The following is a 72,089-nucleotide window of genomic DNA, read 5'->3' as shown; positions in this document are numbered from 1 at the left end:
AGCAAAACACCCCCAAGGTGTTATGAAGGTAGTCTTTCTTTGTTCTTCATCTGCAATTCTGATTTGGAAGTAGCCTGAGTACCCATCACACACTGTGTACCTTTCATGACCAGCCACTTCATTTAGTATTTCATCTTGAAAAGGCAAAGGAAAATGGTCCCTTTCTGTGGCTGCGTTTAGAGTCTTGTAATCCACACATACCCTCCACTTCCCATTTTTCTTTGGTGCTACCACAACTGGAGACACCCACTCAGAATCTTCCACTGGGTAGATAAATCCTGCCTTGAGTAATCTTTTTACTTCTTTTAAGAGTGCATCTTGTTGCACTAGCCCTAATCTCCTTAGCCTTTGCACCACTGGTTTGGCACCTTCCTTTAATTGGATATGGTGTTGGGTTACCGTCACTCCTTTAATGTGCTCGTAATCAGTTATAAAGAGGCCAGCATGCTTCTTTAGTACCTGCAAATAGGGTTCTCTCTCTTCTTCTAGTAGGTCCTTAGCTAGCATCTCCTCTAAGCCTGTGGCTTCTTCCTTGTTTAGAGAGTCTTGACCACCTTCTCCTTCTGGGTTTCGCAGTATTATACCCATGACTTCCAAAGAGCTAGCATCCTCCTCAGATGACTCATCCTCAGATGAAGAGCAACTGCTTGTGCTCCATTCATCCATAGAAGTCTCCATCTCTAGGTCTTGTTGTCTACCCTGCTTCATGTCATACACAATTTTTTGTTGCTTGCCACCTACCTTATGATTTGGTCGCAACTCAAGGGAACCTGTCTCCCAATCTTGCCTAGCTTTCATAGCCATAAGCCAAGGTCTTCCAAGGATTAGCGGATAGCCCTCCACCTTAGTTGGGATCACATAAGTATCAATTGAGATTGCCACACCAAAAGCTGAAACCTTCACTCCATTAACCTTTCCCACACAAGCCACCCTTACATTATTTGCCATCTTAGCTTGTAAGGAAGTTTGCTCGTTTACTTCCAAACCCAACCTGTGCATTAATTTCTTTGTCATAACACAAATCTCGACTCCACCATCTACGTACACATTGGAGACTCGCTGACTCTTAATCTCTGCATCAATGACTGGCACGATATCCTTCATGCCTCTTGCACTAATAGACCCAACTGACTTTGCCTTAGCCCTCCTGGTGCTGACCATCTTAGACCAGGTTCTACGCATCTTTGGGGAAAGGTGGAGGAGTTGCTGCCATGAAATCTTTGGTCCTTGCTTACTCACATCTGCTACCAGGTCGTAAGGTATGGATCCTACCCCAAGTGGAAAGTCTTCTACTCCTATGTGCCTCCTTGACCTACTCTTCCTTTTCTTGTCTCCTATCACTTGGGAGGAACCCTCATTCCCTTTATCCGGCTCTGAAGCTTCCATTTCATCAGTTCTTTGTCTCCTAACTCTCTTTATTGGCATGGCAACAGCTTCCTCCATTTTTCCTTTCCCTTTATCCTTACCATTGTCAAGACTTATGACAGAGACAGCCCTGTCCTCCCCTCCCAATGGTAGTGGAGGGATCTCTGCTGGTGCTTGTGGTGGTGGAGGAGGGGGTCTCAATATTTGGATTGGTGGAGCCACGTGTGCATTTTGTCCATTTAGTGGCCTAGCTCGAGGAGGAGTGACTTGCTGGCGAGGAGGCCGTCTTTGATTACCATTTCCTTGATAGCGTCGTGGATGGGGGCAATAATACATGCCGTGACCTACCTCTCCACAGTTGTAGCAAATGTACTCACGTGCTTGCCTTTGTCCTTCTTGTCTATTTCGTTCATTTCCTGGCTGGGGAGCCCTTACACCTTGAACCAGATTGATGGACAGGCTCTCTAGTTGATTGGTGATTTGTTGAAGTAATTCTTGTTGAGAGGACTCTTGGTCTGTTGCTCCTGTCCCTGCTACTACCCTTGCCGTAGGTTGAGCTAGCGGTGGAGGCTCCATTCCCCCTTGTAGTTGAGCTTGGAATTTTAACTTCCTATCCTTCTCCCTTGCATAAGTCATAGCTTTATCAAAGGTATCTGGGAATTTACCTTTTACCTTTTCTCGAAGGATGGGGTAAAGCCCTGCCAGGAAACAATCCTTCTTTAGGCATTCTGGCACCCTTTCTCCTTCACCTAGTGATGCACACCATTTCTCCCACAGGTTGGAAAACTTTCCTTCATAGCTTCTATAGTCATTGGGTGATGTTTGGCGTAGCTCTAAGAGCTGTCTCCATATCTCCTCTGAAGGCTCATGGCGGCGAAATTCTTCGATGAAGGCCATCTTTAAGGACTCCCAGTCTCTTCTTTCTTCAGGTGCCAAAGTTTGATACCATAATTTTGCACCTTCCCTCAAGACCAAAGGAAAGGCCCTTAACTTAGTAGCTTCGTCATCCCTTCCCGATACCAGAAAGGCCATTTCCAAATTATCCAAAAAGTCTGGAGCAACCTCCCCAGGCTTACCATAAAAATTAGGAAAGGCCATAAGTGAGAGAGTAAACAATTACACAAACAGCTCCAATTTATTTTAAAATAGAGTATGGTAATTACAATTTGGAGCTTTAGCACAACTTAGCTCAAAATAGGATGAAGATCGACACATAAAAGGAATGGTAATGGTCTAGTAAGGGTAGAATGATAGGATGAGGAGAGCGCAAGATTTCCCCAAGTTTCTCGGCTCCAAACAACAGGGCTATTCTTTGCTGATAAAAGATTTTTCTATCAATACAAATATTCACACGGATATGACGCACAAAATGGAAAGGAAACATGCGGGGATCATCATTCTCATTATTGGCATCCATACTTACACACAAGAGCCTAGCTTAGTTGCACCACCTTGGGACCAATGAGCCTGATCAGCCACAGAAGGTCAGCACCTCGGATCACTTCGACTCTTCCTGATGCATCTGTGAAGACGTAAGGCGTGATGGCAACACTTTGTACAATGCTGAGCCTTTTAGCAAGCAACAATTGGATGCTATTACCATAATCAGCATGACGAATGAAAGTGACACCATTAATGTGCAGCACATCATCAACTAAGATAGTTTCCTTAGATTGAGATAACTTCTTGAAAATTAGCAGCAAAGGTAGGGCAGGGAGGCTTTTCACCCGGTCTCCAAAGCACTTTGGACAACATCCAAAGTGATCTTCACGCGGACAGGAGGTTGGCTTGGGATTGGTGGTGTCTGGATTCACAAAGTGCACTGGGAGCACTCACAGACGGGCGGCAATCTTGTAGGCAAGCCTTCGCCTCTTTGCTTCAGGAGGATTTAGGGGTGAGAGTCGTGGTTGCAAGTTGGAGGTTGAAGTTGGTTGCTCACTAGCCTTTTTCTTGCCTGTAGTGGTCATGTAATCCCTTATTAATTAGATTAAACCAAATGCTACCTTACGCTTGAGCACGCGCTGCGGCCTTGGGCCACTTAGGTGTAGAGGTGATCTTCCTCCTCTTAGTCGGCTCCTCAGGAAAAAGAGGTCTGGTGATGCTTTCTCTTCCCTTAATGTATGTCACAGTACCTTCGTGTATGTTGATGTAGAATATTTCAAGCTCGTGTGCGTTGGAGGTTTCTAGAGCACTCATAGGTTGAGAGGAGAGGTATATCAAGCTCTTCTTCTTACTCTCCTTCGTTGGTGACGATCACGAACAAGGCATGTAGAAGAACTTACTTCTTGAATTTCAATGACACTGCAACCTGGTAACAAGACCTCGATGAAAGCTTTTAAGGCCTCTAAAGCCTCCTCCTCTTCTGTTCTCCAATTTGCAAACTCCTCACGCCATTCGTCCATGTTGTAGATTGCACATCTTCATTGCTTGTGGACTGAAGGTCTGTGTAGCCCTCCTCCGTGGGGGCACCAAAATGAAAGCGGAAAAAAGAGCAGTGCAATCGGGTGGCCTTTGTACTCGTGCACACTCCACAAACCACGCCTCATGCCAACAAGCAAAGAACAAAACAAAGGGGGCACCACCCTAAATTAAGAGGTTTAGGGACCTCACACATAGTGCACATAGGCAAGTGAGACTTCTGGCATTATGATGGCATCAAAACATATGGCAAAACACATAGAAACGAAGCTTAGGGACATTATGTAGCATATATATACACAAGACATCAGCTTAACAATACAACGGCATCTGATCATACATAACAAGGATATAGAGAAGCAAGCCAAGGATGGCATAATCCCTTGTCAAAGACAATCAACCCATCAAGTAGGTATGATCCTACTAGCAACACATCAATACCTTAGAGAATGATGGCGAGGACGGTGGCCATGGAGCATGAGAGAAGACTCCTTATTTAGGTTTTAGGGCTAGTAATGTAGCATACTAGAGGGAGAGAGAGAGAGGGAGAGAGAGTAGAGCTCCATCCATAGCTCCTCGTTGTGAGCAATGCCGTCATAGCTTCATTGCTTGGTGAAGTGGGGGAAGTGTTGGTTTTGAGTGAGAGAAGGCCTCCTTATATAGGTTTCTGAGAGGGTTTAGGATTAGGGATAAACATGCTTAAATCCGCTGATTGGGGTTACTTTTTGCTTAGGGTGGTCAACAGATTGAGGTCACCTGATATGTCACCATCAAGATATTCTCTAGAGTGATGTGAGAGGGGAGGGTAAATGCTGATTTTTCTGATTGTGACACATGGGGATAAGGCCTTGACCAGCATTTAAGAGCAGGTAAGGTGGCTGTTGAAACTGGAGGTTCTGCACATGTCAGGGGGGGACCTGCTGGGTCCTCCTGAATATCAAACTCTCAAAAAATCCTCAACCATGGCTTCTTTTGACATGTGTTCTTTGAAAAAATCAACATGTCTTTTTTCAACTCAAAAGTCTTTATCCCTGTTGACTCACCTTTACCATAAGATTTTCCCCTTTTCTCCTCCTGTAACTGCATTGTTGATGCCCAATCACTACTTCTAGTAACAGTGAACTGTTACCTACCAAATACTTATGGTGCAGTAAAAAATATTTACCATGGGTAAAAAAGTTACTGTAGGTAAAAAGTGATTTGTATTTACCATGTAGGTGAAAAATATTTACTGTAGGTAAAAAATATTTACTGTCGGTAAAAAAGTGAAAACGGAGTATGCTGTGGTGTGAGTCCACACGAACATCCTCGTGTAAATTTCACTAGAAATTCACACATAGAATGGGCTATTCTGTAAGATATAGGTTGTAGGCATGCATAAGAGCTCGTTCCCACGTATCTTCTGTCCATGGCACTTTTTACTCTTTGGTGCTTGTGAAGTAGATTTTTCTTCTCTTTTGAGATCCCTTGGACTAGAGTATCCTCATCTCCCCAACAACTGACTGTGCCTTTATTGCATCTTCAGAAGGGGTCCTAAAAACCATGCATCATACCACTTTTTTTAATCCAAATCACCTCATATCACAAACACAGAGTCTATACAATGCCTAAAACCAATTTGTACCAAAAAATGTTGATTTTGGTAGAAAAGTTAATAATGCGATTATGTACTTTCTAGCCAAAAGGGGAGAATTTTGATATTTTGCCATCATACATCCAAAGTACATGATGTGTTAAGCCCACTAGCCAAGTTTGAACCAATTTGGAGCTCAAAATCTCAAATTTCCATTATATCTACTATTTTAGAGACCTAAAGCCAAAATTTGGTACCATTTTCACCCTATGCATCTAAATGAGCCCATATTTCGCTCAGAGTATGTATTTGGTATATACTTCAAGCGTGTGATGCCAAGTTTGTAAATAATCGCGATTATTTACTTTGGTTGCAAATTTTTGTTTGAGCTTTACAATTTTGTTCCTTGCATGTTTTTATGCACCTATGTTTGTTCAAAAATTGATTTGAAGCAAATTGGACCTAAATTGTCAGCATTTCAGACTAAAGGACACTTCAGAGCAAAATCTATCAAATCTGCTAACTTTGACACCCTATTCATTGAACACGAGCCATGCAAGCAGTAGAGAGAGCCAAGAAGAAGCTCAACCACAAGAAAAGTTGCAAGAACTACCCGCATACCAACTGGACACAGATTCAGTCAAAACCGCCAAGGAAACCTATCTCTCAAAGGAACAGCTTGAGGAGCATCACACCATAGTGTTCACTGGCAGATTCAAGAGCGATGAGGGACATCACGTAGAGTTGCAAATCCTACCAAAAGAAGTGTGTGATGTCGCCGCAAAGGCCGAAACCAAAGATGCCAACTGACGGCTAGGACTAAGAAATTTTTATGAACAAGAGCCGTGCGGAGTGGACTTCCAAAAAGCTTTCGAGCTTTGTCCACGATCAAGGAAGATGGAACTGTGCAGATTTCTAACCCACAAGGGAACAAAGTTGAAGTGGCGATCACCAAGGAAATATTGGCAGAGGCACTCAGATTGCCCACAGAAGGAATGACAATGAGGGCAAGGGATAGGAAGATGGCCGGAACTTTCACAAAAGAAACCGCCGCGGCCACCTTTGCACACCTTATTCACAAGCAAGTGGAAGAGCCAGCCAAGTTATACTACCAACACTTCCACTTACTGGCTAAGAGGCCACCAAGGTATACAATGCCAAACCATGCGGTTGCCACCACCTTCAAGCAAGTCCTCAAGTCAACAACCAGGCAACCGGTGGACCATGCTCAATATGTCTTGACCACTTTGAAAGGAATAAAGAAAGAAGGAAAGATTACATACCTGGGTGCACCAGAGGTGTTGACAAGGATTGCATACCATGCCATTGGCATGGCCGACAACCTACCACCTACCCCAGACCAAAACACTTGGATAGTGTCAGCTCAACCATCTCCTCGAGCTACAAGATTGGCCAAGAGATCCTACAAATCTGATGAAGATTCAGTTGAGAGCTCGCCAGAATGGCACAGCAGCGAAAGCTCGGATAATGAAGAAAAGAGAGCACGACGGGAGGAAATGAAAAGGAAAGCCGTGGTAGCACACCAAGAAGAGCCTGTGCAAAAGCAAGCCCGGTTTGAAAGAGAGAAACATGCATACCAACGCAGCCGCCAAGCACAAGGAAAGGACCCGGAAAAGTGGGTGCCTAGTGGGCTTAAGGGACCAAGGACCAAGCATCACACCAAGAAGCAGGCTGAAGAACCCGCTGAAGTATTGGAACGGATGCACCAAGAAGCAGAAGCTTTAAAGCTGAAAGAAGCCGAAGAAGCCGAAGAAGCGGCAAAGAAGGCAAAAGAGGTGGAAGAACATCAAGAGCATGCAGAGGAAACCACTGCACAAGGAGAAGCACAACGTGCTCAAGGTGATGTGTCTCCCCGCATCTCTTCTCCTGTTTCTGAACACCAAGATCAACCAATGCCGAGCCCACCACCATCACCAGTTAAAGACGCAACAAATGAGCCAACGAAAGAAGCAAAAGCTGAACAGGAAAAAGCAGTTGAAGCTACACAAGAAACTGAACAGCAAGAAGCAGCGGAAACATCACAACAAGCAAATGTCTCTACTCAAGAAAAGCAAAGAGAGAAAGAGCCAGAGACAGAAAAGGCAGCCAGTCCTACACTAGAAGAGGACTCCGCAAAAGTTGAGCTCACAAGAGAACAAGAGGCCAAGGAAACACCCTCTACCTCAACACAGCAAGATAAAGATTTTTTACTTAATCAATGTCTTAATCTGACTAAGAAATTAAGGAAGGAAAAGCAACTTTAGATCTAAACTTACCTCCAAGACGACGATGCTTATTCAAATATAGATAGGTATTTGATGTTATTTGTAGGTGCTAAGAGGATGGTGAAGCAATGAAAGACTCTGAGCTGCCATTAACAACAAGTATGCCAAGTGTCTCCTCATCTACTTAGAATACTTTAATATGTGCTTATACATGCTAACAACGATACAAATGCTTAGAACAGAGAATGACAACCATGAATATGCAAAGTTTGGGCATTCAACTAAAAGTACTGCTAGAAAATAGGTCAACTTACAAATGTATGTAGGATATTAGGAATGAGGTCAAAGGGATGCTTTTGAAATATAGATTACCAGAAGGGCATTGGACCACGGAGTAGTTGCTCTACTCGAAAATAATGCAACAAGAAGCAAAGACAAGCTCACCAAGATGACGATTAGAGAGCAAGAACAAGCGTTGAAGAGTGTATTCCATCTAGCCAGAGTCCTCAGAAGATGATGCAACAAGAAATTTATATTTTCTTGAACTATATTGAGGCTATGCTAGGCTCCCTTGTTTTGATGTATGTCCTACCCATCATGAAGGAGGATTGTCTTGAACTATATTGAGGCTATGCTATACTCCCTTGTTTTGATGTATGTCCTACCCATCATGAAGGAGGATGAACTACCCAAGTTCTATCTAGCTCTATACCCAATCTACAATGAACCAGCTGAAAAAATGAGATATATCTAGATTGCAAATCAAATCAGAGAATGTATGAGCAAAGTATTGTTGTACGGGTGTGATGGAAGTTAGTGCTCAATGACACTGAAAAAAAAGACACCATCGCAATGCTCAAACATGACCTTATCAACTTTAGATGTATGATAAACTAATGGAAATCTCACATCAGCCAATTGATAAGATACGCAAATGAATTGCATCAACTATCAGGTGAGGCTTTGAAAGGAACTAGCCAACAAAGCCAATTCACAGCGACAATTCAAAGAGATGTTTGAGGTACTACGCGAAGCTCAAATCAAAGCCAATCAATCAGATCTAGCTCGATAGATACAAACAACTTCAATATGCCACAAGTTGGCCATGGCTAGGTGACCAATGGGAAGAAAACATTGTGTGATCCAAATACAAAGACATGGCATGCCTTGATACTTTATGAGGTTGAGATGTCTATAGAAAGGAGGGAGCAATTGGAGCTAGAAGCAATTTATCAAATTATCCAAATGAAAAACACTACTTTCATCACTCCCCAACAGCAAATGGTGGCCATACCTGCACAACCATCAGCTCAACGTGTCTCAAAACTTGAAGTAAAGAAAGCTCCAGACAAAGCCAAGCATAAGCAAAAAAATTGATATTCGAAGAAATTTTATATAAAAAAGCAGAGGAGGATGTAGTAGGTGGGAACCAATCCTTAGATATGCCTTGGACAACGGGTTATCTCTGAGTATTTACTTGAAAGACGTTCGAATTACCTGACGAAATTACCACTAGTTACCCGACACTATATGAGTGTTCTGACTAGTTAGAGCTCATTCCCAACACCTATAGATAGGTCCTACTAATACTATTTTGTCCTTCATCTTTGTATCTTGTAAAGTTTAGTGACTTTAAGAACATTCCGTGTTGAGCTTTGTGCCACTTATACTTCCAGATTAATCTTTCTAGAGCTTTGATATATGAACTTTGTTCTGAATTTGAATATAACTAGCTCACGTGACCCGCCTGTAATGGCGGGTCTCTCTCGCTTTTACCAATGGTACATGTGTGTGTGTGTGTGTGTGTGTGTGTGTGTGTGTGTGTGTGTGTGTGTGTGTGTGTGTGTGTGTGTGTGTGTGTTTACATCTTCCCATGAAACACACACAATGGACACTTGTTTACCCATTCTCAAATGCCGGTTTGTCCCACTCCGTCTTTAGCATGCGCACACGAGAGAGAGAGAGAGAGAGAGAGAGAGAGAGAGAGAGAGAGGGGGGGGGGGGGGGGGGGGGGGGGGATGTTAATGTACATACATCTTCCTTTTTTGTTATCATGCATTTGTGTCGAATATATATAATTAAATTGAAAGTTTTCACTTATGCTTGCAAACATTTGATACAGATTGTCTTTTTCTCTTTAGATAGATCTTTGAGGTTCCTTGGGCTTACGACAGGTAGAGCATTCACACAGGGAGAGGTTAACACATGCTTCACTAAGAAAACAATATTCACATGCATGTAATTTTTCAATTTTTGGTAAACTTACAAAATGCTCTATTTACCCGTACCACTTTTCTTTGCTGGGTGAAGCTAGAAATACGCATAAATTAGCATGCAAAAAAATGATTTGTCATCAGCATAGTGTTGTCGATAGAAGTGTGAGACCATTTATAAGTACCACGAATGCTTGAAGTGTACTATTGATACACAACTGGAAATGTGTCTCGTGTAAAATTGGAACACCTACAGGTCATACTCAATTATTATTCTTTGCACAAAAACCATCGTGTGTTAGCACAATGCTCACGATAAGTGAGGGGTCAAGGTGGTTCAAGTGCCATTGTGGCAAACATGGCAACGCTTGATAAAAAACCTAGGTTTAATGTTATCCCACTTACAAAATTTGAAATTTTCCTCTAAATTTTAATTTTAAGATGAGAAAACCTACAAAATTTAACGTGACTTAGTATAAAAACCCTTCAAATATAGCCAAGGCAATGCTCTATGTAATGGAAATGGCCTATGAACTTAGAGAATAGCGGAATTAAGAGAATTAGAGTGAGAAACTTTGAGAGCATAGATGGTGAACTTAATTGGTAGTAGCAACTTAATCATAACACTTAATTAACTAGGCATGAGCAATACCTTTGCAAGAGAGAGAGAGAGAGAGAGAGAGAGAGAGAGAGAGAGAGAGAGAGATTTTAGAGAATATGACAACAGTTGAGGACCGGATTTATGTGGAGCCGGTCCCCCCTCCAAAAGGCATTTGTATTATAGATTCTCTCATTAAGAGAGACTTGATACAATACAATCTTTGTGTTCCTTGAGACCTCTTTGGCAGTATGGAGATGGAAGCTTCATACACCAAGCTTTTGCATAATATCAACAATCAATCTTAGCTTGAAAACAATCAAGAACTTGTGAACATCATTAGTCTTTGTGTTCCCTAAATCATTTGAGTGCATGAAGATGTATACTTTTATGCATCAAGTTGTGCCTAAAGCAACAATTAATCTACCTTGCAATACAATTAATCTACTTGCATTAAGTAACAAATCTACTTGCAATAAACCATTAGCCTTCTTGCAATAAGCATAACATGCACTTTGTAGAAATCATTAACTATCCCAAGCCTCAGTCCCAAGACCTCAAACACCTTCGAAGGTGGAGAGAGCTAGCAGGGAATGAGGGTAGGGAAGAGGAAGAAGAAGTATTCCATAGGAGAAAGAAATAATTCCTCACTTATCATCACTCTTCTTGCTTAGCATACATAATAGCATAGTAATGAAGATGGAGAATATGGAAAGCTTAAGCATTGAAGCATAGCTCTTGGTTGGATTTGCATTCCATAGCCAAGAGTGTTGGTGTAGGCTCTCAACTTCTCAAGGAGCTTGGAGAAGGAGATGGAGCTCTTGCACCTTGCCTAGCACACAATGAGAGTGTTTGTGAGTTTGTGTGGGTGAGTATACCCCCTAAGCAACCCCCTAGATTGCTTGGATTGACCCCCCCTTGTAGCTCATGCTTGAAGCTCATTGGACCCCTCCACGCCTAGCCAATCATAAGCAGGAGGCATTACAAGCAGCAAGGGTAGCCTTGAGACAAGTGTCCCCCTTTCCCCTTTGAGAGAGAGGACTTGATAAATGAAAAATCAATTAATTAAATCTCCTAAATTATCATTGGACCCCTTGGGTGGCCAACCAATAGGCTTCAGGCACACAATGAGAGCAACATGAGGAGGAACTTGACAAGTGTCCCTTTTGCTTTCTTTGTACCATGCATGCCTTGTGTGAGTGTGTGGGTGTTCTCTTTCATCCTCCCTCATGTAGGGCTCGCCCCCTCCTTGTATGGATTGAATCTTTGACTTTTTGACACCTCAACCCCTCATGCATAGGCCTAGTTCCCACCACAAGCTTGGCCCTTAAGCACTTTAAGCTTGGGCTAGGTTCTCACCTCAAGTGCAACCCTAACATCTCAAGCATGTCAAGCACCTCAAGCATCTCAATCATTAAGCACCTCAAGCATCTCAAGCACCTCAAGCACCTTAGTCATCAAGCATGACAAGTAGGACAAGCACCTCGAGTTGGGTCGGGTTCCCGCGCCTCAAGCTCAGCCCTAGCTTACCTAAGGTCCAAGGACTTTTACACACATTATTGGAGGTCTTCAATGAAGCTAACCCTAAGATCTTATGCTCCATTGGTTAGCCTTGCTCTTTGATAGACCATCTCTCATTTGGGCTCCTTTACCATTGGCCCCGTGTTGAGATAGATCTATAAGCACATGTCTATATCTTAACCCTTGTTGCTATTTATTCTCCCACATTAAGTGATCGGTTTAATATGAGATTAGATATTAGTTTTTATGACATTACCTCTCTCTTGAAATCATAGTCGTCCTCGACTATGAGGTAGATATGGTAAAGTCTTACCCATTAGTCCATTGGTCTTAGCAGGTAGAGGATCCATTTTTACCCTACGACATCATTCCAGAGTGGATGACTAATCCACGTGGTGCTTGAGAGACATTGTCTGCTGCAAGCATGTCAGCTCTTTTTAGTCCATATCATACTTCCCATATCATACTTCCAAAGTAGAGTGACAAGTTCTACTTGGTGTTTGGGAGACGTAGTCACCACAAACATGATCCTAAGTATGCATACTTCTTAAAATTTGTGCACGAAACATAAAAAGAGAGTCTTATAAGACAAAAACATGGATCATTTAAAATGCATTTGTTTTACATTCGCTTACTCTTTTGTGTCATTGTAAGCATCATTAACAAGGTTCATATTATCCTTAAGCTATGTTCTTTGCATGCATTTAGCATCTTTGAAAGGATAATTCTTAACTTAAATAAGATACTGTCAGTAATCTTACCATTTCTTAATACCTTGTGTTCCTGTCGAAGGATGAACTTGGGTTGCAACTCGTTTGCTTCATCCTCGATCTCTAATGGGTCTACATTTATAGCCTCTATTGGTGGCTCTCCTTAATAAGGCTCGAATAGGCTCTCATGAAAAATGATATATATGAGCCAATAGTTTGGCAACTTTAATTGTTTAGTAAGACCCAAAGAAAGATTTCTTTTTCTTCAAAGGATAAGGCTCTTTTATGCCTAATGGCAGGAGCCTCTTTTGCCTAGCTAATAGATGGATATATGCTGTTTAATCTTCTAAAAAGATTCGTTTTGATCTCGGCTATACTCCTTTGTTAAGTATGGAGCCTGATTTACCCTTGTAATTTTCTGTGGTAAAAGCGCACATTTGTAAGGCCCCCATTATGAGGAGAAGCCATTGTGCGTGAAGAAAAATCGCTCACCGGAAACCAAAATTTTCGCGGACAAGAATCAAGGGCAACTTTAGAGGCCTCGGGGGCAGAGCCCCCCTGAGACTTTTTTTGGGCCGGAATATTCCTTTTCGCCGGAATATTATGGCCGGACGGCGGCCGGAAAGTGGTCGGAAAACAACCGGTCAGTTGGCCGGTGGCCAGTAGTCAATGGCCGGTGGCCGGTGGTCGGAAGTCAATGGCCGGTGGCCGGTGGCCGAATTCAATGGCCAGTGGCCGAATTCAAAAGCGGACTTGTCTTCTCAAGGGTGGCCACACATGGGCGGATTGGAGGGTCTGATTTGGACTTATTCGCACAAGGGCGGCTACACATGGCTATCTCTCATAAGAGAGGGCAGCCCTTTTGGCCTATAAAAGGAGGCCATTTCTACACACATTTTATAGTGTGAAGTCGATGCAACAAGGTGAGTGTGAGGTGGTGAGAGTGAAGCAAGGCGGGAGCTCTATCAAGGGTTTAATCCCTTTGTAAACTACTTCTTCTTTTTGAAGTGCTAAAGCCATTGAGTGGCTGCTTTCCCGTGGACGTAGCCCACATTGGGTGAACCACGTATATCGTGTGTACTCTCTCTCTCTCTCTCTCTCTCTCTCTACTCTATAATCTCTTGTGTGTGAAATCTATCTCTCTCCATTAAGTAATCTACTAAAAAATCTATTTAGCTACGTCTTATTTCCTAACATCCTTTTCAATGAAGATCTTCCCAGGTACCTTAAGCTACAAGGGACGTTTGGATCTTCCGTCTTTAGCCTCAAAAGGTACTTTCCCCTTAGAAGTATGTTCATGTTATTAGAGACATACTGTTGTTAGGGTAAGTACTTCTCCCATTTTGAGCATTGATCTACTTTGAATCACGGGCTTTTAGTAGATCAAGGATCATTAGTTTTGTGATTTTCTTTGGCCATCCGTTGGAATAGTAGGCCACCATAAGAGGGTTACTCTAGTTATGATAGAGACTCTATCAGAAATTAGTGGTCATGGTAGGATTTCTATCCGACACAATTAGATGTTGGCAAGCCATGGTCCTTCTATCATACTTCATCTTCTGGTATACCATACATTTTGAAACATACCCTTGTATGTTCTTGTTTCTTGGTAAGCCAATACAAGTATGTTTTTATTCCTAAAAGAATAAATTCGAATTCCTCTTTGCCCCGCATATGGGAGGAGCATGGGAAGTGAGGAAGATATAGTCTATTGAGGTATGGAAGATAACCATCCTCTAACGTGAGTGGTTCTTTTTCTTCCATTTGTAAAGGCTATTATTATATCCCTAAAGCCTGGGTTAGAAACATATTTAACTATCATAAAATATAGTTCATTGTAAGTTGCTATTGATATCCTATCTACCCTTGGCCATCGGGAAAGTGCATCGGCTACATGTTTGTGCTTGCCAGCAATGTGAGCAATGTAAAATTTAAATTGCAAAAAGAAATTTTCCCACCTCATTTGATTGTCGTAGAGCTTGGTTTGTATCATGGATGGAGTCTGCAAGAAGTGCTTCCATGTGTCAACGGCATGTAAAACAGCTCATAGTTCCTTTTGTAATTGGATTTGAGTCTTTGAATCTTGTATTCTATGGTATTCCCTTCTTAAAGCAAATGTTTGCTTGAAGGCATGCATCCAGGCATTACATTGGATCTCAAATAGCTTTGAGAGATCCCGTAGTGTAAGCATAAGTTGAGAGATAAGTTTCTCTTTGAACTTTTCAAAAGTATTTTTCTCTCTTTGTAGTCCATGTATACTTAACGTTCTTTTTTTGTTAAGTCATGTATTGGACCTGCTATAAGCATGAATTTTTCCTATGAAGCATCTCTAGTATGCACTCATACCTTTAGAGCTTCACACTCATGTAGACTCCTTGGATTAGGCCATCTTTTTATTACCTCTACCTTTTGTGGATCCATACAAATACCACCTTTAGAGATAATGTGACCTAATTATTGAATCTCTTGAAAAATTCACTTTTCTTTTGGTTAGAAGAACGCCTAATCTCTCTTTAAACTTATCAATTCATGCTATTGCCTTTTGAACTCCTCTTGTGGAGCTTATAAAGCTCAATAAGGAGGCTTATTAAGCAATGAGCTTCGTGGTGAAAGTTCCATTGCATGGTCATTGTCCCCTCATTGTGGAGATAGCTCATGGGGGTATCATCAATAAAAACATTTTGGAATCCATTTAGGAATGTAGAAAATTCTAATTCCTCTTGATTCCCGTCTTTTTTTTTTATTGTTATTGGTTGAAACATTGAATTCATTTACAGACTTTCTAACAAAAATCATGTATATGAATATATAGATTTTCATTAACTTGCGAAAAAGGATGCTACCCGACTCATAAACACGTATGTACATATCTCCTAGCTTAGGGAAAAAAAAAGCCTTTTGCTATGAGCATCCTCTTTTGGAGTTTCCAGCATAGAAACTCAAGGCGGCTTGTTGCATGCATTTCTTTGAGGACAAGCACGATAGACATGCCCTTGTTGTCCACACTTGTAGCATTTGTTATCCTTACGATAAGACTCTAGCTCTGTTGGAGAGAGTCTATTCTTACCTTTGAAGACTCCTTTCTCCTTAGCTTTGTTATCAGTGTTGCTAGAGTTGCCTTTGGAGGAAGTTTGAGCATTATTCCTTCCTCTAGGCTCATTTTGATCCTTCACTTCCATGGGCTTAGAGTTTCTCTTAACCCCTTGTTGGAAATTGATTTGAGAGGCGACCATAGTATGGTGTATGACCGCCGATATGGCATTAGGCCTTTGTGAGTTGATATACTTGGCCATCTCGTCAAAAAGACCCGCACAAAATTGTTGCTTTTGCTCCTCAAAGCCTATCTTTTTGTAGACACTGGCCTTGAAAAGTAAATCCCAAAACTTACCTACATACTTTTGGATAGACTCGTAGGGAGAGAGTTTCAAGCTTTGCCATTCTGTGAGGACATTGTCTTTAGTGTTGCTTGCAAGAAATTGTTTCATGATGGAGGCTCTTAAAGCCTTTCATGTCCTTGGAGCTTTCCTTTGGGCTCGTAGGCTAGCCCACCATTGACGAGCGGAGCTCTGAAAATGCATCGATACCTGATGCAGTTTAGAGGACTCCATGAAGTCCTCATCACCAAAGGCCACATCAAACTATTGGATGAAGGCCAAGATCTTGTCCGTAGCACCAAAGGTGCCATCATAGGTAAGAAAAGTGGTGTCCTTTCCTCCCTCCTTGAACTTCTTCAGCTTCTTGGACCTTCTCCATACCGGATAGGACTTGCGATGGCCTTTCCTTTTGGGCTCTTTGAGAGAAGAGATGCTACCTTCATTGGAATATGAGGAAGGTGATGAAGATGGAGAAGAGGGTGACCTCTTTCTCTCCTTTTCCTTCTTTTGGTACCTCTCTTCCTTTTTGTGATAATGATGAGGAGGACCGGCTATCTTTCTCTCTTGGGGGAAGTTGGAGATTGTTGAGGCTGCCGTCTTCTTGGAGCCACATCTTCAGAAGTATTGGGAGACTCACTTCTTTCTCCTTCTCTTGGGGAAGGCTCTATAGTAGAGACTTCACCTTTCTTCTTGGATTGAGGTAAGCCTGCTTGTAATCGTTTAAGCGCTTCATATGGGTTCTCCTCTTCTCTCACCGTAGAGAGCCCTCTCTTGAAATCTCTTGAAGAGACTTCTCAGGAGCTCTCTCTTTTGGGGGAGTTTGGAGAATCCCATAACTATGAAGTTGTTGGAAAACTTCACCTTGTAGGGCTGGGTTTCCCATAGCTTGTTGCAGCTCAGAAACAAGACACTTGATAAACATGGGAGCATCATCATTAGCACCTTCATGTGCAAAATCAAAGTTATCAATACTCGTTCTACTCTCTTGATTATTGTCAGCCAAGTGCCTCTCTCACGCACACTCATGCACATATACCTCTCTCTCTCTCTCTCTCTCTCTCTCTCTCTCTCTCTCTCTCTCTCTCTCTCTCTCTCTGCAAAACTGTCTGTTCACTTGCTAATCCTACCACCTCAAAATAGCTCTTGGCCACCACCACCACCATCCACCATGCCAACTTGCACACATTTTCATTTTAGTGAGACATTACCTTGTTGGCGGTCAATACCCCTCTGTGCTACTCACCTTACAATGCATACCTGTCACTTCACACATACACATAAACACATCAAGACATGCGTTCACAAACAAAAACACCACTTGATCGCTTTCCAATCTCTCTGTCTATTGCGTCGTTTTTGTTATTTTCTTTCTTATCATAGGAAGGCTACATAATGCCTCTCTCTCTCTCTCTCTCTCTCTCTCTCTCTCTCTCTCTCTCTCTCTCTTTCTCTCCACATGCATAGTTGCCTCCCACTTACCTACTCTATTGCACAACAAAGAAATAAGATTAGAAGATGTCTCTTTCAATAGCACAATGGACATTTGGCCGCCAATTTCGTGACGTGAAAATCACTTATTTGTTGCAAGTGGCCATTAATTTCGTGACATGGAAATCTGTTTTTGGTTGGTTGCTCGCCAAGAAAGCTTAAGGGCTACCTCTTCTAGCCAACTGACGCGCAAGCCTGTGTGTGTGTGCACGTGTGCGCGCGCAGAAGACATTGATACAACATGGAAATCTGTTTTGGTTGGTTGCTCGCCAAGAAAGCTTAAGGGCTACCTCTTCTAGCCAACTGACGTGCAAGCCTGTGTGTGTGTGCACGTGTGCGTGCGTAGAAGACATTGATACAACATTTCATCTCTCTCTCTCTCTCTCTCTCTCTCTCTCTCTTTGAGAGAAGACGTTAATCTAACATTTCATTTCACTCATGCACTCTCTTTCTCTCAAGAAGAAGACATTAATCTAACATCTCTCTCTCTCTCTCTCTCTCTCTCTCTCTCTCTCTCTCTCTCTCTCTCTCAACTTCAACATGCACGTTGCAATTGAAAAGTGCATGCAAGCATCATACGTTTACACTGTTAGAAAAAAACCTGGGTCCAATGTATTTTAATCGAGAAATTTACGCAACTTTTAGTGCATATACCGACAAAAGCTTCAAAATTTGACCTAAAAACCGGGAGGATTTCACGTTTGCACTTATTTTCTTCGGTTATTGATGGTGAACTCAAACGTGCACCATGTGGCAAAAACTGCACTGTTGGGCTTTGGCTTCCGAGTGTGTGTGTGTGTGTGTGTGTGTGTGAGAGAGAGAGAGAGAGAGAGAGAGAGAGAGAGAGAGAGAGAGAGAGAGAGAGAGAGAGAGAGAGAGAGAGAGAGAGAGAGAGAGAGAGAGAGAGAGAGAGAGAGAAGGAAAAGTGAGGGTCCACACTTAGAATGATGAGAGGATGGAGTCTTCAAATCCTAATATGCCCTCCCTTTTGATTTATGAATGTCCTTGAAGTGAGTAATAATGTAGTTAAAAAGTGTTTGCACATTAAACAATCAAACAATACAAAGAAAGGCCAACACCAATCCATCACCGTCAAGGTCCGAGGTCGGGGGGCAGAGAATCTAGCCCGTCCATCCACTAGCGTTTCCTCAGCAGAATCGCCTGCAGCAGTCGCTTGATTTTTGCCAAGTCAGCACGCAGGACGTTCTTGCCATGCATTCAATCAACTTCTACCAGCTCAGCGCACGGAAACCTGCTGGCTGCTTGCCATGTCAGCGCACGGAATGTTTTCCGATCATTGCCAATTAATGTAAGCCCCGTCAGCACTCATAATGAGTCCGTCGACCTCTCGCAATCATTGCCAATCACTGCAGGCCCTGTCAGCATCCGTAATAAACCTCTCGAGCAATGGAAATATGCCAGGTCAGCAAGCGAAGTTCGTATTGGAATGCGAATGGGCTATGCGTGGCATGTGTGCTCTGACACTGTTACGCATGCAACCGGCTGAGCTCTCACTGTGCATATTATACGCAGGAGACCGAATCTGTGTCTGTTCTGTTGGCCCCCCTCCCTCGGACCCTTGACGACCATAGGTGGTCGAAGGATTATGGGGAATGGTCCCACGGACCATTCCCTACCCCATGAATGTTGCCCGCGTTCAGGCGCCTGCAGACGTGCGCGAGAGAGAGAGAGAGAGAGAGAGAGAGAGAGAGAGAGAGAGAGAGAGAGAGAGAGAGAGAGAGAGAATTCTTGCGCCCGCGTCACTTGACCTGTGCAGCTGCAATGACCTCCGCCTTCGTGCTCACAGATGGCATCACCCTCTCTCTATCCCGCTTTCTTTGCCGCCTGTCAACGGTTCTCTCTCTGTCTCTCTCTATCCGAGCACATAGAGAGAGCACGTGCCATTACCCCACTTTTCTACCTCAAGCCCAACTCGAGTATCCGAGGACTAAAAGAAATGGGAAAAAAAATTGTAGGGACATATTTTGTGAACGTTTCTGAGCCAAGTTGTGGTCTTTTCAAAAGTGCTGACCTTTCGCAAAGATTTTTGAGTCTCTCTTTTCTCCCACCATCAAACACTTCGACTCATCAGTTGCGCTGGTACTCAGCAAGCTTCCTTAGGGTTCGTCAGTCTACTCTATTTCGACCAGGTACGGGTCCACTATTGTGAGAGCTACTATTGTTCTTCATCGCCTTCGTTTGCATCTGGCTATGAAGTTATAGCAGGTAAGCTGCCTCCTTTGACATTCAGTTCGATCTTCCTTGCTCCTATCATTACATCGCAGTCGGGGCTCTCTTATCTCTATCAAAGCTAGAGTTTAGTTGCCTTGATGCAGGAAGCTCAGATTTCTTCAAGATTTGGGCATGCTGGTGTTCTCATTTGTATATAGAGGGGCAAACACTGGTTGCACTTGGTTCTCAGCAAGTGAGCATATCTGCTTGATCGAAGCTGGGATTTATGTATTTTGATGCATAACTGCTTAGCTGCCATTTGAATTTTTGGACATTGTTACTCTCATTGCTGGTCACATGTGTTTCCTTACCTTGGACACAGTAGCAAACCTAAGAAGATTATTAATATTAAATGCTTGTTTTGTCAAGTTGTAACCAGACAAATCAGATTTGAGACAAATGCAGTATAGAGAATTACTATGAGAGGAAGGCACGTGGCAGGGCTCCCCCTCTCTACTACTTGCAGATGAAAAGCATTAAAAAGGGTTTGTTCCAACCTATCTTTCTTAGAAATGGTTAAACAGGCCATGAGAGTGTCAGAGATGGTTTGCTTTGGAAGAATTAGCTCTTCTTAGACACAGCCAGAAGAGACTGCACTAATCAAAGGGCAGCATCACCATCGCCCACCACCTCGTTCACCTCACGCGCCATCCCCATGTGGCTGGCTTTGCCCACAACCTCTACACCACCGCCTCGTATGTCCTCTCCGCCTTTCAGTAGTATGGCTTCGACGCCCACTTCACCAATTACCAGGTCGTGCTCTCCTACCCCCTCTCTCGCTCCCTCTCCATCTCCCTGCCCAACAGCACCTCCCTTTACACTGCGCTTTTGCAGGAGTCAGTCAACCCTACACTCTGTTGTCCACTTGGCACGCCCTGAGGAGTCGGCTTTGGTGACGGACACTACTCGCTCTCTCCATGGGTGCACCCCTGTTGTTCAGATAATTGAGAAGTGCGACAACTCGGTGCTGGATGGACACGCACACACACACACACTCACACACACACACACACACACACACACTCATAAGGAGTAGTAGATGAAAGTGATGAGACTCTCCTTCTCTTTGTGGGATTTAGCTAGGTAGCCAACGCAAATTGTGGCGAAAAATGCATGCTGCCACGTGGCACCTCTAATGGCAGTTTGTGGCATACTCCACACACTTTTGGGGCAAATTTTATGAGATAGACGCTTTTGAGTTGATTTTGAAGTTGCTTCTTAAGAGGTTAAGTGCCTTCAAATACAAGGCTTTGCCTCACTTGTATCATCAAAGTTAAAGAGCGCGTGGTCTCATAATTATAAAAATCGTTGATTAATAAATAAAGAAAAACAGCTAGGGCCAACACTCTTTAGAGTGGAACTCTACCGCTCGTGTTATTTACAATGTGCAACTTCTCAATTCTTTTTGTTGTGATTGATAGAGCTTTACGTTCATCTTCTAGATGCTTTCACTCTTGGTTATGGATTCTCATGTGCATACCGACCCTTGGTTGTGGGTTGGCCACCCTTTCACCCTTCTGGTAGGGATTTATTTTAGGCACATATAGGGTTTGCAATAGAAATTTTGCTCCCAATTTTGTGGATATTTTGTGTTGGGTATAGTCAGAGGTTTTACCTGACCTAGACCTAGCACACTATCAGCGTTGCCAGGGTTCACTTTCTGGTCATCTTGTATCATTCACGTGTGGAGTTGTTGAGTTGTCGGTTTCAATGGAGTATGGGAGATGGTGAAACCGGCCTGTTCAATACAAAAAGGGCGGTAGACTTTACTTTAAACCTTGATTTAGCTTTCACCCATTATTAGTCGTCTATTTTACCTGTACTTTCAAGACACAACAAAGGGGAGAGGAATACAGGCTGCTAGATTGCACCTGTATGAGTAGACGGACACCAGATTGGCCCCTAACTTAGGCGCCCCTTTCGGTATTTCTTTATTGTTCAAAAGAGGGAATAAACGCTGTGGTTCCTACAAGCTGCCCCGCACAAACTCGGCTGAATTTCCACTGTTCCAGCCCGATTTCGGCAGCATAACTGTACTAGAACCCTTCACGGTCAGTATTCCCACGCATTGACTGACTTTCCCGACGCATACGGGCACTTTGCAAAACCTGGCGAGAATCTGCAGCACGCTGAATTCTCTGTTTTCAGCCCTGAAAATGCGCCAGATCGCCTGTACAGCGGTCCCCTTGCGTCCCCGAACCTCCTGGGGGTATTAGGGTCCGTTTAGGGCCAAAACCCTAAACCTGCAAAAATACACAGCAGGCTGTAATTCACTGTTTCGGGCTCCGTTCTGCGTGCCGGTCGCATCCCTAGCAAGTCCTCGAGCTCCCGCACCTGTAGGGCTACTTGCCCTTTGAATCGGACGAGATTTCTGGCGTGAAACCTCTCCGAATTCACCTGTACCTGCGGGGGGATTAGCCGCTAGCTAATCCAGTACCTGTGCAAGAGGCTCTTGCCTCGGCAATCGCGCATGAACCCACACAACTGTACATTGGTCAAATGAAGAGCCCACTAGAGGGGCATAACATACTGCCAAAGGGGGGAGAGAGGGCAGTGCGTAGCGTGCAGGGCATCACTCCTGGCACCGCACTGTGCATAAGAGGGAAAGCAAGCACTCCATAGCTCTTAACCTGTGACAGAGACTTGCAAAATGAGCCTCCCAACTATAAATCACGTTTTTGCCTTCTCTATAAGTAGTAAACTGGCCTCAAAGTGCCAAGTGTCACTCATTTGTGCATTTTCCCGCTTTAGACCCTCGGGTCTAAAAATATCTCACCTGCAGCCTCTGTTGACTTGGCCACAGAGTAACAAAATGATCCCCATGTCAAACTGCACGTAATGACGCGAAGACATTTTCAGGTCCCAAAATAGCAGTTCCCTAAATTTTAGGAGATGCTGCCATTGTATCTTTCTAGGTCATCCGACCCTCTTTGTACACTGCGGCCACATCCAAAACTGAAATGTAGCCTCTGTAGCAAAGGATTCCACTTTGGCTAGTCAATGACCCCACTTGGCTAACCATAGTCCTTGTCCAACCTTAGTGCTCTCTTGCCCTCAGGCCTGGACTCCCTCTGGACAGTTCCACACTAGCTATGCAATGCAGGGCAGTTAGATTTCCCGAGGGGTGTTTCCAAAAAGTGAAAGTAAATAGATAATAAGAAAGAAATCAACAAAAAGGATAGATAGTAGTCACACGCTGGTGACATACCCCCCTCTTGAAATCTCAAACGTCCTCGTTTGCATCTATGTCGTACATGCTTACTGTCAACACTGATGTATTCAACACCTGTCGACACATATACGACACATACATGCTCATTGTCAACCCTGGTGTATTCAACACCTCGTCGACTCATGTATTGCCTGCGTGTGAACCCTGTCCCAATGACATAGTGGTAGCTTCGCACTCTGCCATTGCTTTGAGTCACTAACTTTCCAATGACAAAATGGTAGCTGCACATTTTGCCACTGTCTTATAGTACACGTTGGATCCCGTAACACTTTCGAGCATACCCAAACCGACAGTTTAAGAATGCAGTTACACATGTACTCCTGAATAGAAGCAATCATTGTATCCTTGACAAACTGACAAGAAATACTCACTTCTATAGCACTAACCAAACTTTTGGACATTCCATAAGAGCAATTGCCAAACTGACAATCTGTACAGCTCTAACATTCATGTAACAGGTATTTGATTTGAGCTCACTTTAAATACCATGTACATCATTTGTTTCAAAAGCCATTGTCACACTGACAATCCATTTAGCTTTGAAACTCAAGGGGTCAAGGTAGGTTGCAAATCGAAGGCTTCCAGGTAGAGTGATAACACAGTTGGTGACTCTGCAAGTTCACCTTCTTCCATCCACTTAGCATCCATTGTTGGATAGTTTCTGAACTTTACCAAGTAACGCCTCGCAACCTTGCCTTTCACTTTCCTTTCTTTGTGTGCCAAAATCTGTTCAGGGAGCAAGATCTCGTCAAGTTCCTCGACTTCCGGCTGATGTTCAGCTGGTATATCTTCTGGCACATCACCCACATAGGGTCTGAGAAGACTCACATGAAACGCATTGTGAATCTTCCAACTGTCAGGCAATTTCAGCCTATATGCAACATCACTGATTATGTCGCATACTTGAAAAGGCCCATAGTAACGCATGCTGAGCTTTGGAAAGAGTCTTTCCTTGCCCTTCATCTTCTTTAACCTTGCCTTTTCAAACCGTAGAAGCACCCAATCACCAAGTGAATATACCACTTCACGACGGTGACGATCAGCTGCTTTCTTTTGCTTTGCCTGAGTCCTTTCTAAGGCCACTTTGACCTTCTTGTACATTTCATCCATGTCTTGAACATACTTATCTGCTTCAAATATCTTGTCCTTTGTATGCAGTATGGGAGGAACTTTCTTGCCACCTTCAACTATCTCAAAAGGTGCCTTGCCAGTTGATGAATGCACTGTATTATTGTATGCATACTCCACCAATGGCAAATACTGCTCCCACTTTCCTTTATGTTCTGACACATAGCACTTCAGCAGATCTAGGACAGTAGAATTTGCCTCTTCCGACTGCCCATCTGTTTGAGGATGAAATGACGAAGAGAATTTGAGCGTGGTACCCATATTCTCAAACAAGCCTTTCCAGAACAAACTAGTCATGCGTGGATCACGGTCGCTAATAATCGACTGTGGCATGCCATGATACTTGAAAATATTGCTCATAAACAAGCGTGCCATCTGATCTGGCTTTATCTTCTTCCTGACAGGAATAAAATGAGCCTGTTTGCTGAATCTGCAAATAATGGTCCAAATACCATCATTTCCTGTCTGCGTTCTTGGAAGATCAAAGATAAAATCCATAGCAATACTTTCCCATGGTTTATCTGGAATAGGTAGTGGTTGCAATAACCCTGGTGCCTTTTGCCTGTCAAACTTGACCTTTTGGCATATTAGGCATTCTCGCACAAAGGCATCCACATCCCTTCTCAATGTAGGCCAATAGAAGAATGTCTCTACCGCTTTAACTGTAGCATCGATACCACGATGCCCTGCATACGGTGGGACATGACTCTCTTCCATAACTTTGCGTCGCAATGGCTTTGTGACACACAATCTGCCATGCATCATCATGAACCCGTCTTTAAGAAGATAGTGTTCATGACGTTGTCCATCCATTAGTTGCTCGAAGACCCTTGCAAAATCTTCATCATTTGCATACTGTTCTCTCATATCATCAAGTTCATGATGATAAGGAATCGACACAGCTGAAATTTGTGGCTTCCTTGACAAGGCATCGGCCACAACGTTCTTCTTGCCTTCCACATGCACAATCTGAAAATGGAACATGGACAAGATATTTGCCCATCGCATATGCTTCTCAGATAACTTTGTTTGTGTCAAGAAGTATCGCAAGGTCTGATGGTCCGTTTGGACAACAAAGTCTGCACCTAGCAGGTAGTGTTTCCAACTTAAGAGCGCATGAATCACAGCCAGTAACTCTTTCTCATAGACCTGCATGGTCATCTCTGGCCCTTGCAAAATTCTGCTCTCATAGGCTACTACCCTGCCATCTTGCATTAGCACAGCACCAATGCTACTACCGCAGGCATCACACTGGACAACAAATGACTTCCTAAGATCTGGCAACACAATGACTGGATCTGAAGTCATCTTTTCCTTTAAGAGATTAAAAGCTGAAATCTCTTTCTGTGTCCATCTAAAGGTGACTGCCTTCTTTTGAAGAGCATGTAAAGGTGAAGCAATCTCAGCGAAATTTCGGATAAACCGTCTGTAATAGGAGCATAGTCCCAAAAAGCTTCGGACATCATGCACCGTCTTCAAATTTGGCCATGACTTGATCGCTTCGACTTTTGCAGGATCCATTCTGACACCGTCCTTTGAGACAATGTGTCCCAGAAAGTGAATCTCTTCCAGAAAAAACTCACTTTTCTTTGCATTGATGAGCAACCTATGACTGCGTAGCTCTTTGAACACAATGGCCAAGTGATGCCTATGCTCCTCTTCATTCTTTGAATAGACTATCATGTCATCAAAGAACGTACCAACAAACTGCTGGTGTGGACGGAAAATTCTGTCCATCATCCTATTAAACGTAGCAGGAGCATTTGTGAGACCAAAGGGCATCACTAAAAATTCGTAAAGGCCAAACGTTGTTCTAAAAGCAGTCTTGTGCACATCCTCTGATCTAATGCGGATCTGATGATACCCACTCTTTAGATCTATCCTGCTAAACATAGCTGCTCCTTCTAATTTGTCCATAATATCATCAATTCTAGGTATAGGAAACCTATTCTTGATGGTATTCTTGTTCAGTGCACGGTAGTCGATGCACATACGCCATGAGCCATCCTTTTTCTGCACCAACAACACTGGAGAACAGAATGGAGATGAACTGGGCTGAATCAACCCTTTTTCTAACAGCTCCTGTACTTGGCCCATTATCTCTTTCTGCTGAGCCGCACTAACCCTGTACGGAGGCTTATTTGGTGGGCTACAGCCTGGCACCAAATCTATCGCATGGTCCTCGGGTCTCTCTGGCGGTAATTGAGACGGTAATGAATCGGAAAAACAGTCACTATACTGTTGTAAAAACATTGACCTTTCTTTATCTAGCACAGATAAATTTGATTCATCACAATCTGACACTTCACGTGCAAAAACCAAGTACGCAGAAAGATGCTTTTTCATTACAGAAGTAATAGCAGAAGCTGATACAGTAGGAATAGACTCCCCTTTAAGCTTTACATCCAGAATATGAGTCTTTCCCCTGCTCTGTACAGTGATCTTTTTGTTGTAGGCATCCATGATTCCCTGTACACGAAATAACCAAGGAATACCTAACAACACATCACATCCGTCCAGTGGCATGATGTAAAATTCTTCAGCATCTACATAGGACTGGATATGTAGACGCAACTTTCCAATGATGGGTGTCACAGCCTCTGTATGGCCAGGACATGCCAAACCTGCCTCTGCTGTATACCCCATCTCTTCAGGTCTGATTCCCAACTTTGAAGCCAATTCTGGGGAAATGAAGTTGGCTTTGGCACCTGGATCAAAGAAGATAAGCACTGTTTGATCCCTAACCTTTCCCCATGCTCTGCAAAGCTCACTTGCATCTGAATTTGGCTTGTCGCCCACCATATCTGGCACTAGACCAGCCATGGGCTTCTTTCCCTTCCTGTCCTCCTTGTCTTCAGAATCAGCTGGCCTTTTCTTTGTAGGACAGTTGTAAGCAATGTGGCCAGGCTGCTCACATATAAAGCATTTGTTCTCTGTCCTCAGGACCTTCTTTTGCTCTTCTGACTTGCGAGGAAAACGTCTTTTCCATTTCTTTGCTGGTCCTTTTTCTGATTCAGCCGTAGCTTTGTCTTTCCCTGCGTTGGCTGACTCCTGAGTCCCTTTAGGAGCCTCATTGGGAACGTGCTTCTTGGCTGAATTTTTCTTGCCTGATCCTGCCTTGACGCCAGTGTTAAATTCACAATCTTCTCCCTTGAGCAAACCATTGCCAGTGTTTGCTACCTCGATGAGCTGCGTCAAAGTAGTGACTTTGGTCTTTGTGCAGTATTTTCTCAATCCTTTGGGTAGGCCACAACAGTATTTTTCTATCTGTTCTGTCAATGGCACAAACCTATAGGAAGTTACTGGAAGTAGAGCTTTCCAAAACTTCCGATTATAATCATCCAGATTTCTGCAAGTGGCAGCATTTAGCTGGTGCCATTCTGTCATGACATCTGCTTCGAAATCATCAGATAACCATGCTGCTGCAAGAATCTGCTTGAAGTAAATCCATGTGGACGGAGCTTGCCCTTGAAGCAATAAAGTTGTCCACCATTGTCCCGCATTCCCTGTCAAGAAAGTGGCTGCCTTGCGGACCTTTGAAGCCTCTGTAAAGTTTCCCCCTGCATAGGCCTTATCAAACTGCTGGAGGAATGAAAGAGCCTTCTTCCTGTCATCAAACCCTGTAAAGGTCGTGAATGACACTCCTTTGCCACCTTCTTTGTACGGAGTTGGCCTCTCCAGCGGCGTTAAATTGTCATATGGAAGTGACTGAAACATGGGAACACTATTAAGGTTCATCTGTGTTCCTTGGCCGCTATTAACTTGACCTGGAAATGCCATATTTGGCTGCTGATTTGTAATTCCAGCCATACCAAAACTTGCTTGTGGCATCCCAAATTGTCCCTGAGTGCTTTGAAACCCTGGTTGCATACCCATGACACTGTACATGGGGTTAGGCATCATCGTTTGAGCACCCGCAAACACTGTTCCTGGCGTATAAAACTGATTTCCAGGTGCATGACCAGCCATGCTCTGGAATACGGATCCACCTCCAAAATAGCCAGGGTGTACTGAAGGTGGTGGGAAGACCTGTTGCATAGCCTGTAAGTTGCTTCCCTGCCCATTAGAACCAGCTATAGGCTGCTGAAAGGTGGCGGGCTGAATTGGTACAGCTTGAAAAACTGGCATCTCAGCCACCTGTTCTTGCACCTTAGGCACAGGTTGTGGAGACTGCATGTTCTCCGTCAAGTGTATAGGTGTTTCCATTGACTGTGCGGTATGAATCACCTGTGTTCGAGCCTTAACAGGCTTTTGAATATGATCCAGTGACCCAACTTGCTGAGACGGAACCGGAGGTTGCAGAAAGGCTAAAAACCTCGGATTCTGCATTACTTGTGTGAACATAGCCACAGCAGTAACCAACTGGGTCCTGAATATATCATCATCAGTCTGTGGTGGTCTTGAGGACTCACCCACTTCATGTGTCTGTTGACCCTGTGAAGAGGAAACCTCTTCAGTCACATCATCTGGTCTGTCAGCCATAATTACAATTCCCTGTGTCTCGTCTATGATCCCCTGTGTCTTCAAGCCCAAAACTGACCAAGGCTCACTTCTATGGAAAAAAGTGATTTAATCCCGTCGATGGAACCATGAAACCGGCCTGTTCAATACAAAAAGGGCGGTAGACTTTACTTTAAACCTTGATTTAGCTTTCACCCATTATTAGTCGTCTATTTTACCTGTACTTTCAAGACACAACAAAGGGGAGAGGAATACAGGCTGCTAGATTGCACCTGTATGAGTAGACGGACACCAGATTGGCCCCTAACTTAGGCGCCCCTTTCGGTATTTCTTTATTGTTCAAAAGAGGGAATAAACGCTGTGGTTCCTACAAGCTGCCCCGCACAAACTCGGCTGAATTTCCACTGTTCCAGCCCGATTTCGGCAGCATAACTGTACTAGAACCCTTCACGGTCAGTATTCCCACGCATTGACTGACTTTCCCGACGCATACGGGCACTTTGCAAAACCTGGCGAGAATCTGCAGCACGCTGAATTCTCTGTTTTCAGCCCTGAAAATGCGCCAGATCGCCTGTACAGCGGTCCCCTTGCGTCCCCGAACCTCCTGGGGGTATTAGGGTCCGTTTAGGGCCAAAACCCTAAACCTGCAAAAATACACAGCAGGCTGTAATTCACTGTTTCGGGCTCCGTTCCGCGTGCCGGTCGCATCCCTAGCAAGTCCTCGAGCTCCCGCACCTGTAGGGCTACTTGCCCTTTGAATCGGACGAGATTTCTGGCGTGAAACCTCTCCGAATTCACCTGTACCTGCGGGGGGATTAGCCGCTAGCTAATCCAGTACCTGTGCAAGAGGCTCTTGCCTCGGCAATCGCGCATGAACCCACACAACTGTACATTGGTCAAATGAAGAGCCCACTAGAGGGGCATAACATACTGCCAAAGGGGGGAGAGAGGGCAGTGCGTAGCGTGCAGGGCATCACTCCTGGCACCGCACTGTGCATAAGAGGGAAAGCAAGCACTCCATAGCTCTTAACCTGTGACAGAGACTTGCAAAATGAGCCTCCCAACTATAAATCACGTTTTTGCCTTCTCTATAAGTAGTAAACTGGCCTCAAAGTGCCAAGTGTCACTCATTTGTGCATTTTCCCGCTTTAGACCCTCGGGTCTAAAAATATCTCACCTGCAGCCTCTGTTGACTTGGCCACAGAGTAACAAAATGATCCCCATGTCAAACTGCACGTAATGACGCGAAGACATTTTCAGGTCCCAAAATAGCAGTTCCCTAAATTTTAGGAGATGCTGCCATTGTATCTTTCTAGGTCATCCGACCCTCTTTGTACACTGCGGCCACATCCAAAACTGAAATGTAGCCTCTGTAGCAAAGGATTCCACTTTGGCTAGTCAATGACCCCACTTGGCTAACCATAGTCCTTGTCCAACCTTAGTGCTCTCTTGCCCTCAGGCCTGGACTCCCTCTGGACAGTTCCACACTAGCTATGCAATGCAGGGCAGTTAGATTTCCCGAGGGGTGTTTCCAAAAAGTGAAAGTAAATAGATAATAAGAAAGAAATCAACAAAAAGGATAGATAGTAGTCACACGCTGGTGACAGATGGGGATGGGGCTGTCTATTGTCTCCGAATCCAATCGCTGTAGAACCGCCCTCTTGCAGTTGCACACCCCATCGAGCCCACCCACGCTCCCTTTCATAAAGGAAACACGACAAAGATACTGTGAATCCCATCCCATTTGCTCAAGAATATATTCACAATATCTTTCTTGCATTCCCCCCCCCCTCTCTCTCTCTCTCTCTCTCTCTCGTTCTTGCGTGCGTCGTGTTTCTCTTCTGCTGCAAACTCTGACAACGATTTTGTGTTTGGTGAGTTATCCATCTGGCAGGTGATTACAATGGTATCAAAGCTTTGTTGTCTTCTTGTTCTCACACGAGGACAATCCTAGTCGATGGAATCCACCTCCGACTTTGGTAGAGGCAACGAATGGAACTTTAGAAGATCCAAAAACTTTCTTGCTCCACTTTCTATTGCTATTACTCTCTCTCCAAGTTCTCTTTGATGGGAGGATTTTTGCTAATGACCCCCCTTTGCGCGCACCCCTCCTTGGTCATTGCATCATTCATAGAGATAGTAGTTGCTAGCGTTTTGAGTGCACTATCTCTCCTCAAGCTTTTTGTCTAGCCTATCTGTTGCAGTGTTTCATTGCAATAGCAGCAGGTCTTTGGTTGCCCTAGGCCCGTGGGGTTGGGTGTGCTTGATCGGAGGCTAGTTCAGTGGAGTTTCATCGTGGTAGATCATATCCAGTGGCTGCTCGTGCTCAAGAGGATGTTTTCGCTATTGCAGACTCAATCGTCATCCAATTCACCTTTCCATTGCACCTGTGACATGTTTAAGACTGCTTTGGCCAAAAATTATCTTAGTGTTGCTTTTGAATTGAAGATTCTCTCCGATTGGAACCAATTGATGAAGTATTTTTCTAAAAATTTCAACGACTACAATAAAAAATTCTGAGAGGCTTATCTACTTGCTTTAATCTTGTGATTGTTCTTTGGCAGATCAGTGTGAGAAGTACTGTTGTGGCCTTCACTCCATTACACGAGCACTACCTTAACAGTAAAGTTCCTACCGTGCAAGAACTTATGGATCATGCAATAGTTGGTTACAAGATGATTACAAGAAGCTTGCTTTTGCCTCTTTTTTCAACAATGCATCTCTTCTTTCTCACTTACTGTCAGGTGACACATCCAACCCTGTGTGTCCATGGACAAGCTACAGCATGACCAGGGTTCAGTTTAGTCAAGTCAGTCTAGAATAGGAAGTGGCACTTTTGTGAGTCTGTTCGCAGACCGTGCATGTCCAGACACTTAGATTAGATGCATATCCTCCGGTTGCACACAACATGATCATCAGCATTACCATCAGAATCCATCAGGAGCATTTTTCAGTGCATTAAATCTATTTTTCCTATTTTTGACATTTTTCACTTATTATTTTTAAGTGACTTTTGTTGGAAACTAGGTAGGGAAATTTTGCTAAGTTTGTATATATAGAAACCTAGCGCTAGCACTTTCTGGCAGAAGAGGCAGCAGGAACAGTTTGTTCATCAGGCAACTTCTCAACAAGACTCCCCCCCTCGTGACAACTCTAGCGTTTTCACTCACCAGAAGGCCTAGCGTTTTTGCATCAGATCAGCCAGAGTTTTTGCACTTGCAGATTCCTAGCGACAGTACAACCTCATATCAGCCCTAGCATTAGCAGATTTCCCTGCAGATAGCAGATCAGCCCTAGCGTTAGCAGATCCACAGTGACATCAGAATTCAGCCCTAGCGTTTTTGGAGCAGCAGGACATTCAATGTTTTGCAATTCCATCGTGACCAGCGTTTTCAGTTTCAACAGTCAGACATCGCAGAAGAAGTCCCGAACCTCGCAGATCTCACCTTCTCGCAGCAGATCCTTGCCGCACGGTCAGATCCCGCGAAGTTTGCAGATTCAGCCCGGAAAATGCAGTTTTCAGCATCTGCGTTTTCAGCGCGTCGTCTTCGTACAACGGAAGAAAAGCCGCCTTGTTCCGATTCTTTTCTCAAGTGCAGGCACAGATGCTAGAGATTTGGGAAAAGGAGACTCTCTTAGTCTCTTCTTTTCCAAAGCATGACACACAAGATTTGCATGATGATAAGCATGATGAATTGAATGATAATGATATGCATGCTGATTGGGATGACAATGACAAGCATGATGATTTGCATGATGGTCAAGATGTGATTTCTCACGAGCATGATGGTTTGCATGATCAAGATGTGATTTCTCACAAGCATGATGATTTGCAAGATAAAGATGATGTGATTGTTTACAAGGATGATGTGTTAGTTGATACTTTTACTAGTGAAGCTAACCTCATTGCAGATTTGATCAATCATGAAGAACCGCCCTTGGCTCTCGAGTCGAGGTCCAAAGACCCCCCTCAGGAAGAACCGATCTTGGCCCTCGAGCCTAGGTCTCAAGAACCCCCAGAGGAAGTATTGTGTGTTCGAATGATTAGTCATCACGCATTGTTCGAGTGTTTCATTCGTGATGCTTTCCTGTATTTTAGTCACCGTCCTTATGTGATCCCTTTTCACAGGCATGCCATATTGCACGTTGAACACGATTCACTCATGAATGAGCACGGATGTATGCGGATGATTCATGAAAAGATGAGATGTTTGCATTCAAGGAATTCACATTCCATGTCTCTTCCTTGGCATGACACAGTATCCGAAAGAGCACAAGAAAGATTAAGCATTAAGCATCGGCATTTCTATTGTGTTTTGCCACAGTTGATTGATTTAGATCGGAAAGTCAAGATTCGACCCCATTGTTAACATGTGTTTGATGAACGGTTTGGCACTGTCTCTTTGTTCATCTACATTGCATGCAGAGTCTTTAAAGAAGACTATAATTTTTACAGTCACTTTACATGGAATGGGTATGTTCATGTTTTTGTGTTGAAAGTGGTTTCATGAATTTTCAGCCTCGGAGATTCTTGAAGAGGTAGACACATGACTATCGACGAAGTTGAAGCATCGAAGGAGCCACAAAAGACTTTGTCGCTTTCGGTGCGGCCCAAAGAAGCAAGCGTTGCAGACCTTTATGAATTTCAAGTATCGCATGACCCACGCATGAAAATGGGCCGGCGACGAGTCCTTTCCAAGATTCCAAGTATTGTTGGCGATCTCCCTCGACGCCATACAGTTCGGTACCAGTACCTCACTTTGAAAAGGAGGGGATGTCATGTGACACATCCAACCCTGTGTGTCCATGGATAAGCAACAACATGACCAGGGTTCAGTCCAGTCAAGTCAGTCTGGAATAAGAAGTGATCTGGCACTTTTGTGAGTTTGTTCGCAGACCGTGCACGTCCAGACACTTAGATTAGATGCATATCCTCCGGTTGCACACAGCATGATCATCAGCATTACCATCAGAATCCATCAGGAGCATTTTCCAGTGCATTAAACCCATTTTTTTTATTTTTGACATTTTTCACTTATTATTTTTAAGTGACTTTTGTTGAAAACTAGGTAGGGAAATTTTGCTAAGTTTGTATATATAGAAACCTAGCGCTAGCACTTTCTTGCATAAGAGGCAGTAGGAACAATTTGTTCATCAGGCAACTTCTCAACAAGACTTCCCTCCCGCGACAACTCTAGCGTTTTCACTCACCAGAAGGCCTAGCGTTTTTGCATCAGATCAGCCAGCGTTTTTGCACTTGCAGATTCCTAGCGACAGTACAACCTCACATGAGCCCTAGCGTTAGTAGATTCCCCCCCAGATAGCAGATCAGCCCTAGCGTTAGCAGATCCACAGCGACAACAGAATTCAACCCTAGCGTTTTTGGAGCAGTAGGACATTCAGCGTTTTGCTATTCCATTGTGACAGATTCAGCCCTGAACGTTTTCAGTTTTCAACATTCAGACATCGCAAGAGAAGTCCCAAACCTCGCAGAACTCACCTTCTCGCAACAGATCCTGGCCGCACACAGCAGGTGGAAGAGTTGCAGAAAGCTCTCTCCCATCCAGAAGTCCAAAAGATTCTCCATACTCTTGAAAAAGGGAAGGAGAAAATACCGATGGGGTCGGGAGAAATCCCGCAGAACCCAAAGGCGCCACAACCAAGAAAAGATCCTTTGATTGGAACTTCCCGCATGCACGAGAGGCAGAAGAAATCTCCAGAACGTCATGTGCGGTTTAATCCAAAAGTTCAAGAGCAAGATCCCCCTGATTCCCCTCAGTTCTCTTTCATGAAGGATCTGGAAGACATAGTTTCTCCGGAAGACATGTTTCTCGACGATCCGTCGCAGCAAGAAGTACATTCAAGGGAAAGGACTCCTGTCCCCAAGGAGTCTAAGCATCGAAAGAAGGAGCACCATAAGAAGAAGCACCACAGGCAGAAAACATTCAAGTCGGGAGATAAAGATGTGAAATTCGACACCTACAATGGACGGCGTGATAATGACAAAGCTTTGGCTTTCATCCGCCAATTTGAAGTTGCATTTGCTGAAGGGAATTTTAAAAAAAGATCCAAGCACTGACCTTACTACAAAAATGAAAAACACTTTTACTTCTTCTTCAGCTTCAACCAGCAATGTTGATGACTCTCAGGTACGTCTTTTCGACCCTTCTTTCTTTTTAGTAGCTAGAAGTAGTCATAGTCTGTATCAAGAAAGATTTAAGTTTTTAGCTAAGTCTAATTTGAAGAATTTGCATGTTTTTGGTGATGGTCCTATTCGTTGGGCTTCTTTTAAGAATGTCTTAGTTAGTACTCATTACACAAGTTCTTCCATAAAAGCCCTCAATCGTTTGAGGCGTTTAAGGAAAAAACACCTTGCGGTAGATCGTCCTCTAAGTCCGGTTCATACCTCTCAAGTTATTTATGTTATTTATAATATTCACGATAGTTCTATGATGTATGTTGGCCAAACCTTTCAAACAACTTTTGTTCGTTTTCAGGAACATGTAAGAGAAGCGAGAAAAGTTCAAAGTAAGAGCACCGTACGTGAAAGTGTGAAACCCTTGTATGCGGCAATAGCAAAACATGGGTTTGAGTCTTTCCGTTGTTTTCCCATTGAGCACTGTAACTAAGTCAGACTTTGTAAATAATTAATTTATTTACGAGAAAAGAATTATCTAATTAGTTGTGTGCACACCAGAATAGACCTAGCAGTTCCAAGGCCTCAGGTGAGCCTAAATGCGGGCTAGAACACCTCAGAGGGACCTTAGCAGAAATTACCCTGAAGCCCTAGTGATTGGGAAATCGGGTCTTCAGAAAGGGGTAAGCAGTAGCCTCAGATTTTAGGCTCAGGAAAAATACGCGCGTCAGTACAAGCACATGAATGACATGGGGTCCTTATAACAGTGACCCTAAGGCTAATAAAGCTAATAAAGCCTTAGGGTAAGTTTCGTTAAATTAAATTTAACGGTCCGTGCTCGGGCGGGCGGCCGGATAAGTGTGAACAGGTAAAGGCGGTGCAGTGCCGGTGCGGCATTGCGCCGACAGACCTTTGGTGTTCTCATAAAAGAATCATTGGTAGCAGTTGTTAGTTAGTTGCACATTTTTAATTAATGAGCTAGAAGTTTTTAAAGTCAAAAGTTGAATGGTTTTTAAGTTTTTAAAGTAAGTGTGCCAAGTGGCACACTTACCAATGCAAACTAACTCTCTCTCACTCTCACTCTCACCCTCTCTCTTCCTAGCACCCCCTCTCCCTGATGGCTATTTACGAGCCCCCCTTCCCCCATTTTCAGGGCTGGCAGTGCACCTACCCCCCCTAATGTGAGCGTGCTCTACGCGGTGGAGCCCTCCATTGAAGCTTGAGAGCAGCCCCTTGCGACATATGTGGTAGCCTTGTGCTCCCATTGTCAAGAACAAGGGATCTCACAGTCATAGACACCTTCTGGTGAAGTTTCATCGCGAGAAGCTGCCGTAGACGCTCTCTTAGCAGAGTGCGGCTGCTGTAATTCTCTGTTTTCAGCCCCTAATCACCTCGATTAGGGCTGTTTTCAGCAGATCAGCCATAGAAATTCTCTTCTCTCTCCTTATCCTAAGTCTACATCAAGTTTGGCGCGATTCCATCGCAAAGAAGACCTCTGTTTCGGCGTAGGGGTGTGCACGGGTAAGAATTTCAGGTTATGTGCAGAAAATTACAGCAAGCATGTGCGTGTGCATTTTGCTTGTTTCTCTTTTGTGTTCGATGCATGAATGAATGAGCATGAAGGCAATACATAACGGAAGATGGACTCTCCTCTGTGAGAGCTTCCGATGAGCTGTTTTGGAAGATAGACTCTCTTTTCGAGAGCTTCCAACCAGTCTCGCAGAAGATGGGAAATCCCCTAAGCAGAAAGAAAGTGGAAATACTTTCTCAGTCAGTAGTCAGAACAGAACAGACGAAAGAATAGAGGACGGGCGTATGCCCCGTTCCTCTGCTTGTAAAGATTCTCCCTTAGTAATAAAGATATTCTCTTTATGGGGGGGGACCAGCCCATCTTCTGGTCCCCAATGAAGTGTCAAGTTTTCTCGCTCCCTCTAATTCTCTTGAGTATTTGAAGTGCAATTAAACGTCAGTTTACGCTTCCGTATTTTTGTGACAGTGGTATCAGAGCAAGGTCCTCTCTCTCTTCCTGAAGGGATTGACGACTCTTGGCAGACTGCAGAAATGGGAGGACGCGAGATAGAGTTATCTCTCCTTCAACAGCAGGTGGAAGAGTTGCAAAAAGCTCTCTCCCATCCAGAAGTCCAAAAGATTCTCCATACTCTTGAAAAAGGGAAGGAGAAAATGCTGATGGGGTCGGGAGAAATCCCACAGAACCCAAAGGCGCACAACCAAGAAAAGATCCTTTGATTGGAACTTCCCGCATGCACGAGAGGCAGAAGAAATCTCCAGAACGTCATGTGCGGTTTAATCCAAAAGTTCAAGAGCAGATCCCCCTGATTCCCCTCAGTTCTCTTTCATGAAGGATCTGGAAGAAATAGTTTCTCCGGAAGACATGTTTCTCGACGATCCGTCGCAGCAAGAAGTACATTCAAGGGAAAGGACTCCTGTCCCCAAGGAGTCTAAGCATCGAAAGAAGGAGCACCATAAGAAGAAGCACCACAGGCAGAAAACATTCAAGTCGGGAGATAAAGATGTGAAATTCGACACCTACAATGGACGGCGTGATAATGACAAAGCTTTGGCTTTCATCCGCCAATTTGAAGTTGCATTTGCTGAAGGGAATTTTAAAGAAAGATCCAAGCTTCGCCATGTCAGTTTGTACCTGAAAGGCACCGCCAGCAATTGGTGGTTAACCCTTATCCTGGAAGATCGCAAACCCCAAGATTGGACCGCTTTCAAGGAGGAGTTCTACGCACAGTTCCTTCCTCCAGACTATGAGGAAGAGGTAAAGAAAGAATTGGATCGACTTTCACAGTCAGAGAACAAAACTGTTCCACGCTATGTGGATAGGTTTTGGGACATTCTCTTGAAAGTCACTCCATTCAAGAAGATTGACGATTCGGAGAAGATGCGCAAGTTTGAAGCAGGTTTGCATGAAGCCTTGCAAAAGGCTATGAAGCTTTACCCTCGAGGTAACTTGCAGATACTTATGGAATCAGCCCGCATAGCTGATGGAATACATGACAAGGGTACTTCAAGGAAGATGGAGCAAAGCACTTACCATGCCAAGCAGAAGGCTCTCCATGAGCAACCTACCTCTTCTACTTCTTCTCAAAAGAAGAAAAGAACCGCCTCCGAAGCAGAAGCAAAGCCAAATCAGCCCAAGAAAGGGAGATATCTCTCTCCTGCTGAGTTGTGAACCTACATTAGTGAAGGAAGATGCTTCAAGTGCGGACAAGTTGGTCATATGAAGGGTGACTGTCCTACCAAACCTCCACAACCACCCTCCTCCAATGCAGTCCCAGATGTACAGGGAAATACAACCAAGGATGGAAAAGAAAGAGCTCTTCTCAAAGCATGGGGTAGTATCAACAACCAGCGGGCTCTTATTTTATTTGACCCTGGTAGTACAGACAACTTCATCTCTACCCAGCTAGCTGACGACCTGAACTTGCAGCCCAATCGTTTTGGAGTCTCTATTCAAGCGCAATCAGCTTTCAAAGGGCAGAACTCAAACTCTACTCCAATCATAGGGAAGTTGAATCTAAAGGTCGACGACTACAAGGATCAAGAGTCTTTCTTACTAGCTTCACTTGAAGGATGCGATGTTATCTTGGGAATGCCTTGGCACTACAAGATGCATCCCATTCCTGACTATGTTCAGAAAACCTTATCTTTTGCTCACAAAGGAAAGGAGTATCTTGTACTTGCAGATGCAGGTGATTGGCGTATTCCTATCGCCAACCACATTGCCATCAAGAAAGAAATGAAAAAGTGTGTTTCAGCGTACTTGATTTTGGCAAGAGAGAGAGATGTGTCTGTTTCACAACTTTCTTCCTCTTTAGAGCAAAAAAGACTTAAGTTAATAGAAAGATATAAAGATTGTTTTGCAGATGAACTTCCAAATGAACTCCCACCTTCGCGACCTGAGGATCATACCATTGATTTGATCCCAGGAAGTTCTCCTCCAAATCAGCCCCCTTATCGAGTTAGTCTAATGCAGCAAGAGGAAATTCTCAAGCAAGTTAACGAACTTTTGGAGAAGGGCTTAATAAGGCCTAGTACTTCTCCATATTGTTCACCTGTCTTGCTAGTACAGAAAAAGGATGGCACATTCTGCATGTGCATAGACTATAGATCTCTAAACAAGATCACAATCAAGAATCGATTTCCAATCCCTCGGATTAACGACATTCTTGATAAGTTACAAGGAGCCAGTGTCTTTAGTCGTATAGACTTGAAGAGCGGTTATCATCAAATCCGCATAGCTCCTCAGGATGTGCATAAGACTTCATTTAGAACAACCTTCGGGTTGTATGAATTCTTAGTGATGCCTTTTTGGACTCACTAATGCACCAGCTACATTCAACAGAATGATGGATAGAATCTTCCACTCATACAGAAGCTTTACAGGCGTTTTCTTTGATGACGTCTTAATCTTCTCAGGGACGGAAGACGAACACTATAAGCATCTCGCCTTAGTGTTTGAAGAATTACGCAAACACAAATTATTTGTGAATGCTACGAAGAGTGAATTCTTTTTAAAAGAAATCCACTATTTGGGCCATATAGTATCTCACAACCAGGTGAGAATGGACCTTGATAAGATTCAAGCAGTTGTAGAATGGCCTACGCCAACTACAGTACATGATGTACGAAGTTTCCTTGGCCTCTGTTCTTATTATCGGCGTTTCATTCGAGCTTTTGCCGCGATAGCAGGTCCCCTCCATGACCTGACAAAGAAGCGGATTCCATTCCATTGGGGGTCTGGACAAAAACAAGCTTTTGAAAAGCTTAAGTATCTACTCAGTCACGGACCTGTTCTCACCGTCCCTGATCTTCGCAAACCTTTCGAGGTATACTGCGATGCATCTGGAGATTGTGTAGGAGCAGTTTTGAACCAAGAGGGTCACGCGATAGCCTATGAAAGTCGGCGCCTTAAAGATGCAGAGTTGCATGTCTCCATATACGAGAAAGAGCTAATGGCAGTAATTCATGCTCTTTCCATTTGGAAACACTATCTATTAGGAGTTGATTTTATTATCAAGACAGATCATCAAAGTCTTCGCTACTTCCTCACACAACGAAAGTTATTAGAAAAGCAGATAAGATGGGCCAACTTTCTTTCAATGTTTCATTTTCAGATTTTACACACTTCTGGAACAAAGAATGCAGTTGCAAATGCTCTCTCCAGGCGTCCAAAGATCAATGCACTAACAACAATTTATCATGAGGAACTAGAATCTCTCAGCGAGATGTATCCTCAAGATCCAGACTTCGCCACAATTTGGGCAGATCTTCAAGCTTGTCATTCAAAGCCACCTTTTTGTATCAGGGATAATACACTCTATCGTCAACAAGCAATATGCATAGCTCAGCCTTTACGACAAAAGGTGATGGATGAAGCACATAATTCTCCTTATGCCGGGCATCGGGGAATTGCTTCCACCACTAGTGCCCTCGAAAGGTATTTCTTTTGGCCAACACTCCGTGCGGACATTGAAAAACATGTACGTGAGTGTTTAGTATGCCAAAAAGTGAAATATGACAGACATAAAGTTTATGGCAAACTTAAGCCGCTCCTTGTGCCTAACACGCCATGGGAAAGTATTGCCATGGATTTTATTACGGATCTTCCTAGATCCAAGAATGGAAATGATGCAATCTGGACTATAGTAGACAGGTTCAGTAAGCAAGCACATTTTCTTCCAGTAAAAAAGACGATCAAAGCTGATCACATGGCTAGAGTATTTCTAGCTCAGATTTTTAAACACCATGGATTGCCAAAGACTATTGTCAGCGATAGAGATCCCCGCATGACTAGTCTATTTTGGCAGGCATTGTTTGAAAACTTGGGAACTAAGCTTGATTTTTCATCAGCTTATCATCCTCAAACAGATGGTCAAAGTGAAATCGCTAATGCCACTGTTTTAGATCTCCTCAAGTGCTATGTTTCGGAACGACAATCCGAATGGGAACAGTACTTACCAATAGTTGAGTTTGCGTATAATAATACCATACATTCCTCAACTGGTAAAGCCCCTTTGGAAATTATTTATGGGAAGTCACTCTTACTTCCTATTATGGTGACCAAAGAAAACATCTTCGCCGCAGATGAATTTGTACGCAATATTGATATTGCCCATCAACAAGTAAAGCAAGCAATTCTTCGTACTCAAGAGCAACAGAAGAGAAAAGCAGACAAGCACAGAAGGAATCTCAATCTTGAAAAAGGACAATATGTCCTGCTTCGGTTTGAGAAAGCTAGATTGAAAAAGCGGGTCGGCAAAGGGAAAGTTGTCAAACTTTCCCATAGATTTTACGGCCCTTTCAAAATTACAGATAAAGTCGATGATGTGACTTTCAGATTGGATTTGCCTTCTCACTGGCGCATCCACAATGCTTTTCATGTCAGTCTCCTCCGACCGTATGTTGGACCTCCTCCAGTGGCGCCAGTACAAGAAGATCCTCCAGAAGTCGAAGAGACTGAAGAAATTCTTCAACCTGAACAGATAATACACCACTCGGAGAGACAACTCAAGTCGGGGAGTCTACATCAAAAGTATTTAATCAAGTTCAAGAATTACACTCCTTTAGATGCAAAGTGGATGACTGAGTCCGATCTCAAGGACTACCCTGACATCTTGCACAGTTATGTTGACGCTCTACAGTTGAGGTGAACTGTTTAGAACCAAGAGGGATGTAACTAAGTCAGACTTTGTAAATAATTAATTTATTTACGAGAAAAGAATTATCTAATTAGTTGTGTGCACACCAGAATAGACCTAGCAGTTCTAAGGCCTCAGGTGAGCCTAAATGCGGGCTAGAGCACCTCAGAGGGACCTTAGCAGAAATTACCCTGAAGCCCTAGTGATTGGGAAATCGGGTCTCTAGAAAGGGGTAAGCAGTAGCCTCAGATTTTAGGCTCAGGAAAAATACGCGCGTTAGTACAAGCACATGAATGAGATGGGGTCCTTAGAACAGTGACCCTAAGGCTAATAAAGCTAATAAAGCCTTAGGGTAAGTTTCGTGAAATTAAATTTAACGGTCCGTGCCCGGGCAGGCGGCCGGACAAGTGTGAACAGGTAAAGGCGGTGCAGTGCCAGTGCGGCATTGCGCCGGCAGACCTTTAGTGTTCTCAAAAAGAATCATTGGTAGCAGTTGTTAGTTAGTTGCACATTTTTTTTGATGAGCTAGAAGTTTTTAAAGTCAAAAGTTGAATGGTTTTTAAGTTTTTAAAGTAAGTGTGCCAAGTGGCACACTTACCAATGCAAGCTTTCACTCTCACTCTCCCTTATCTCCTAGCGCCCCCTTTTCATGCATGAAGCCTATTTAAGAGCATCAGCGCCCCCTTCACGAGGGCTGGCAGTGCACCTACCCCCCCTAATGTGAGCGTGCTCTACGCGGTGGAGCCCTCCATTGAAGCTTGAGAGCAGCCCCTTGCGACATATGTGGTAGCCTTGTGCTCCCATTGTCAAGAACAAGGGATCTCACAGTCATAGACACCTTCTGGTGAAGTTTCATCGCGAGAAGCTGCCGTAGACGCTCTCTTAGCAGAGTGCGGCTGCTGTAATTCTCTGTTTTCAGCCCCTAATCACCTCGATTAGGGCTGTTTTCAGCAGATCAGCCATAGAAATTCTCTTCTCTCTCCTTATCCTAAGTCTACATCAAGTTTGGCGCGATTCCATCGCGAAGAAGACCTCTGTTTCGGCGTAGGGGTGTGCACGGGTAAGAATTTCAGGTTATGTGCAGAAAATTACAGCAAGCATGTGCGTGTGCATTTTGCTTGTTTCTCTTTTGTGTTCGATGCATGAATGAATGAGCATGAAGGCAACACATAACGGAAGATGGACTCTCCTCTGTGAGAGCTTCCGATGAGCTGTTTTGGAAGATAGACTCTCTTTTCGAGAGCTTCCAACCAGTCTCGCAGAAGAGGGGAAATCCCCTAAGCAGTAAGAAAGTGGAAACACTTTCTCAGTCATTAGTCAGAACAGAACAGAAGAAAGAATAGAGGACGGGCGTATGCTCCATTCCTGTGCTTGTAAAGATTCTCCCTTAGTAATAAAGATATTCTCTTTATGGGGGGGGACCAACCCATCTTCTGGTCCCCAATGAAGTGTCAAGTTTTCTCGCTCCCTCTAATTCTCTTTAGTATTTGAAGTGCAATTAAACGTTAGTTTACGCTTTCGTATTTCTGTGACAGTCAGTCCACTGGTTCTTTCGTCTCCCTTAATTTCGATGCCATAATCATTTGACCTAGTTAGCACTTGTGTTGGCAATGGATACATGTCTTCCCCCATCCTTGGTGGCTTATCACATTGCGGGCTGATGTGACCCAACTCTCCACAATTATAACATGTGGGCGTCTGCCTCCAAAACCTACCATTGCTTTGTCCAACACCATTCCTAGGCCTTTCTTCACCTCCTGGTTGATTTGCAAACCTCCCTCGACCTCGATTATTTCCCACTTGACCTAGCATGTTTAGGTTGAGATTCTTCATGAAATCTACCACTTGCCTCATGTCTTGCCTTAGCCCATCATCTTGCACCGATGTAGTGACCACTGTTGGCATAACCTGAGTAGTAACGGGAACCACTGGTTCATGATGAACCCCTGACATGCGACCTTGTAAAGACTCTATAGGCTGAAATTCAGACCTCATTGGCAAAGACTCCACCCCTAACTGGCTCATTTTCCTCAGCTTCCACTCTTTGTTCCTTGCTACCTCTAGTGCATTTTCATATGTCCTAGTTTTCTTTAGCTCCACTCTCCAACGTATATTCTCCCAAAGACCAGCTAAGAACCTGTCCTTCTTCATCATGTCAGGCGGGGGTACCTGTGGTGCTAAGGCCTTGCACATTCACTCTCATGCCAATGAAAACTTACGTATGTACGCATCTACTGGCTCACCTTCCTTTTGCACCAAAGCCTGTACTTCTTGCCACACTTTGTCAGGATCTTCTATCTTCACAAACTCCACTTCCAACCCATGTCGTAGATTGTCCCAACTCAACCTTACAGGTGGATGAGCCACACGCAACTCCTCTTCAAATGCTTTAGACCAAACTCGTGCATCACTCTTCAAACAAATTTGGAGAAGGCGTAACATCTGCGCAGGGTCATGAATCTGGTTGCTAATGCAGGCAACCTCCATCTTTTCCAAAAATTCTTCCACATCTTCATCACTTCTTCCATGAAACTCCGGATAAGAGAAAGCCATGGCTACCCAAGTTTCAATGTTTTGAGAACCCCTTTGAACACACGTGCAAGAACCCAAAACTTTTGACTACCCAATCCCCAGAAACTTCAATGGAGCTCAACTTTAGATAAGGACAAACACATGCACATCAAATGAGTTTTCATAGTTGATCATCGGAATTACAACAGGCAAAGGACATTCCAAGATCTCTCGTAATCTTCTTGGCCCGAACATAAAGACTATGCGCTGCTGGAAAAAAATCTTCCTGGACACATGAACATTTATCTGGATTCTTTGAGTTAAATGAAATGGAGTGAATTGAGGGCCATTTTGATCATCCATTAAAGCCAACCATGAAGCTCCCAAGAAGGCACACCTGACTTAACCTCTGATTTTGCCAAAATTTCAGCAGCATAACAGCATAAATGGCTCAAAAGACCAAAAAACTTGCCATCATAACTTGGAAAAATTTTGGCAGAGTTTCCCCAGAAATAGAGCAGTAGGAACCCAAAATATAGACTGTATATGTATGCATAAACTGTCAACAATAGAACCCGAGCATCAAGTAGGACTCACTAGTACATAGCCTATGGCGAGGTCACAAAAAGGGTGCTCCAGCTACCTGTATCACCGAAAGGATCTCTACATTTGAGAATCCCCCAGCTCAATAAAAACCTCACGCTATCGACCCTCACACGAAGGCTAATGCAAATCGCGTATAGTCAAGTCTCAGAAATGACTATCTTCCAGACCAAGTCTCAGAAATGGCTGGGAGTGCCAAATACAACCAAGTATGGCTCCACAAATGCGTACAATGGCAGTTTCTACAAGTAACGTACAATCCAGCAGACAATGCGCTCAAATAGGCGCCAAGTGATGCATACCGACAACCACTGCAAGTGACATCACTGCTAATATATTACTGTACTCCAGCTACCTGTACCTGTGTGAATCACTTGTACCTGTACCTATCCCTGTAACATGTAATTTGCAACCTGCAACCTGTAATCCCAATTCTCGAAGCTTGAAGCTCGAAGCAGAAGGTACTCGAAGAAGATCCTCCGTGGGGGTGCCAAAAGAATGTGAGCGGGATGAAAACACACACAGCGCCTCTATAACGACCCGACACACACTCTTGGGAAGATACACACACACACAATGGGACACCACTCGGCTTAGACAACACACCTGGCCGAGACAGGGAACACACCTCTGGAGTGAGAGGAGAGAGACTATCCACTTGCCCACTCCACAAAAAAAAAAAAAAAAAAAAAAAAACTCAGCTCAAAAGAGGATAATTTCTGATGTTTAGATACAATTGAGCTTGGGCCAACACCAATGGGGCAAATAGCTCACACAATATGGGTAAAATAAGCCAGATACAATCACAAACTAGAGCAGAAACTTCGCTCATAGGAGAAACTTACACAGAAAAACAGCAGGAAAAGAGTGAGGAATTTGGAAAAATGGACAGCACCATCGCGTCCGCAGTCCAAAACCCCAGTCTACAATGTCAAAGTGCTCAAATCCGACCTCGGATGAGCAGTTTACGGCCAAAACAGGCTCCAAAATGAGCAAAAACACAGCTGCGGCTGTTCCTCCTCTCTTCTCCATGTTTTTTCTGGTCTTCTCTCTGTTTTTTCAATTCCCACACTTAGCTTTATTAGTTGGGCACCCTTGGCCTTTTAGATGACCTCAAACGGACCCCGAACTGGCCAAAAACTGACCTCGCAGTGCATAGTTGTCACCTTTTTGCATCATCCGCACACCTGGCACTCATTTCTTTTCAATAATGCGTCTCGCAACCACGTGAAGTGGCCCCAAAAAGTGGTCCTAATGATGACCTTTCTGCATAACTCTCACAAGAAAACACCCACTTTGTGTCCGTCCTCATCCGCATGCAAATATTGACCTCGTTCGCCCTCCTGACGCCACTAGATGCCATCTGACGCACCTGCTTACCTCATGTCGTCGGCCCGCGGATAGCTTCCTCGAGAAGTTTTACGCGCTACCAACTCCTCCTTATTGTAGAAAAAACAGAGTGGTATTGGTAATAGTGAAAATCGATGCACTATGTACACCCTGTCCTACTTGTACACATGTGGGCCCCACGTAACCACCTGGCTCTGGAAAATGGGCAATTCTTTATTTGATGCACCATGCATGTGTATGTACATATGCGCAATCCCTTGCTCCAAAAAACTCTTGACAACGTGACACATCCAACCCTATGTGTCCGTGGACAAGCTACGGCATGATCAGGGTTCACTCAATCAAGTCAGTCTAGAACGGGAAGTGATCTGGCACTTTTGTGAGTCTGTTCGCAGACTGTGCATGTCCAGACACTTAGAGTAGATGCATATCCTCTAAATTCACTCAGCATGATCGTCAGCATTCCCATCAGAATCCATCAGGGAAATTTTCCAGTGCATTAAATCTATTTGTCCTATTTTTGACATTTTTCACTTATTATTTTCAAGTGACTTGTTGGAAACTAGGTAGGGCAATTTTGCTAAGTTTGTATATAAGCAAACCAAAGCTAGCACTTTCTGGCAGAAGAGGCAGCAGAAGCACCTTGCTCAACAAGCAACTTCTCAGCAAGACCGACCCCGCGACAAGTCTAGCGTTTTCACCATTACAGAAGGCCTAGCGTTTTTGCCACAAATCAGCCAGCGTTTTTGCACTTGCAGATTCACAGCGACAGTAGACAGTAGATCAGCCCTAGCGTTAGCAGATTCCCCCACAACAGCAGATCAACCCTAGTGTTAGCAGATTTCCACCGAAGAACCCCAAATCAGCCTAGCGTTTCTGGATCAGCGAGAGACCTAGCGTTTTTGCAGATCTTCGCGACAGAAGCAGCAGTAGCACCAATGTTTTCGATTTTTAGCAGTGAGACTCCGCAGTAGAAACCCCAAACCTCGCAGATCTCACCTGCCCACAACAGATCCTCGACGCACGGTCAGATCCCGCGAAGTTTGCAGTTTCAGCCCAAAAAACGCAGATTTCAGCATCTGCGTTTTCAACGCGTCGTCGTTGAATTGTTGTCATCGACATCGTCACCGACATAGAGTCAGAATTCAGTAGATATAGATTTGCAGATTTCAGCCCTTAGCGTTTTCAGATTTCAGCTCGTCTCGTCGTCGTCCTCATCGTCGTCGACATTGTTGGCAAGTCCAAGCATTGTAGAGATTTGTGCAATCATAAGTAGACCGCTCTCGCCATAGAGAGTGGGGCCTTCGGAGGAGGGTTTTGACAACATTCTAGTGTCGTATTCTTCTCTCCCTATCTCTCAGTCTCAATACCTTCATTCACAGTGTCTATTCACTTTGTTTGTGTCCATTGCACTCTCTCACTAAAGGAACGGAAGGCTCTCCCTTCCGTAAGTAAAAAGGAACCCTTGGAGCACAGTTCGGAGCACTCATCTTGAGCAAAGTTCAACATTCACTTCCGTTGCACCTTACATTGGTATCAGAGCTTTGGCAATGTTATGTATCACTCAAGGAAAGAATCACAAGAACCACAGAATTATTATTTTTGCTTGTTGAGGTCGCACGTAACCCAAGACCTCTTGGGCGTGTCGATTCCTAATTATGTTTTTGAAGAGTAGAAAATTGGATGATAAGGCTGTCAAATGTATTTTTGTTGGTTATAGTGCTGAAAGCAAAGATTACAAATTGTACCATCCGCAAACAAAGCGTATTTTGGTCTCACATGATATATTTGTGAAAGATTATGTTCAGCCTTTGCTGTCATGTACTATAGATAGTAATGTAAGCTCACAGGACATTTATGACAGTTTATTGCCTCTTTTCAGTGGTGGAAGTTCGAATGTAAATTCAAATGAGGCAAATGTAGAGCCTATGGGGTTTCTAGTCGTACTCGTTTAGGCTCTCGCCATGCATCTTATGCATCAGATTGTTATGCTTTGGCTGTGTTTAGCTTACATGATGTTGAGGAACCTCTGTCTTTTGATGAAGCACAAAATTCAGAAAATTGGATGGCTACCATGCAATCAGAATATGATGCACTTATAGAAAATGACACATGGACTATATGTGATTTGCCTCCTGGGCAAAAGGCCATTGATACAAAGTGGGTTTACAAGTTGAAACACAAGCCGGATGGTGAGGTTGATCGCCATAAGGCTCGACTTGTTTGTGATTGATCGAGATCCTCGCATGAGAGGAAAATTATGGCATCTTTGTTCAATAACCTTGGCACGAAGTTAAATTTTTCTACATACCATCCCCAAACGGAAGAACACAATGAGATCACCAATTCCACAACGTTGGATATGTTGAAATCCTGTGTCGGATAGATAGTCTGACCGGGAGAAGTATTTGCCCCTTATCAAGTACACGTATAACAATATCGTACATTTGTCTATGGGAAAGGTATCCTTTGAGACTCTTTATGGTAAGCCTTTGCTTCCACCGATCCTTTTAACTAAGGACAAGATATTTGAAACGGATGAGTTTGTCCAAGATATAGACACAACCTACGAGCAAGTTAAGAAAGCAATTTTACACTCTCATGAAAAACACAAGAAAGCTACAGACAAGCACAAAGAAATTTGGACTTAACAGTTGGTCAATTGATCTTATTTAAGTTTGAGAAGGCAAGACTAAAGAAACAACATACTCATAAAAAGGAAGTAATAAAACTTTCCAGTCCTTATTATAGGCCATTTAAGATAATTGACCAAGTGAATGATGTGACATTCCGATTAGAGCTACCACCTAATTGAAATATCTATTATGCTTTCCATGTTAGTTTACTCTGGCCATATGTGGGAACGCCTCCAAGTACCTTCTTGCTAAGGAACCTCCCGAGGTTGAGGAAACAGAAGAAATACTCCAACCTGAGCATATCTTCCATTATCAGGAGCGGCCACTGAAGTGCGGAAAGATTACACCGAAGTATTTGGTAAAGTTCAAGAATTATTCTACTTTAGACGCGCAATGGATGACCCATCAAGAATTAGCATCTGAGTTCAAGATTCTAAAAGGATATGTACAAGCACTACAGTTGAGAACAAATTGTTTAGAAGCCAGAGAGATGTTGCTATATGTAAGGTGCAGTGGAATGAATGTTGTATTTTCTCAAGATTAGTGATCTTTATTGCTCAAGGTTCCTTTTAGTTCTTAGGGAAAGAGAGAGCTTTCCGTCTTATGGAGAGTGCTATGATCACGAACAAAGTGAGTGGATATTGTGCGTGCAAGTGAATGAGACTGAGAGAAGGAGAGAGAAGAGATACGACACCCGAGCGGTTGTAAAACCCTCCTCCGAAGGCCCCACTCTCGTCGGCGAGAGCGGTCTACTTTGATTGCACAAAGGTGTACAATGCGTATGCAATGGACTGATGCAACTTGGACTATGCCGATGACGACGACGACGACTTGGTGGCTGAAATCTGTGGTCTTCTAACTGCTGTTTTTCGGGACTGTTTCGGTGGCTGAAAATGACTGTTTTGGCTGCCTTTTCTTTGGCTAATGATGGGGGTTCTTCTACTACCAATCTGGGGGTATCTGCTACTGTCATGCATGCTGAAATCGCTGACTCTATGCTGCCAAAAAGTGCTAACTTGGGTTTTCTTATATATTAACTCAACAAAATTGCCCTACCTACTTTTGTCGGAAAGTCACTTAGAAATAATAAGTGAAAATAACCAAAAATAGGAATAAACCTATGTTCCCTATTTTTGACATTTTTCACTTATTATTTTAAGTGACTTTTGTTGGGAAGTGAGTAGGGCAATTTGGGTAAGATAATATATAAGCAAACCTAGGCTAGCACTATTTGGCAGAAGAGCAAGGAGAACACAAGCCCAAGGCAGCAGGTTCCCCCTCTCTCTCAAGCAGGACCTTTCCCCCTTTGGTGGCGATTTCCTCCAAGCAAGGCCAGCAAGCGACCACCTCTTCTTGGTGTTTTTCAGCAAGGCCATCATCGCCATAGACTCTAGCACCCTAGTGTTTTCAGCATCAGCCCCATCATCAGAAAACCAGTGTTTTCAGCCTCAAAAACGAGCGTTTTCACCTTCACTAGACCAGTGTTTTCAGCTTCAGAAAACCAACATTTTCAGCTTCAGAAACCCAACGTTTTCAGCTTCAGTTGACCAACGTTTTCAGTCTTAGAAAATCAGCGTTTTGTATCAGCAAATTCAGCGACAAGAAGCATCCCAAGCATTCAGTTTTCAGCCATAGTCTCGTCCTCGTCGTCCACACCGTCGACATTGGCATAGCCCCATTTAGATTTGCATCAGCATCTTGTACTAGATTGTGCAATCAATAGTAGACCACTCTCACCATCGAGAGTGGGGCCCTTGGAGGAGGATTTTACGTCTTTGGTGTCGTATTATCTTCTCTCTCTATCTCTCAGTCTCATGCACTTCCATTCACAGTGTCCATTCACTTTGTTTGTGTCCATTGCACTCTCTCATTAAAGAACGGAAGGCTCTCCCTTCCCTAAGAAAAAGGAACCTTGAGCACAGTTCGGAGCACTCATCTTGAGCAAAGTTCAACATTCATTCCACTGCACCTTACATTGGTATCAGAGCTTTGGGCAGTGTTCTGTATCACTCAAGGAAAGAACCACAAGAATTTTTTTTTGCTTGTTGAGGTCGCACGAACCCAAGTTCACTTGGGCGTGTCGATTCCTAATCGTGTTTTTGAAGAGGACAAGAATCCCAAGAAAGAAGGGCTTGTCTAGCCTCCCCTTGTGCCTCTTTTCACTCATTGAGAGTGGACCGTGCACTTAGCGGCCGCGGCCAATCGACGTGAGGTGGGAAAAAGCAACCTTGGCGTGAGCGCAAGGCCGCCAAGGGGTGCGCCTGCGAAAAAGAGCAGAACCCGGGTGAAGAGAAGATCCTTCTCTAACACATATTGCAAACAAAAGAAGACCCTCAAGAACCTCAAGAACTCAAGATCTTCAAGAACCTAAGAACCCAAGACCCACAAGAACCTAAGTTCCTTGTGAACTTAAGAACCAAAGATCATAGTGCATGGTCATCACCCGAAGCGGAATGGATACTTCGCATGGATGTGGTGAGCATGGGAGTGGCGAAGAAGAGTTTTCCCCACCAGGAGGTTTTCCCGATCCTTCCCCTTCCCCATCTACGCCACGAGTTGTACCAAATCCTATGGAGGCGATGGTCAAGTTGATGATGGAGATGATGGCACAACAACAAGAAACGACTCGCGTTGCGATGGCACAACTAGAAAGAAAAGCAGAATAACAGGACGCCTTGGAGCGTGAGCGTGATCAAGCGCGCTTGGTGGCTGAAGAACGACAGGCCGAGCGTGCGGTACAGAGTGAACAACGCATGCAAGAGTTGGTCCGACATGTTCTCGCTTCAAATCCGAGCCAGCCAAAGATGTTGGTAGTTCATGAAGTGGCGCAAGCCAAGATTCGGACTCCAACAACCCAGTCAACACAGAGAAGATCCAATTCACTAAGTATGATGGGTGGATGCCACGGTTATTCATTCTTGGTTGCATCAATTTAATGCTTATTTTGCGACAACTAAGAAGACAGGAAAAGCAAAGTTTTGACGGCAGCTATGTACCTTGCCGGTGATGCCATCAACTGGTACCATGCATGGCAAGAGGCTCAGTTAGCCGCGCAGCTAGAGGAAGCCGATGAATTCACGCTCCTTTCCTTCAATTGGGCCGATTTCCAAGACAAGCTCAAGGCGTGGTTTATGCCACCTCAGTACCTCGCACGATTGAAAGAAGATTGGCGCAATCTCAAGCAACATGGTATACCAGTCATGTCTTTTTCTAACCGTGTTTTGCAGCTCGGCACTTAATTACGCAAATCGGATTATGAGCGCAAAGAGGCTTTCCATTTTGGGTTAGACGAATATATCAAGTTTGATGTAGAAGTCTTTGACCCCGCGGATCTCAACAACGCGGTAGCGATTGCACTCTCCCAAGAGATGAGGCACAACAAGGGAAAGCCTAAGGAAAACAAGACTTCCACGAGTTCCTCTCAGACTTCTTAGAACCCTCAGAACGGTAAGAATCAAGGTTGCATCCGTACGTACGTACTGATCCGTACAGTACGGTACAGCTGTACGGTACGGTTCCGTACGTACGGATAGGAAGTGTACGCGTTTTTTTTTTTTTTTTTGTTTTTTTTTTCCTTTAAACAAATTTAATTTAATTTTTTTGTTTTTTTGTTTTTTTAAGGGCATCTTGCCATTGGGCAATGGACTAAAGTTTATTGTATGATATAGTGTATTCCCATTTTTCTGTCTTTTTGATGGTAGAGTTAAGTACGGATAACATTTGAAGCAAATAAATCATTTTGCGGATAACATTTGAAGCAAAAAGATGAATAACATTTTTCTGTCTTTTTCTAAGAGTTAAGTACGGATAACATTTGAAGCAGTATCTAATGGACATTGAAGCAGTATTTAATGGATGTTTGAAGTAGTATCTATGTCTAGACTCTATGTAGTTCCTAGTATGTATAGGCTGAAAAAGGCTAAAGTCACTATTCTTTTTGTTGTTACAAATGTTACGTACTGGTCACGTACCTTAAAGGCCGATCCGTACAAAAGTACGTACCTTACGTACTGATTACGTACCGTACACTCCTTACCTTTCTACCTTGGTAAGAATGGTAAGAACGGTAACTCTTCTAACCAATCTTCCAATAGTCTCTCAGAAAAGAACTCTCAAAATGAACGTAAGGGTAAAGCTAACACAATTGCTAAACCTAAGCTCACTCCAGATGAAAAGGTAGCACAAGGAATTTTAGGAGGATACATCATGTCGGAAGAGCAAAGTACTTATTCTAAGGAAGGTCGTTGTTTTCATTGTCACATTAAGGGTCACATAAAAAGAACATGTCCTAAGTTTGACTCTAATGAATCTAAAGAATCCACAGGTGACAGAATCTACTTCCTCTGTCAATGCAATCAATGACAACACGAGTGTGTTCCAAGTTTCTCCTGACCCTCCCATTGATGAGTCTCTCATTAAATGTTATGGTCATTTGACGGGGCAGCGTTTTGTCATATTGTTTGACCCAGACAGTATGCATGATGTGATCAGTCCCTCTCTTGTTGAGAGAGCCTGCCTAGAGGTTAGTCAGAAATCTCCTCTCGAGGTCTCTGGCTTCGCTCCCGGTATGGACTCTCTCATCACGAAACAGTGCCTTGATGTGTTGTTTACAATTCAACAAGCTGCTTTCCGCAGAAATTTTTTTCTCTCTCGTCTCTCAAGATGTGATATGATTTTGGGCATTCGATGGTTTCGTGAGCATAACCCTCTCATTGATTGGACGGAAAATACGTTCACTTTCAATGCTAAAAGTGACTCTCCCATTGTTATTCGTGGAGAGCAAGTTGTTCATTCTCCATCTCTCATTGCAAATGTGCAAGCGAAGATTGAACGGATTCAGGAGAAGGAGACTCTCTTAGTCTCTTCTTCTCCAAAGCATGACACAGGATTTGCATGATGATACGCATGATGATTTGAATGATAATGATGAGCATGATGATTTGGATGACAATGACAAGCATGATGATTTGCATGATCAAGATGTGATTTCTAACAAGCATGATGAGTTGCATGAAGAAGATGTGATTGTTTACAAGAAGGATGAGTTAGTGGATACTTTTTCTAGCGAAGCTAACATCATTGCTGATTCGATCAATCACGAAGAACCGATCTTGGCTCTTGAGCCTAGGTCCACAGAACCCTTATAGGAAGTACTATGTGTTCAAATGATTCGTCAACACGCATTGTTCGAGTGTTTCATTCGTGATCGTTTCCTTATTTTCGTCAGCGTCTTTATGTGATCCCTTTTCCTAGGCATGTCATATTGTACGTTGAGCACGTTCACTCATGAATGAGCACGAATGTATGCGGATTGTTCATGAAAAGTTGAAAAGTATGCATTCAAGGAAGTCACATTCCATGTCTCTTCTTTGGCATGACACATTTGTAGAAAGAACACAAGAAAGTATGAGCACCAAGCATGGGCATTTCCGTTGTGAATTGCCACAATTGATTGCTTTAGATCCGCAGAGAAAGATTTGATCTCATGGTTTGCGTGTGTGTGGTGAAGGGTTTGACACTCTGTCTATTTGTTGAATGTTCATCTACATTGCATGCACAATCTTTTAGGAAGACAAGATTTTTTCCAGTCACTTTACATGGAATAGGTATAATCATGTTTTTGTGTTGAAAGTGGTTTTAGGAATTTTTAGCCATGGAGATTCTTGAAGAAGAAAGAAGCATGACTCTAGACGAAGTTGAAGCATTGAAGGAGCCACAGAAGACTTTGTGTCGCTTTCGGCGCGGCCCAAAGAAGCAAGCCTTTGCAGACCTTTATGAAGTTCAAGTACCGCACGACCCACACATCAGAGTGGGCTGGCGAAGAGTCCCTTCCAGGATTCCGGATGCTATTGGCAATCTCTCTCGACGCCATACAGTTCGGTACCAGTACCTCACTTTGAAAAGGAGGGGATGTCACGTGACACATCCAACCCTATGAGTCCGTGGACAAGCTACAGCACGACAAGGGTTCAGTCAGTCCAGTTTTAGGAGTGTTCTGACACTTTTGTGAGTCTGTTCGTAGACCGTGCATGCCCAGAGAGTAGATGCATATCCTCCGGTTGCACACAACATGATCATAAGCATTCCCATTAGAATCCATCAGAATCCTTCATGGATTTTTCCTGTACATTAAATCTATTTTTCCTATTATTGACATTTTTTACTTATTATTTTAAGTGACTTTTGTTGGGAACTGAGTAGGGCAATTTGGGTAAGATAATATATAAGCAAACCTAGGCTGGCACTATTTCGCAGAAGAGCAAGGAGAACACAGGCCAAAGGCAGCAGATTCCCCCTCTCTCTCTCTCAAGCAGGACCTTCCCCCTTTGGTGGCGATTTCCTCCAAGCAAGGCCAGCAAGCGACCACCTCTTGGCGTTTTTCAGCAAGGCCATCATCGCCATAGACTCCAGCATCCTAGCGTTTTCAGCATCAGCCTCATCGTTAGAAAACCAGCGTTTTTAGCCTCAGAAAACCAACGTTTTCAGCCTCAGCATACCAGCGTTTTCAGCTTCAGTAGACCAGCGTTTTCAGTTTCAGAAAACCAGCGTTTTTAGCTTCAATAGACCAGCGTTTTCAGCTTCAGTAGACCAACATTTTCAGCCTCAGAAAACCAGCGTTTTGTATCAGCAAATTCAACGACAAGAAGCATCCCAAGCATTCAGTTTTCAGCCATAGTCTCGTCCTCGTCGTCCACATAGTCGACATCGACATAGCCCCATTTAGATTTGCATCAGCATCTTGTATCAGATTGTGCAATCAATAGTACACCACTCTCGCCATCGAGAGTGGGGCCCTTGGAGGAGGGTTTTACGTCTCTAGTGTCATATTATCTTCTCTCTCTATCTCTCAGTCTCATGCACTTCCATTCACAGTGTCCATTCACTTTGTTTGTGTCCATTGCACTCTCTCATTAAAGAACGGAAGGCTCTCCCTTCCCTAAGAAAAAGGAACCTTGAGCACAGTTCGGAGCACTCATCTTGAGCAAAGTTCAACATTCATTCCGTTGCACCTTACACCAGTTTTGATATCAGCAGATGGTCGGACCTCTATGGCCATGCCTTCACTCGCTTTCTTGGCGACCCCATGCTGAATTAGAGGTGCCTTGCTTTCGGGTTCATGTCCTGTTTCTTACGGCACACGGTACACATGATCTAGTCTCTGTAGTGGGATACTCTTTTCCACTTTGTGGTCGGGATCAACAACATTGGACCTTGGATTTGACACTTGGTCGGCTTCAGACGTTGGCCCTTGAGTTCTCTCATCACACTAGGAACCTTGAGATCACTAATTCGGTCAAGACCCTATGACTGCTGGCCATGTTCACAGTGATTTTGCTCGATGCCATCGGCTGCAGACACATTACTGTTCACTTTTTTGTAGATGCGTAGTTCTCTCCTAGTTATGTATATACTCATGAGGACTCTTGGACAGAGGATGTGGCTCAGAAAAGTGCATAATCATCTTGCGCCTTTGTGGAACATGTGATGCAGTCTTGTTTGTCTCGAGGTCATTTGGATGCGAATTACTATTGATCCAAACTAGCCTTGAAGATTGCTTGATTAGCTGTGGTAGCAACATCTGTTTTCTCTCAGTGACCCCATGAGAATTGTCTCATGGAATATCGAGGGCCTAGGGAGACCACAACTTGTACACCACCGGGGTCGTTTAAGACAGGAGCTCGAGAGATGCCTTCTGGGTGGACCTATTGATATTCTTATGCTATAGGAGCATCATTTGTTTGAGAGCCACATTCGGTGATGTGGACATCCGACATGTTCTGGAAGGTAGGTATGATACATTTTGGTCAGCTGCTTTTGGGCCTCGTGGCATTCAAGATGGTGTATGTATGACTATTGCAGACTTATGGCAACAATCCGTTGTGGGTAGAGGTATTATTATGCGGACAAGATCAGTGGGTCACCATGCAGATTCAAGGTAGCCTCGTGGACTTCTTGAACATTTATGCGCCTAACCATGCGAGTGAATTGGATGAAATTTGGTCACATATTGTGGAGTCTCTGCCTCATGGAGAGTAGTGGTGTATAGGGGGGAACTTCTAACATGCTGGAGGATCCCTTGGACAGGATTGGAGGCAACCATGCTGTCACCAGGAGGTATATTTTTCCTGTTGCCTTCCGTAAATAAGTACTAGATATTTTTATTTATTTTATTTTTACTTGTTTTCCCCGGAACCCTTGAAAAGGTGCAAGTGGACATTGCATGGCCAGTGTGAAACAGCTGCGGCCGAATAGGTTTCTCACAGCGGGAGTCTTGGTCGGTCGGTCAGTCTGGGACTCGTCGGGCCAGTTAGCACTGAATTCTGATGAGTATGGAAGCTTGTGTGTGCCAAATGAAGTCTGGGCCACTTGGAAAGTCTCTTATAACTTTATAAGTCAGTGGGAACTAGAGAAATTACTCAAAAGGGGCAAACTGGACACATGGCGGCTCCAGGCAGTTTTGCCACTTCCATCAGCAAGAGGGGGCGCCCAATTTGAGAGAGGAGGCTGATTTGACTCATAAGTGAGCTACAGTGTGTGTGTGAGTAGTGGGTGCAAGTCTACAGCTTTAATGGAAAGCTTGCCTTCTCCTCTGTCTCATGTAGCGCGATGATTTGCTCTCGTGCATCTCTCTCTCCCTTTTGGCACATATGGTAATGCCCCACTAGTTGGGCTACTCAGTTGAACATGTAGAGTTCTGGGGGTTTATGCGCGTTTGCCAAGGCAAGAGCCTTCTGAACAGGAACCGGATTAGCTAATTGCTAATCCCCCACAGGTACGCACAGTTCCATCGCTAGAAATTGCGAGTTCGGAGAGTTTTCTCACGTGAAAACTCGTCCAATTCACAGGGGAACTGTCCGCTAAAAACGATCCGAAACAGCGAATTACAGCCTGCTGTGTTTTTTTGCAGGTTTAGGGTTTCACACTTAAACTGCAAGGGAACACTGGGGGAGCCTCGTGAGAGCCTTGGGATGCGTGTACAGGCTTTTGGGCACCCGGCAGTGAAAAACAGCGAATTACAGCCCACTGAATTTCTGTGACAGCTCACCAGAAAGCTTCTAGATAGCGAGGGAATCCGTCCTAGACAGGTGCTTTTGACCTACAGGGGTTTTTGCGCCGTTATGTTGCCAAAATCAGGTCGAAAACCTGCGTTTTCAGCCCTCGCCAGGTTTGGACAGCTTTGTGAAAGCTTGTGCTAAGTGGTCGGATCGTCTACCTTAATTTGAATAAAGAAATACCGAAAGGGGCGCCAGTCTTTGGGGCCTACAGGGTGTCGGTCTCGTGTGCGCAGTGACATTCTAGTCGCTGGACGCAACTGTGTTCTCTTCCCTTCTCAGTGCTCTGTGTAAAGTTAACAGGTAATTGAAAGAATTACCGCCCTCTACGTTGTACAGGCCGGTTATATGGTTCCATTGCTGGGATAGTCACTTTTTCTTTAAAAAGTGCAGCGTGGATTGTTGTGGGTGAAAGCAACACAGAGCTTGTCGATATGGCATAGAAGAGAGACCAAGTACCTGAAGAGGGATCTTCCTCACATAGCACGGAGAAAATTCCTTCAACTCTTCAAGAAGAGGACAGGTTGTTTAGAACTCAACTGCGTTGCTGCATGGACATGTTTCAGCAGTTGGCTAACAACCCCAGGATGCAGGAGTTCTTACAGGCTTCGACACAGGGTTTTCAGCCTCCTACACAGGGCATGACTGAGCCGTTGCAGGAAAAGGAGATTTCCAATGCGCAGAGGACTCATGATGCTCGAGGGAAAGCCCATGTGGTTGAGCAACTAGCGGTGTCCAATGATCCAAAGCAACTTGCTTTAGCTGGACAGGAACCAATTGTGAATGGTCAAGGGAGTAATGAACACGCTATGGGTCAGACCCTTCCATTACCTAATACTTATCCTGGTTATTTTGGAGGTGGTTCAGTGTTTCAAGCTATGGCTGGACCTTCCATAGGTTATATGCCAGGGAATGTGTTCGGGACAATGCAAGCAGGCATGGGTAACCCTATGTACGCGAACATGGGTGTCCAACCAGGTTTTCAGGGTGCCTACGGCCAGTTTCGAGTGCTTGGAACACAATTTGGTATGGCTGGTTTTTCGTAGCCATACGTACAAAATGCAGATATGACAGGTAAAACAGTTGATGCGAGTGCTGGAATGAACAATCATGGAGCACCACTGTTACAGGCACCTGTTTAGGATAATGTGGCTCCTTTGAGTCAGCTGAAGGATTACAAGGAAGGTGGGCAGGGAGTGAAGTTTGAAACTTTCAGAGGAACCGAGGATCAATTGAAGGCTTTGACCTTCATACAGCAGTTCGATGCAGCTTATGTTGGAGGAAACTTCACGGAATCTTCAAAGATACGCAAGGCTGCCACTTTCTTGAAAGGGAATGCGCTTCAATGGTGGACCGCATTATTGAACCAAGGTCAAGCCCCAACAACGTGGGTCCAATTCAAACAGCTTTTTGTGCTTGCATGGTTGACAAACACTTTCGAAGTGGATGTGATGACAGAATGGCACGAGTTGAATGCTAAACAGTGTGCGAATCTGGAAGAGTACAATAAACATTTTTGGGCCGCACTGTTGCCAGTCACCTCTTACAGGTTTGTGCCATTGTCAGAACAAATTGAGAAGTACTGTTGCGGATTGCCCAAGAAAATCAGGGACTATTGCACAAAGACTACTGTCATGAATATGTTTCAGTTGATAGAGAATGCAAGAGTGGCCAGCAATCTGTCGAAGGGAGATTCCGATGGATTTAATAGCCACAAGAAAGGGTCCCAGGGTAAACAGTTTTCAGCCAAGGGCAATGTTGCAACAAAGCCTTCTGAGCCTCCCACAAAGAAGCCCTCCATTGAAGAAGGTGATACGTCCAAGAAGCAGTCTAAGTCTTCTTTGAGACGAGGACAAGGACAAAAGAGGCATTTTTCTGGCAAAACTTTTGAAGAACGGAAAGCTCTTAGGGAAGCCAAGAAATGCTACATTTGTGAACAGGAAGGACATTTTGCAAATGAATGCCCACAGAAGAAGTCACAGGATAAGGATGACAAGTCAGACCATAAAGGGAAGAAGCCAAAGCCAAGTGCAGGACTTGTTCCAGATTTGGTTGGAGACTAGCCAAACACAGATGCCACGGAGTTGTGCAGAGCTTGGGGCAAAGTTAGAGACCAAACAATGCTGGTTTTCTTTGATCCAGGAGCCCGTGCAAATTTCATATCACCAGAATTGGCATCAAAGTTGGGCATTCGTGCAGAGGAGATGGGTATGACAGGGGAAGCAGGTTTGGCATGCCCAAGTCATTCAGAGCCCGTTACTCCCATTTTGGGGAAGCTTCGTCTACACATTCAGAGTTATGTCGATGCGGAAGAATTTCATATTATGCCACTTGAGGGCTGTGATGTGTTATTGGGTATCCCATGGTGTTACAGGTTGCATGCTATGGTGGATACTTACAACAAAAAGATTGCCCTTGTACATAGAGGAAAGACTCATGTCCTTGATGTAAAGCTTAAAGGCGAGTCTGTTCCAGTTGTTTCCGCTTCTGCTATTTCATCTCTAATAAAGAATCATCTTTCTGCGTACTTGATCTTTGCAAAAGAAGTACCTCAAGTTGTATCTAATTTGTCTACCTTAGATAAAGACAGGTCAACTTTTTTGAGTGGTTTCAGTGATTGTTTTTCAGACTCTTTGCCAGGGGAGTTACCTCCTGAGAGACTTGAGGATCATACCATAGATCTTGTGCCAGGTTCTAGTCCACCGAATAGACCACCATACAGGGTTAGTGCAGCCCAGCAGAAAGAGATTATGAGTCAGGTCAACGAGCTTTTAGAGAAGGGGCTGATTCAGCCCAGTTCATCCCCTTTTTGTTCGCCTGTACTCTTAGTGCAGAAGAAGGATGGTTCATGGCGCATGTGCATTGACTATCGCGCCTTGAATAAGAATACTATCAAGAACAGGTTCTCCATACCAAGGATAAATGACATTCTTGATCGGCTTGAGGGAGCGTCATTGTTTACAAGAATAGGCCTAAAGAGTGGGTACCATCAGATACGCATTAGGCCAGAAGATGTCCATAAGACTACGTTCAGGACAACATTTGGTCTCTATGAGTTTCTTGTTATGCCATTTGGTGGACATAATTTTTAGACCACATAGAAACTCATGGGTACCTTCTTTGATGACATGATTGTCTATTCGAAGTCTGAAGAGGAGCAAAGGGATCACTTGACTTCAGTTTTCAATGAGTTACGTAAGAATAGACTACTCATTAATGCGAAGAAGAGTGAATTCTTTTTGCAAGAGATTCACTTCCTTGGGCACATTGTTTCAAAGGATGGGGTACGCATGGATCCTGCTAAAGTGGAAGCAATTAGATCATGGCCAGACTTGAAGTCCGTACGTGACATTCGAAGCTTTCTAGGCTTATGTTCCTACTACAGGAGGTTCATCCGAAATTTTGCTGAGATTGCTTCTCCACTCCATGCACTACAAGGAAAAGGAGTTACTTTCAAGTGGATAGCTAAGGAAATTTTAGTGTTCAAACACTTGAAAGAGAAGCTGACTTCAGATCCGGTAATCATTTTGCCAGATCTTTCAAAACCTTTTGTGGTTTAGTGTGATGCATGTGGCCATAGTCTTGGTGCAGTTCTAATGCAGAAGGGCCGAGTAGTCGCATATGAGAGCAGAATTCTTTTGAAGACTGATAGGAACTTGCAAGTCTATGAGAAAGAATTGCTGGCAGTAATTCATGCTCTCACTAGTTGGAAACACTATCTGCTAGGGGCTGATTTTGTTGTCCAAACGGATCATCAAACCTTGCGATATTTTCTCACACAGACGAAGTTGTCTGAGAAGCACATGCGATGGGCAAACATCTTGTCAATGTTCCATTTTCAGATTGTGCATGTGCAAGGGAAAAAGAACGTGGTGGCTGATGCGTTGTCACGAAAGCCCCAAATTTAAGCAGTGTCAATTCCGTACCATTGTGAACTAGATGAAATGAAGACACAATATGTTGAAGATTCAGATTTTGCAAGGATCTATGACCAGCTTGTTGATGGGAAACATCATGAGCACTATATGCTTAAGAATGACTTTCTCATGATGCATGGAAAGTTATGCGTTACTAAACAGTTACGGCCAAAGATTTTGATGGAAAGTCATGCTCCACCTTATGCTGGGCACCGTGGAATTGATGCGACAGTGAAAGGGGTTGAGGCATTCTTCTATTGGCCAGCTTTGCGTCAAGATGTTGATACATTTGTAAGATCATACTTAGTATGCCAAAAAGTCAAATTTGACAGACAAAAGCAACTGGGATTGTTGCAGCCATTGCCGATCCCAGATAGGCCATGGGAAAGCATAGCAATGGACTTTATCTTTGATCTTCCAAGGACGCAAACAGGCAATGATGGGATTTGGACTATTATTTGTAGGTTCAATAAGCAGGCCCATTTCATTCCTGTGAGGAAGAAGATAAAGCCAGAACACATGGTCAAAATATTCATGAGCAATATCTTTAAATACCACGGGATGCCTCAGTCAATTGTCAGTGACAGGGATCCACGTATGACGAGTCTTTTCTGGAAGGCATTGTTTGAGAACATGGGCACTACGCTAAAGTTCTCTTCTTCGTTTTATCCACAAACTGATGGACAGTCAGAAGAGGCAAATTTTACTGTTCTGGACCTGCTCAAATGTTATGTGTCAGAGCACAAGGCAACTTGGGAACACCATCTTCCATTGGTTGAATATGCTTACAATAACACTGTGCATACGTCAACAAGTAAGGCACCATTTGAGATAGTGGAAGGAGGGAAGAAAGTCCCGCCCATTTTGCAGACTAAGGACAAGATTTTTGAGGCAGACAAGTATGTGCAAGATATGGATGAAACATACAGGAAGATAAAGATTGCTCTTGAGAAGACTTAGGCTAAGCAAAAGAAAGCTGCTGATCGTCACCGTTGTGAACTTGTATTTTCACTTGGTGATTGGGTGCTTTTGCGCTTTGAAAAGGCCAGGTTAAGGAAAAGGAAAGGCAAGGAACGCTTGTTTCCTAAGCTCAGTATGTGATATTATGGTCCTTTTCAGATTTCAGAAAAGATCAGCGATGTAGCTTACAGGTTGAAGCTACCCGAAGGCTGGAAAATACATAATGCTTTTCATGTCAGCCTTCTAAGACCCTTTGTTGGTGATGTGCTAGAGAATATGCTTGATGAGGAACAACCTGAAGTGGAAGAATTGGATGAAATCCTTGTTCTTGAACAAATATTGGTACATAAAGAAAGAAAGGTTAGAGGAAAGCTTGCAAGACGCTATTTGGTGAAGTTCAAGAACTATCCATCGTTGGATGCCAAATGGATGGAAGAGTCTGAATTGGTTGATTCACCTCAGCTATTGCAATTGTATCTTGAAGCCTTTAAGGTGGAACCCACAGTGACTTGATGTAGCCTTTTTTGGAGCAAGGCAAGAGCATGGTTCATCATGCTCAAGAGAGTAGTTAAGCAATTGTATCTACTCTTTCCATACAGAATTTAGCTAGAGAAGTTTGTGTTTGAGAGTACACTAGAAGACTTCTATGCTTGATATATGTGTCGTAGCCAGGTTGGTGGGATTGTTTAATCGTCCAACACTACATTTCCGGAAGCATGTATATCTTGGATTCCCATCATAGAATATATGTGATATCAGGAGATACTGCATGTATTATTGGCATGCAAGCGAGGTCGCTTGCAGTATTTCAAGGGTGGGGTGTGTCACCAGGAGGTGTATTTTTCCTGTTGCCTTCCGTAAATAAGTATTAGATATTTTTATTTATTTTATTTTTACTTGTTTTCCCCGGAACCCTTGAAAAGGTGCAAGTGGACATTGCATGGCGAGTGTGAAACGGTTGCGGCCGAATAGGTTTCTCACAGCGGGAGTCTGGGTCGGTCAGTCTGGGACTGGTCGGGCCAGTTAGCACTGAATTCTGATGAGTATGGAAGCCTGTGTGCGCCGAATGAAGTCTGGGCCACTCGGAAAGTCACTTATAACTTTGTCACCTGCAGGTGTATTTTTCCTGTTGCGTTTCGTAAATAAGTACTAGATATTTTTATTTATTTTATTTTTACTTGTTTTCCCCGGAACCCTTGAAAAGGTGCAAGTGGACATTGCATGGCCAGTGTGAAACGGCTGTGGCCGAATAGGTTTCTCACAGCGGGAGTCTGGGTCGATCAGTCTGGGACTGGTCAGGCCAGTTAGCACTGAATTCTGATGAGTATGGAAGCTTGCGTGCGCCAAATGAAGTCTGGGTCACTCGGAAAGTCACTTATAACTTTATAAGTCAGTGGGAACTAGAGAAATTACTCAAAAGGGGCAAACTGGACACATGGTGGCTCCAGGCAGCAAGAGGGGGCGCCCAATTTGAGAGAGGAGGCTGATTTGACTCATAAGTGAGCTACAGTGTGTGTGTGAGTAGTGGGTGCAGGTCTACAGCTTTAATGGAAAGCTTGCCTTCTCCTCTGTCTCATGTAGCGCGATGATTTGCTCTCGTGCATCTCTCTCTCCCTTTTGGCACATATGGTAATGCCCCACTAGTTGGGCTACTCAGTTGAACATGTACAGTTCTGGGGGTTTATGCGCGTTTGCCAAGGCAAGAGCCTTCTGAACAGGAACCGGATTAGCTAATTGCTAATCCCCCACAGGTACGCACAGTTCCATCGCGAGAAATTGCGAGTTCGGAGAGTTTTCTCACGTGAAAACTCGTCCAATTCACAGGGGAACTGTCCCATTGCGTGCGGGAGCCCTTGGGACACGCGTAGGCGTGTTCGCTCCGCTAAAAACGATCGGAAACAGCGAATTACAGCCTGCTGTGTTTTTCTGCAGGTTTAGGGTTTCGCACCTAAACTGCAAGGGAACACCGGGGGAGCCTCGTGAGAGCCTTGGGATGCGTGTACAGCTTTTGGGCACCAGGCAGTGAAAAACAGCGAATTACAGCTCGCTGAATTTCTGTGACAGCCTACCAGAAAGCTTCCAGATAGCGAGGGAATCCGTCCTAGACAGGTGCTTTTGACCTACAGGGGTTTTTGCGTTGTTATGCTGCCAAAATCAGGTCGAAAACCTGCGTTTTCAGCCCTCGCCAGGTTTGGACAGCTTTGTGAAAGCTTGTGCTAAGTGGTCGGATCGTCTACCTTAATTTGAATAAAGAAATACCGAAAGGGGCGCCAGTCTTTGGGGCCTACAGGGTGTCGGTCTCGTGTGCGCAGTGACATTCTAGTCGCTGGACGCAACTGTGTTCTCTTCCCTTCTCAGTGCTCTGTGTAAAGTTAACAGGTAATTGAAAGAAGTACCGCCCTCTACGTTGTACAGGCCGGTTATACATGCTACTATTCACGAGGCTGAGTTAGCTGCTTGGGAGCGCCTATCGATGACTATGAGGATTTTGGGATGTATGGCAACATGTTGGCTCTATACGGTCCTCAGAAAGCCTCTCCTTCTCTTGATCTGATTGCAGAGTAGGGGGTGTGAATTCATCCAGGATATATCGTTTCTACGTTAGTGACCGCATTTGTGACCTAAGCAGATCAATGTTTTAACAGGGACTAAAGTTTCTAATCATGTGCGAGTGATTCGTACTGTGTCAGACAAACAGAGGACTGACAGTGTCATGTTACGCATCCCAGAGAGGATTTTATTGGATATAGAACTTAGAGAGTATGTTGTGGTGCCGTGGACAAAAAGTTTGGACACGCAAGGGGACCCTATTGCTAGAGTGTCCAATGGCCTTGCGGAGCTTAGTTGTTTCTTCCTCCAAGAGTGTGCAGCTCGTTTGGCTACGATCAGGGAGGAGGAGAAGCGATTGCACGGGGTATTGCCTCCTTATAGCGGATGCAAAAGGCCACCCAGGTAGCCCTTGGATGGAGGAGTAGATGTAGTAGGCTTGGCAGGAGCTGATCACCATCGAAGAGCGTCGCCACGAGTTTGCCTTTCATGGTCAGGCACCTTAGTAGACTCAGCTCGGCATTACTTGGGTTGTTAAGTTGGGTTGAATTTGTTACCAGAGAAGCAGATTGCTCCTCTCCTCCTTTCTGTCAAGAGGAAACTACTACATTGGAGCTCAACACGGCTTTCTCTTGCTGGCAGGGTTGTGGTGGAAGTAGGTGCTATTGGCCACTATGTGGTACATCATGTCTTGCTGGATTTTCTCGAGATCTTGCATTAGTCAGCTGGAGCGGCTGATCAGGAACTTTTCTGGTCAGGGTGAGACTCACAGTCGGCTCAGGCCAAGGTCTCTTGGCAGGTCATTACTTTACCTTGCTCTTAGGGCTCATCAACCCAGCATGGCAGAGTAGAGCCCTTCTTGGGAAGCTTGTGGTCAGAGGTCTTCTTCTATGGAAGGAGCCCTAAAAGGAGCTGTTGCTTCGTTGGATTCAGGCATGGGTCCCACCGATAGGTGGCCCACGGTGCCCCTCCACCCGTTGGATTTTCTTAGAGATGTGCAGAGTAGGCCCGAGTAGGAGATGGGAGGATCGCTTTGGTACGAGCCTGCTTCGGTCTTGGGAGCACCTGTGGGGTGGCCTTGAGCAGCACCAGCCTACATGCATTGACAAGCGGTTAACGGCATTGTCTGTGGGACTGCCTCGGCCCCCATGGCACAAAAGGTTTGGCTTGGATTCTCCGGCTGATGCCCGCACTTTCTACAGCCAGTCAGTACACTTGGGGTGCTGCAGCGTGGTCCACACTCATGGGCCCATCACTCGCTTTGAGATGGCTTCAATCAGCAGGATGATTGTGATACAAGAGGGCCGGCCTACACTCCAGCCAGCCACCGAGTTAGTCCCTTAGGAGTGGAGCAGAGATAGAGAGTGGTGTTGGAAGCTCATTTGCAGCCGACACTGTGGTTCATTTGGCGAGCTGGTTGCTTCCGCAATTTTGAGGCTGGATCTATCCCACCAGCGAAGATTGTACGTGACATTTGGCTGGAGCTGATTCAAACTTAGGGGCCAGTTTGAGAGACTCCAGGGCAGCTCCGACCGCATGGGCATCGCTGCGAGGCCTTCTTGCGACTTTGGCGTCCAGGCCCCTTCACCATGGTCCATGGTGCGCCCGGATGGCAGTACCATCCATGTTTCCTCCTATTTCCTGATTTAGCCATCTTTGCACATACCTTGTTTTTCATTGGGAGAGTCTCCCCACATGTTGATGTAGCCTCTCTAGCAGGGGCATATTGTAGCCCATTGGGAGTTTTCTTAACTAATGGAAGGATCGTTTTCCTTAAAAAATTATAACAAAGAAATACCATCAGGGTGCCTACCTTAGGGTTGAATCATCTTCAAGCAGACCTTCGCCTAACGTCCCTTGCGGTTATTCTCTCCCACAAGGTTTTATCAGTTTTCAGTAGTCAATGTGCAAGTCTCAGCAGTAATTTCACACTTGGCATGTGGTGCTGGCCGTTTTACAACCAACCGCGCACCCCCCCCCCCCCCCCCCCCCCCCCCCCCCCCCCCCCCCCCCCCCCCCCCCCCCTCTCTCTCTCTCTCTCTCTCTCTCTCTCTCTCTCTCTCGTACGCACCCATATACGTTGAGAATCGGTGCATGTGATGTTTTCTCTAGGTGCGATTCTTCTGGATAATGGACAACTATTCAACTCAACCAAAGGCTGCCGTGCATCTGAATTTGGAGTTTGGGTTAGCATTCTTCCTTTCTCACCCTTTCTGACTCCTTTCTCACCCTTTCTGACAAACCCCCAATATGCGCACGCACATGCACACTGTAGCATTCTTTCTCATCATGCACAGTGAAGTAATATTTATGCAAATATCACTTCATGAGAAAGGTCAGCACATTGTCTGCTTCACTCACATCATCTTAAACTTGTGCATGTGTTTCTGATGCATAAATGGACAAGTGTATTGGCACTCAGTGGTCAATCATTCAAGTGGGCTTGTGATATCATCTTCTGGCTGTTTTTGCTGACTTGACTATTCTCTGTTGGTTTTTGGTTTTGCGAAGAGGAGGGCTTGAGCTTCTGTTTGGCTCTATAAAATCTCACAGTGTGGATATTCCCCTCAAGTCTGATTTGGAGAAGGTAATTTCCTCCCTCAATGAACACAGTGTGTGCAAACATACATATGCATGTGCACGTGCACACATCTGTTTATACTCATGCAGAAATGATGATTGAATGCACAGTTCTGCTAAGATTGAAAGTGTTTTGCAGCTTAAGATGGAGCATTTGTTGGTTTGGGTGAAGGAGAATCTTCTGAGAGAGAGATCGGAGCTCTTCATGAAAGACAAATCTGTGTATGTTTTCTGTTTTGAAGCATCTATGCAGACTTATTTCAACCAAAAGCTTTGAATGATGAAACGTTTTTGAAACAGGAGGCCCGGAGTGCTTGTGCTTATAAATGACTGTGATTGGGAGCTTTGTGAGCGGTTGAATGCAACTCTTGAGAACAATGATACGGTTGTATTCATATCCACCTTACATGGAGGCTAAGTGCATTTGAAGTGGACCAAGCAACACTCTTGGAATGCAACTCTTGAGAACAATGATACGGTTGTATTCATATCCACCTTACATGGAGGCTAAGCGCATTTGAAATGGACCAAGCAACACTCTTGGAATGCAACTCTTGAGAAAAATGATACGGTTGTATTCATATCCACCCTACATGGAGGCTAAGCGCATTTGAAGTGGACCAAGCAACACTCTTGGAACAGTTTTCCATTGGCTTTGGAGAAGTTTATCTAGGGTTCCTTACTCTGGTGTTTATGGATGGTGAGTTTTCATGAGCACCAAACTTGATATAGATGCAACAGTCCTGTCAAATGACTGAAGCCCAATTTGCCTTAATAGCCCCGATGGAAAAGGAATGGCAGTTCTCTCTGCAAGAGGCGGTTTTGTTTACAGAGTGTTGGTTTAAGTTACGTGTCTTCTTTCTATTCTGCTTCGATCAGGCCATTGTATGGAACTTGCATATTGCAGTTGTTTCTTATGGCTTTCAGTTCAAGGTTTTATCATGTCGCATGGTAGGATGAACACACAAGTACAGTTTTGGAGGATGCAGCAGATGTGCGCACGCGCATGCGTGTGTAAAGTAGCATTTCTTTCTATCCAGTTTTTGCTGCGTCTAGTGAATGACACACAGGTTTTGGTCTTTGTTTTAGAAGTAGTGTATCTTGTATTGCAGTGTTTTGTACTAATTTTTTTCCCATGCAATCTCTCTTATAATGCATCTTGCTCTTTCTTCAACTATGTTTCTTCTATGCTGGAACACTTAACGTTGTATTTCTTAAGAGATTGAACCCCTTAAGAGATTGGACCCAAGAACTGTGGGTATTTTTGCATAAGCATGGTATTAGTTTAGGTTCTGGGCAACGAATGGTCGAGAATTGAAAGGTCTCCCAACTCTCTTTTTTTTCAAACTTTCGCCTCTTCCAAAATCAAAGTTCGCGTAGCATGCACGTACGTGTGCGCACACTCACCTCTTTATGTGATCCATGAATTTTTTGTTATTGGTTAGGGCCAGTATATCCCACTAATACCACTAATGGGCACATAGAATCTTGAGCTTAGGTGGTGCTAATTAGTAACAATGCCACTTAATACTTCAACTGTCAATGTAGTACAACACATATGCCACAAATTTATGAGCTTCCATCTTTGCTGTCACAGCTACATATGTTCCACTCATGGAATCACCCACTAAATTGTGAAAGATTTTTATCACATTGATACAAATGGAGTTGCACTCGTGGAAATTTGACTGCAACTTGATGTACCTAAATAGTTGTACTACAATTAAGGTAGATGCATGAAGAACAGGGTGTCAAGTACTTGCTAGCTTACAAAGGTCATAACCGCACATGATGTTTGGGAGAAGTGTGCTTCAGCTTACAATCCTGCCACTTGAAATCCCAGAAATGCCAGTTAGGAGAAATAGGTAAAGGAGAAATTCCCCTTGGAAATATGAACAAAACAGTGTAGAAATGTGAAAAATTACCTCGACTTTCTAAGATTGCCTCTTGGAAAATTCATAGAGACTAGTATGGGCAGCAGCCGATAATTGTTTGGGTTAGGTCTATGTCCCTAGATGTTATCAATTATGTGTTACTCCCAAACCTTGATACATATATCCCAATTGTTTGACACAATTGGTTGAAGGATTTCTAATTCTTTGACACAATTCTTTAAAAGAGACAATAGAGAGAGAACATAAACAGATCCTTGCAATACATACTCATGGCAATGCATGCAATTGTATATGGGAGCTTGAGTTTGTAAGATAAGAGCTTGAGGAGTAGGGGAGATTTTTGCAGGAGGCCTTGCCAAGTTGAAATTGTTTGTTTTTGTAGGAATGGCTCATGACTTGCTCTTCTTAACCCCTTCATTGACACCTTCACTCAATTTGTTTCCAAAGTTGCCTTTGCTCATGTTGGTAGCACTTGTGAGTTGAAAATTACCACACAATATGCAGCTCTGTAAGTTTGGAAGCAATTGTGAAGAAAGAACTTGTAAAGAAGCCATTTGTGTTTATGAGAGAGTGATTGCATAACTTTGTCTCTCTTTTTGGCCCGCTAAAGGCCTTAGTGCACTATGGGCAAAGGTCGTTTAATTTTGTTTGCATGACAAGTGTCCCAAGGAGGCTCAAAAGTCTTGTGAATGAAAAGGAATCATGGTCTATTAAACGCTATTTTTAAAAGTATTCCTAGGAGTTTGATCCCATGATGTAAAGTCTTGATAAAGAGCCCTTCGATGTAAGGATTTCATAAAGACTTATTTCACTATTTGTTTTATTATCTTTTATGTTTATTAGATTTACATTTTCTTATGAAAAAAGCAATAAAATACTTTTTCTTTTAATTCTTATTAAATTTACTTTACTTCTTTCTCATTTTATTTTATTGATGTGCAATTTGCATCTTTCATATTATTTAAATGGGGCCTTTCGTAATTTAAAAACCATTTATGATTATTTATGTATAATAGATAATCTTTGCAACTAATGGCTCCTACAAAAGAATATTCATTACCCTTTAAGATTCCCTTTCTATTCGAGCTCCTTCCCTCATCACCTCGCCTCCGTGCGTGATGCCCTTGTCCCTACACTCGTCCTCTCTCCCACTAAGACCTCCTGCAATAGTCGTGACAAGCAACCTTTGTGTGAATTGCGTGGCCCTCACAGGTTCCCTTGCACTCGACAGAGTTTGGGTGTGAAGCCTTGGCTCTCACAGGTTTTTGAATCACCTGCGCCTCATGTGGCCTCCCTCCCCAATCACTTGCGCGTATCTATTAGCTGCTGCTAACTCTACCCCAATTGCGAGCTTGCACTCAACAGTTCGCAGATGCAGAGATTGCAGGGTCATGCACACGCTTCGAGGCATGACATGATGAGAGAGAGAGAGAGAGAGAGAGAGAGAGAGAGAGAGAGAGAGAGAGAGAGAGAGAGAGAGAGAGGGCCGAAACAGCGAAACAATGCAGACTAGGGGTGGTGAAAAAGAAAGAGAAGAGAGATGGAGACACGCGATGTCTGCATGCTGGTGCATGAGAGAGAGAGAGAGAGAGAGAGAGAGAGAGAGAGAGAGAGAGAGAGAGAGAGAGAGAGAGAGAGGGAGGGAGGAGATAACTGTAGTCGTCATCGACAACCCTAACAATAAAAAAGTCTTAACTAAAGAATCTTGTAAGATAATTAAAGGAAGTTATCATTTTTAAACAACTGGTACCCCCTAATAGATAATATAATTTAAAGTGATTGTAGGCACATATTTAAACTTACTATCACTCATCTCCCCTTACCTGAGTAGGCCTTTGTGCCTCTTCACCTTGTTTTTCTTAGTTTTCTGTAGTTGAGATTCTGCTCATGAATTGATCTTTGCTATATGAATTCAAGATAGTGTTTGATGTGGTATTGATTGATACTGGATGTTTATCCCAAATTTCAAATCAGGGTTGTTACCTAGTCTTCAAAGTGAAGAAAAGAGTTTAAAAGGAATGACTATCTTTTCACACATGCTAAGCAATTATATGATAGGATGAATGTAACCAAGTTAATTGATGATATTTGGAAATGAATTAGAGATCATCAAGTAATACCTAATCTTAGGCTATTTCAAACTACATTTGAGGTTGGGTTATTAGAGAAGTATTACAAGTCTGTTAAAGATGTGTTATTGTAGGTTAGAGCTAGTTGTCTTGTTGTTTTTGAATTATACCAAAACATCATACGAGTTATGGTGTCGATTTGGGGATCACAAGGATTCAAATTTTTAGGCACTTATAGTGTGGCATCTTTTGTTTCCACCATTGTTGAATAATTTGAGTAAGAGCATTGAAACCTCAGTAGACCAATCAAGTATCTTTTTGGCTTGTCCAAAGGGGTGAGGCCTTAGTGATACCTCCCCTTTTTGCTAATGAAAAGGGAGAGGTTATTAAAATGAAAAAAATTATTGTTGTTTTTATTTGTGGGCATAGGTAGTGGATATTTATTAGACCCTCCAAATATAGAAGAATCATGAATTTGCGGGCTTGTGAGATTTTTAGAATTGAAGGCCTTAAACTAAGATGATGTTCCTTTGACACCTCACTTGCCCTCCCATCTCCACTGGCCCACCTATGCTTTTGAACCGGTTATAACAAGTCACATCTTTGCAGGCTCTTTATACAGGGAA

At 43.8% G+C, this 72,089-nt stretch overlaps 1 protein-coding gene across 5 annotated transcripts; it reads left to right on the top strand.

Moving 5' to 3' along the window:
• Positions 1-19,497: 19,497 nt before the first annotated feature.
• LOC147458925 (ubiquitin-related modifier 1 homolog 2-like) lies at positions 19,498-68,436 on the top strand. 5 transcript variants are annotated; one of them, XM_086510341.1, is made up of 6 exons: positions 19,516-19,711; positions 19,808-19,910; positions 67,032-67,105; positions 67,431-67,506; positions 67,639-67,721; positions 67,800-68,436. In XM_086510341.1, exons 3-6 carry the CDS (start codon positions 67,050-67,052, stop codon positions 67,915-67,917), a joined length of 333 nt encoding a protein of 110 aa, XP_086366467.1. In that variant the 5' UTR covers positions 19,516-19,711; positions 19,808-19,910; positions 67,032-67,049; the 3' UTR covers positions 67,918-68,436. The 5 variants fall into 5 exon arrangements, with proteins under 5 accessions (XP_086366465.1, XP_086366467.1, XP_086366464.1 ...); XM_086510340.1 differs by having other exon boundaries at positions 19,670-19,711; positions 19,822-19,910; XM_086510339.1 differs by lacking the exon at positions 19,808-19,910 and having other exon boundaries at positions 19,498-19,635.
• Positions 68,437-72,089: the final 3,653 nt, after the last annotated feature.

This window comes from Adiantum capillus-veneris, chromosome 4, assembly GCF_014529385.1.
Source record: "Adiantum capillus-veneris isolate H3 chromosome 4, ASM1452938v2, whole genome shotgun sequence".
Classification (NCBI taxonomy): Eukaryota; Viridiplantae; Streptophyta; class Polypodiopsida; order Polypodiales; family Pteridaceae; genus Adiantum; species Adiantum capillus-veneris.
This window is presented reverse-complemented; position numbering and strand designations above follow the sequence as displayed.

Excerpts from the sequence above, each read along its gene's own strand:
- LOC147458925 (XM_086510339.1), top strand. The coding sequence starts at position 67,050 with ATGGACAACTATTCAACTCAACCAAAGGCTGCCGTGCATCTGAATTTG. Across the intron at positions 67,507-67,638 it reads TCAAGTCTGATTTGGAGAAG|CTTAAGATGGAGCATTTGTT; the intron begins GTAATTTCCTCC and ends AGTGTTTTGCAG. Across the intron at positions 67,722-67,799 it reads TTCATGAAAGACAAATCTGT|GAGGCCCGGAGTGCTTGTGC; the intron begins GTATGTTTTCTG and ends TTTTTGAAACAG.